General features: G+C 42.4%; 1 protein-coding gene across 2 annotated transcripts; it reads right to left on the minus strand.

Moving 5' to 3' along the window:
• Window positions 1–17,347: 17,347 nt before the first annotated feature.
• Window positions 17,348–60,587, minus strand: hyal6 (hyaluronoglucosaminidase 6). Of its 2 annotated transcripts, XM_048549053.1 has the most exons (5): window positions 60,529–60,577; window positions 60,060–60,135; window positions 28,117–29,093; window positions 20,896–20,985; window positions 17,348–18,942 (listed from the first exon to the last, which is right to left on the minus strand). In XM_048549053.1, exons 3-5 carry the CDS (start codon window positions 29,080–29,082, stop codon window positions 18,493–18,495), a joined length of 1,506 nt encoding a protein of 501 aa, XP_048405010.1. In that variant the 5' UTR covers window positions 29,083–29,093; window positions 60,060–60,135; window positions 60,529–60,577; the 3' UTR covers window positions 17,348–18,492. The 2 variants fall into 2 exon arrangements, with proteins under 2 accessions (XP_048405010.1, XP_048405011.1); XM_048549054.1 differs by lacking the exon at window positions 60,060–60,135 and having other exon boundaries at window positions 60,529–60,587.
• Between the last annotated feature and the right edge of the window lie 361 nt (window positions 60,588–60,948).

Raw genomic sequence — 60,948 nt, forward strand, 5'->3', positions numbered from 1 at the left:
TATCACATTCAATTTTGTTTTGAAGACCTCCCACCAGTTTTATTATTTTACTCATGAAAGATATATCTGATTTATTGTATATATATGATCTAACACTTAACTTGGTCTAAAACTAAAATCTAAGTGGTTGTTTCACATTTCTTCCTTTCAGATATTGAGTTTGATCACATTATTTGATGAAACGTGCATTCATTGTTGGGTTGTTGACTAAATCTGGCTTGTTAGTCATCATTAAATTGAATATGGGCAGCCCTCTTCATGTTGCTGGAATGTACTGCTTCAGTAAATTACCCAATATTGTAAATTCATTACCTTTCTGACATGCATGTTTATCAGAATCTGGCATTTAAACTCTAAATTAAAATCAGTTTGTGTGGTTCAGAATACTGGCAACACTGGTGCAATGAAGCTTAATTTCATGCCCATAAACTTCCTTTCAAGCATCTTTGATGTAAGGTTTATTTTCCTAATTAAAACCAGCATGAATATTTATGTTCAATAAAACATTTCTAATTAGATGATTCATAAACTATCAGTAAGGACTAAGGACAACATCTGCACAGGATAATATAGCAGAAGAAGACTAAATTGATTTTTAATGATATGCTTAACAATGAGCAGTTGAATTACACACATGCAGGGAATAATATAAATTAGGCATAATAAAATGCACACTATTGCTCGGGTGAATGCCTTGTTCGATGTTTGAGGCCGAATCTCAATTGAAAGCCACCACCTCCACTTTCTCAAGAACAATTAGGAATGAAAAACTATAGCTCGTAATACCCATGTATCATAGCAGAATATAGTAACACTTAAAAAACTTTCAGCTCTACGGCTGACACTGTATTACTATCAGCCAGCTTGCTGATTTCATGTTGTTACACAGTGAGTCTGTTCCTCTTCCTGTGACCAAAACAAAACTACTTTCAAATCAACGTGTTCAGAGGTGTTATTTCACACCTCTGGAACAGGGGGACTTGAACCCAAAGGCTCCTGGCTCAAATAAATACTTTTGTTGCAATTGTGTTGTATCTTGATAAGTTTTAAGGTTTCCTTTAATAGTATACAAAAGCCTCTCCCTCGAGGAGAAAAAACATTTCCTGCTCGGAAAAAGCTTATCCAACTGGTAATCTTGTTGAAATGCTATAAAACAGATAGAAACTAGGATCAGGAGTAGGCCATTCAGCCCTTCGAGACTACTCTGTAATTCAATATGATTATGGCTGATCCTCTTTCACAGTAACATATTCCCACAGTCTCTCCATTCCTCTTAATGCTTTTAATATCTAAAATATTAAATCTCATTGCCAATCATTTATTTTGAACTTCCTTCATTGAAAAGAATATTGTTTTGGCCCAAAAAATGTGTTAAAGTATACAATTTAACTCTCTGTAATTACTCTGTTTCTGCATTACATATAGAAAAAAAGCACCTTGTAATTCACTGAATACAGATTTCAACCACGTCACGCTTGACATTTCTAATTTTACAAGATAAATTGGTTTGTGAGAATTTCTGGGGCCTGCAGTTTTCTGGACAGCAGCACAATTTCCTTGGGGAGCTGGAGAGAACTTTCCCAGAATTTCCTCTGAATAGCCTAGAGGGTTTTTCATCTCACTGTTCCCATTGGCATCTCTGGTTAAGGAGAGGAATGGATTGTGCCTTAACCAGATGGTGTGGACTTGAACAACCTTCTTATCCTTTCCCTGCCTTTTAATTGTTTATGGTGAAAAGAAGACAAATAAAATGGGTGCAAAAATTGGCAACTATGTGACAAATATGCAATGTAGAGTGTCAATTTCTCATTGGTTCTTAAGTGTTTTATGAAAAACATATAGCAATAATTAAAAACAAAAATGCAAAATGGCAAAAAGACATGATTTCATTCAAACAACTCCTTGTTGCATCTGAGAAAAATGGAAGCATTATTATGTAAGCAAACATAACAAATAATTTAGGTTTGTGATCACTTGCTGTGTGTAGAGAAATCAATAACCAGTAAAAGTTATTCTGATTATGGTGGATTGACGAAAAGATAATGTTTTACATTACAAAATTGACCAAATTCACGTGCACTTGACCAGCCGTAAAATTCTTTGGGCATTCCTGTAGTAATGTAAGACCCTGCTTACTTTTTTGCATTAATTCATGGGATGTGGGCATCAATGGTTAAGCCAGCAATTACTCCCATCCCTCATTACCCAGAGGAAGTTGGTAGTGTTGGCAGAAGGTCCCTTCTTAAATTGCCTCAGCCTGTGGTGTAAATTCCCCACATTGTCTTTAGCGAGGGAATTCCAGCATTTTGACTCAACTACAGTAAAGGAATGGTGATATCATTCCAAACCAGGATGTGGGCAGCTTAAAGGGGCGCTCCCATGTTTCTGCAGAACTTGTCTTTCTAGTGGGGGTAGAGATCGCATGGTTGGAAATTACTGTCTCAGGAAGCTCAGTGAGTTACTGCACTGCATTTTGGAATGCTATGTATCGTTGCCATTGTGCATTCGTGGGGGAGAAACCGAATGTGTGATGTATTAGATGTATATTAGAAAAGTGAAGAGGGATTATAAATGAAGACTGGGGCCCAAAGTAAAAGACAATTGCAAAGTCTTCTATAAGCATATAAATAGGAAAACGGTACAGTAAAAGGACGAGTAGGAACCAAAAAGTGAATACAAAAGACACGGAGGATGCCAAAATATAAAATGAATACTTTCTGTTGATTTTTAGCAAGATGTTAGATGTTACCCAAGAAAAATTTGATGAACATGCCTCATGGATGGTCACTTTTGAGTTGCTGCATATGTTCAAATGTTGCCCTATTTGAAATGATGTTAGTGCCACTTAATACAATAAATGGTATGCCTAATGTGAAGATAGGGCTTTGCCTCCACAGCACCAGTGGTCACTTCTACCAATAATGGCATGGACAGAAGCATCTGCAACAGACAGACTGATGAGGAGATGGTCAAGTATATTTTTTCTGTCTTGTTGTTTCCCTCACCACCCATTGCAGACCTGGTCAATGCCCTCTGGGCAGCCAGCTAAATCAAAGATGGTTGTCACCAAGTGATTTTTAATGACTGACAATGAAGCCCCACATACTATATGCCCATACCACCCTTCATAATTTGTCTGAGCGGTATTCAACACAGAGAAGCACTTATTCATCATCTCTCATAGGCTGTCATATCCTCCGCTCTAGCATTATCATTGAGTTAGGAAAGCAATCCTGTTTTAATGGGTACAGGAGGGAATCTGCCTAGTTGTCAGAGTCATAACTAGCACAAAGGAAGATGTTTGCCATTGTTGGTGGTCTATTTGAATCTAAGATGTAGAAACAGCCATGAGTCATTCAGCACATCAGATACATTAGGGACATTTAAGCCACTCTTGGCTAGGCACATGGATGATAGTAAAATGAAGAATATGCAGATTGGTTGGCTCTTAGAGTAGGATAATAGATCGGCACAATATTGCGGGCCAAAGGGCCTGTACTGTGCTGTACTGTTCTATGTTTTATATAACACCTGTCACCGAAAGGGTTTCAAAATCTGTAAGGAGGAAGAGTTGGACAGACTGTTGCTACTTAAATTTGACATGCACCAGGACTGGAAGAATTGCATCCAAAGAAATATTGAAAGAAGTGAGAGTGGAAATTGGAGGGTTCAATGCATAATCTTTCAGTCTTTCCAAGAATCAGGGGAAGTGCCAGAGGACTCAAGAAATGCAAACATTATATCCTTGTCCAAATATGTTGACAGGATAAGCTCAGCAATTACAGACGAGTCAGTTTAACTTCAGTGGTGAGAAAGTTTTGAAAAACTATTCAGAATATCAAAGCAACTACATAGGGAAAAGAAAGGTTGATTTGGAAGAGTCAGTATAGATTTCTAACAGGAAAATTTTGTTCAACTAACTTGCTAGAGTTATTAACTTACTGGAGTAACAGAGTTAACAAGGACAATGCTATTGATGTGGTGTACATAGACTTTCCAAAGGCATTCAAAATGATTCCATCCAAAGCACAAATGAGGAAAGCCATAGCAAATGGAATAAAAGGAATAGTAGCAATGCAGATGCAAAATTGACAATATGATAGGACACACATTGATGGTGAATGGATTTTTTTCAGGCTGGAGAAAGGTTTGTAGTGGAGTTCTGAGCCATTGCATTTCAATGAATCTGTGAACCATTTATATTTGTGCTTTGTATAACTTCAAGAAGTTATTTCTCCTGATTCCAATGATTTCAGGGGCCCTCAAAGTCATACTTAGCTAAATTCCTATACAATGTGATGCTTCTTTCTAATTGTCTCCCTCACTGAATGTGTTGCATTCACGAGGTAATCTTGTCTGTCTTACAAGACTGACATTTTTTTACATTTCCCAGAGAAGAAAGCTCAAAATGTCAAGAACAACAGATCCAGAGGTAGCTGTCACAAATAGGCAACTCACAGACACAATCAAAGATGTTGTGAAAATAAGTGGCACATTTGTGTCACTGAATTGATTGGAAACATTAGGAATTTGCCAATAGCTTGTAACATCACTAGAATAACCTCTGACACACACGTGCTGACTTTATTTCACCAGTGATCAGACTATACGAAGACCAGGTATATAATTTTGCCACAATTAATTCATATTGTTCTTCTCATCTCCAACAGCCTTTACACACAGAGGCAAATTTGTTGGCGATTCATGAGGAAGATTTCTCAGTGTTGTTATGTTGCAGATAATCCCTGAACTCATTCAATAGTAGTGCAATGTAGAGAGGTTAAATGGGTATTCCCATGTTCCTGGAACCTCATTCATTTAACAGCCATGCTCTAGCACAAATATTCACACTTGACTGGATCCATTCAGGTAGTTGGGTTTTTCAACTCGGAAACAGGCAGAAACCGATAGCAGCGACAGCTGTGGGAGAGGCCGCACCAGGAGTGACAGTGCTATACAAGCTGGGATGATTGCAGAGGCACTCTGGCAACTTTGAGACGTATTAGAAGGGCAGCCACATCCAATATGAAGAGAATGGAAGATCCCGGTCCAAATATTTTGAGTTGATGTCTCAAATAATTTATCCAAAGTCTGCCACGGAACTTCAAAACTGGCTCTTAAGGGAATCAATACAGATTATGGCCATGCATAGATTGAATGCCAGTTTAAGTAAGAATAGCAGTGGGAGTGGTGCAAACCTGGGGTGTGAATAGGAGCAGTAGAGATTCTCAGTAAAAGACAGAGTGAGCAAAGGTTGAGCTCAGATAGAGCAGAAATTTAACCCCAGTAGGAATTCTGCCAGGATTTGAAAAGTCTGATGAAGTGATGCCAGCTCAAAGCAACTAGCTGTTTGGTAGGCAAAGGGTAGATTATTTCTTTTTCTCTTTAAAGGTGCATTAAAGAAAGGTAACAGTTCTAGCTTCTGCATTTTTTTTTGAAAAAGCAACTTAAATAATTTTCTACTCGACTTAAATTTAGTTCAGTGCATTGTGTGTTAAGCTGTGGCAGGGCAACTCAGGCTCATGTGTTGCATGGCCTGCAGTATGTAAGAAGTCTTTGACACACCTGGCATCCTGGAGAACTACATCTGCAGGAAGTGCTATTGGTTCTGCCAGCTTGAGCACCAGGTTTTGGAGTTTGAGCATAGGCTGGAGGCAGAGCAATGTGGTCACCCTGCAACTTAAGGAGATATTGCCGGGGATGGAATAGCTTTATCTATTTAACTATTTCAGAAATTAGTGAGGGACGGTTCCTCAGGGGATTGCAGCCAGAGCCCTGCGACATATGACAGGGGGAGAAAGAAACAAAGGTAGCTCTGTTAATAGTGAGGGCAGCTCAATATTTCAGGGTAAAGAAACTTCAGGTGAGATTGGAATAGAGGCGTGTGAAAGAGAAGGTGGTGTTGCAATATTGATTAAGGAGGCAATTAAAGCAACAGGAGGGATGATATCTTAGAATATTTCTCAAATGAATCCACATCGAGAGAATTCAAAACCAAAAATGGAGTAACCTTATCGTTGGGAGTGAAATACAGATGTTCAAACATTCAGAGAAGGTTGGAAGGACAGACATGTAGGCAATTCTCAGAAATGGATGATAATAATAGTAGAAGATTTCAGCTGGCATAGACAAATTGTGAAAAGCTCAGAGGCCATGGAATTCTTAAAATAATCCAGAAAAGCATTTGAAGTTGGCATGTAGAAGGTCCCATGGGAGAGGGAGGGGCTGGTGCCAGACCTAACTTTAGGAGATGAAGCTAAGCAAGTGGTGAAAGTCAATGGGGGAACATTTCAGTGACAGTGACCATAACTTACTAAAATTTAGGTGGTCCTGGAAAAAGGACCAAAATGGATCATCAGTAAAGGTTCTGAACTGGAGGAAGGCCAAATTATTTTGATAAGATAAGAGCTAAACAAGGTGGTCTGAGAGTAGCTGCTCGTAGGAATACCTACATCAGAGCGGTGCAAACTATTCAACATAATTTATTGCACAACCCTAGATGCCCTTGAGGAAGTGATCATGAGCTGACTTTATGAACACTGCAACTCGTTTGCTATCGTGCTGCTGTAATCTTAGCAGATCATGGGGTTGCTCTGTCATTGGAGAGCAATGATTAATGATGATTTAACCTGAAGGCCTCCATGCCTCAGGCAAGGGGAGAGGATTAGAAGTAAAGCCCTCCATGGTAACCTTAGCCAGTGACAGGAATTGCACCAACACTGTTGGTATCCTACTGCTTTGCAAACCAACTGTCCAGCCAACTGAGCCAAACCAATCCCCACATTTGGTACAGGTACACTGACAATGCCTTAACAGAGGGATTTCCAGGATTTTGATCCGGTGACGCTGAAGGAATAGCAATATATTTCCAAGTTAGGATGGTGAGTGGCTCGGAGGGGAACTTGCAGTTGGTGCTGCTCTCGTGTATCTGCTGCCCTTGTCCTTTTAGATAGTAGTGCTTGTGAGTTTGCCATGTGCTGTCTAAGGAATTTTGGTGAATTTCTGCAGTGTATCTTTTAGATGGTACACACTACTACCGAGTGTCACTGGGAGAGTGAGTGAATGTTTATGGATAAGATGCCGATCAGGTGGGCTGCAATGTTCTGGATAGTGCAAAGCTTCCTCTGTGTTGTTGGAGCTGTAGTCATCCAGGCAAGTGGGGACTTGCGTAACTTGTGCCTTGTAGATAGTGGACAGGCTTTGGGGAGTCAGAATGTGACTTCTCACTATTGTATTCCTAGCCTCTGACCTATTCTTGTAGCTTCTGTGTTTATTTTACACGTCTCATTCAATTTCTGGTCACTGGTAACCCCAGGATATTGATGGTGGGGGGATGGTGAGATTTTCTGTTGTTGGGGATAGGAACTGACTAGCATTTGTCTCGCTTTTATGTTATTTGCCACTTGCTGCATTTGGATGCGTACTGCTTTGGTATCCGAGGAATTGTGGATGGTGTTGAACATTGTGCTATCATTGGCGAATATCCTCAACTTCTGACCTGTAGATGAAGGCAAGATCATTGAGGAAGCAGCTGAAGACGATTGGGCCTAGGACACTACCCTGAGGAACTCCTGCAGAGATGGCCTGGAGCTGAAATGACTGACTTCCTTGAAGATGGCCTCAATAAGCAGCCATCTTTCTACGTGCCAAGTATGTCTCCCACGAGCAGAGTTTTCCAAGCTGATAGCAGAGAAGGGCTCCTGAGCTGGAGCTCGTCCATTCCAATACCACTTTTCTTTTCTTTCTACTTTTCTCGCTTTTTTCGTTGTGTTTATTTCTAGGATATTTCGCTTTTCTTCCCTCTGCTTACTTTCTGCACAGAGCTCGGTCGTGGAAGCAGCAGTGGCCAGGGACAGTCAGCCACCTGGTGGCTGGTGTGCCCAGCCAGAACTCTGGCAGCCGGTACCGTTGAGGCTTCTTTGACCTTCAGAATGTGGAAGCAGCTGGGGACAGAATGGTACCAAAGCAGGAGTGCAGGACTAGGCAGGGGTGGTGGCAGGAATAGGCTGCAAGGCAGAGAGAGCAGGCAGTCCCAGGGCAGTGGCAGGGGTGATGTTGAGTCCTAGTAAGGACTGTGAGTCCAGTATGGCCAGGCACTTATAGGCAGTGGTATTAAACATTTAACTGTGTTTCTTTGTTTTTCCACTTTTTAATAAGAAGGACTGTAATGTTAACATATTAACCTTGTTTTCCATATTTTCCTGCTTTGTACCTAAAATTCCGTACCTTTGAACCTTTTAGTCTCAGGTGGCGCTGTAAGTGACAGCTTGTAAACTTTTCACAGTACTCATGTGAGTACACGTCACTATAAAACCAATTCAAGTTTTCCCCCAATTCCCAATGACTCCAGTTTTACTGGAGTTCCTTAATGCCACACCTGGGCAAATCTAGTTGTTAATCTCTTACCTCACCTCTGATTTGAATCAAGACTGAAATGAGGTCAAGTGTTAAGTGCCTGTGTCAGAACCCAAACTGGGTGCCACTGCACAGGTTATTACTGAGCACGTGCTGCCTCGTCGCATTGTTGATGACACCTTCCATCATTTTACTGATAATCAAGAGTAGACTGATAAAGCAGAAATTGGTGCTTATCCTTGGCAAGATCTACTAGGGCAATTTTCCACCTTCTTGGGTAGATGCCATTGTTGCATCTATCTGGAAACAGTTGGGTTGCAGCGAAATAAGTTCTGAACGCAATTTGTGAATTGATGACCTAATGTTATCAGGTCTCCAGTGCCTTCAGTTTCTTGATATCACATGCATCAACTAGGCTGAAGACTGGTATCTGTGATGGTGGGGACCTCAGGAAGTGGCCAAAATGGATCATCCACTTGGCACATGGGATGAAGATTGTTATGATTCCTCTTGTACTGATGTGCGGAGGCCCCCCATTGTTGAGGATTGGGATGCTTGTACAGCCTCCACCTCCAGTGAATGATTTAGTTGTCCACCACCATTCAGTTATAGCAGGACTTGGATCTGGTCGATTGTTTGTAGAATTGCTCAGCTCTGTCTGTCATTTGCTGCTTCTCCAGTTTAGCATGCAAATAACTCTTTATCGTAGCTCTACCAGCTTGACTCGTTATTTAAAGTATACCTGGTACGGCACTTGGCATGCCCTTTTACACTCCTCTTGATCTCCTAGCTTTATGGTAATGGTAGAGTAGGGCATGTGCCAGCCCATGAGGTTACAGATTGTGTTGGTATACTATTCTGCTGCTACTATTCTGATGAACCTCACGTATGTCCAGTCTTAAGTTGCTAGACCTGTTTGAAATCTATCCCATTTAGCATGATGATGGTGCCATACAACACAATGGAGGAAAATAACAAAGTGAAGATGGGACTTTGCCTCCAAAAAGATTGTATGGTGGCCACGCTTACAGACTGGTAAGAATGAGGTCAAGTGTGTTTTTCCCCCTTGTTAGTTCCCTGACCATCTGCTGAAGTCCCAGTCTAGCAGCTATGTCCTTCAGACTCGATAGTTTGGTTAGTAATGATGCTGCCAAGCCACTCATAGTGATGGATATTAAAGTCCCCAGAGTACATTCGGCACCCTTGCATCCTTAGTTCTTTCTCCACATTGTGTTCAATATGCAGGAGTACAGTTTCATCTAATGGGGTAGCTGTGTAAGGTAGTCAGTAGGAACTTCCCTTGTCCATCTATGATGTGATATCATGGCATTTCATGAGGGCAGGATCAGTGTTTCCTCTAATTTTATGGCTGGTTATGAGGGCATCCATGTGCAGCATTGACTTCCTCCTGACTACATACCACTATGTGCCTACCTCTGCTGTGTCTGCCCTGCCAATGGGAAATTTCATGCCCAAGATAGTATTGGTGTTGTTTGGAACATTGTGTGTGAGGTATGATTCCATGAGTATGACTATGTGAGGATGTAGCTTGACTCGTCTGTGAGACAGCGCTCCCAACTTTAACTCTCATCCCCAGATGTTAGTGAGGAGGACTTTGCATTCCAAAGAGGATGATGCAGGTGGATAAAATAGCATTTTGACAGATCCATGATTAGGCAGGGTACAAAAGGGCATGGCCTGTATGGAGGCAAAGGTTTTTAGTTTAGAGAGGCGTCATGAGTCAGCACAGGTTTGATGGGCCAAAGGGCCTGTTCCTGTGCTGTTCTTCTGTTTGTTCTTCCTTTTCCTTTTTAGAAGTCTGTGCCTAAAAAGAACTGAGTTGAATTCTTACAGACAGAAGAATAATATTCCAGGTTTTGGTGTCAAATTAACAGTGAGGCAAATAATACTCTTTACAATAATATTTAAATACATTTCCCTGTTGTTTATCACTTACACAAATGATTTGGGTGAGAACATGGAAAGCATTGTTAGTCAGTTTGTGAATGACACTGAAATTGTTGGTATAGTAGACAGTGAGGAAGGTTATCATAAAACTACAAAGAGATCTTGATTAATTGGGCCAATGGGCCGAGGAGTAGCAAATGTTGGTTGATTTGGATAAATATGTAGTATTTCACTTTGGTAAGATGAACAAAGGCAAGGCTTACACAGTTATTGGTAGGACCCTGGGGAGTGTTGAAGAACAGAGAGACCCAGGGGTTCAGGTACATGGTTCATTGAATGTTGTGTCACAGATAGACAGGGTAAATAAGACGTTTGCCACGCTTGCTTTCTTTGCTCAGACCATTGAGTATAGGCGATGTCATTTTACAATTATACATGATATAGATGAGAGAACTTTTGGACTACTGTGGTACCATTCTGGAAGCCTATTATTAAACTGGAGAGGGTGCAGAAAAGATGTACAAGAATGTAAGCAGGACTGAAGGGTTTGTGTTATAGGGAGAAGCTGAATAAGGTGGGATTTTCACTGCAGTGTAGGAGCTAGAGGTTTATAAAATCATGAGGGGCATAGATAAAGTGCAGAGCAAAGGTCTTTTCCCTAAGGTTGGGGATTTCAAAACTAGAGGACATAATTTTAAGGTGAGAGGAGAAACATTTTAAACGGTCCTGAGGGTCAACATTTTTACACAAAAGGTGGTTGGTGTATGAAATGAAATGCAAGAGAAAATGGTAGATGCACGTACAGTTACATCATTTAAAAGATGTTTGCTCAGGTACATCAATAGGAGGTGATGCATTTTGGAAGATCAAATTCAAGGGCGAATTATACATTAAATGGAAAAGTCCTAGGGAAAATTGATGAACAGAGAGATCTGGGTGTTCAGGTCCATTGTTCCCTGAAGGTGACAACGCAGGTCAACAGGGTGGTCAAGAAGGCATATGGCATGCTTTCCTTCATTGGGCGGGGTATTGAGTACAAGAGTTGGCAGGTCATGTTGCAGTTGTATAGGATTTTGGTTCGGCCACATTTGGAGTACTGTGTACAGTTCTGGTCGCCACATTACCAAAAGGAAGTGGATGCTTTGGAGAGGGTGCAGAGGAGGTTCAACAGGATGTTGCCTGGTATGGAGGGTGCTAGCTATGAAGAGAGGTTGAATAGATTAGGATTATTTTCATTAGAACATAGAACATAGAACAGTACAGCACAGAACAGGCCCTTCAGCCCACAATGTTGTGCCGACCATTGATCCTCATGTATGCACCCTCAAATTTCTGTGACCATATACATGTCCAGCAGTCTCTTAAATGACCCCAATGACCTTGCTTCCACAACTGCTGCTGGCAACGCATTCCATGCTCTCACAACTCTCTGCGTAAAGAACCTGCCTTTGACATCCCCTCTATACTTTCCACCAACCAGCTTAAAACTATGACCCCTCGTGCTAGCCATTTCTGCCCTGGGAAATAGTCTCTGGCTATCAACTCTATCTATGCCTCTCATTATCTTGTATACCTCAATTAGGTCCCCTCTCCTCCTCCATTTCTCCAATGAAAAGAGACCGAGCTCAGTCAACCTCTCTTCATAAGATAAGCCCTCCAGTCCAGGCAGCATCCTGGTAAACCTCCTCTGAACCCTCTCCAAAGCATCCACATCTTTCCTATAATAGGGCGCCCAGAACTGGACGCAGTATTCCAAGTGCGGTCTAACCAAAGTTTTATAGAGCTGCAACAAGATCTCACGACTCTTAAACTCAATCCCCCTGTTAATGAAAGCCAAAACACCATATGCTTTCTTAACAACCCTGTCCACTTGGGTGGCCATTTTAAGGGATCTATGTATCTGCACACCAAGATCCCTCTGTTCCTCCACACTGCCAAGAATCCTACCCTTAATCCTGTACTCAGCTTTCAAATTCGACCTTCCAAAATGCATCACCTCGCATTTATCCAGGTTGAACTCCATCTGCCACCTCTCAGCCCATCTCTGCATCCTGTCAATGTCCCGCTGCAGCCTACAACAGCCCTCTACACTGTCAACGACACCTCCGACCTTTGTGTCGTCTGCAAACTTGCTGACACATCCTCAATCCCCTCATCCAAGTCATTAATAAAAATTACAAACAGTAGAGGCCCAAGGACAGAGCCCTGTGGAACCCCACTCACCACTGACTTCCAGGCAGAATATTTTCCTTCTACTATCACTCGCTGTCTTCTGTTGGCCAGCCAATTCTGTATCCAAGCAGCTAAGTTCCCCTGAATCCCATTCCTCCTGACCTTCTGAATGAGCCTACCATGGGGAACCTTATCAAATGCCTTACTGAAGTCCATATACACCACATCCACAGCTCGACCCTCATCAACTTTTCTAGTCACATCCTCAAAAAACTCGATAAGGTTTGTAAGGCATGACCTACCCCTCACAAAGCCGTGTTGACTGTATTTGATCAAGCCATGCTCTTCCAGATGGTCATAAATCTTATCCCTCAGAATCCTTTCTAACACCTTGCAGACGACAGACGTGAGACTTACCGGTCTATAATTGCCGGGGATTTCCCTATTTCTTTTCTTGAAGAGAGGAATTACATTTGCCTCTCTCCAGTTCTCAGGTACGACTCCAGTGGAGAGCGAGGATGCAAAGATCTTCGCAAGTGGCGAAGCAATTGCATTTCTCGCTTCCCAAAGCAGCCGAGGACAAATCTGGTCCGGGCCTGGCGACTTGTCAATCTTAATGTTTGACAAAATTTTCAGCACATCAGCTTCCTCTATCTCTATCCATTCCAGCATGCACACCTGCTCTTCAAAGGTTTCATTCACTACAAAGTTCGTTTCTTTCGTAAAGACAGAAGCAAAAAACTCATTTAGGGCTTCCCCTACCTCCTCAGGCTCCACACACAAGTTCCCTATGCTATCCCTGATCGGCCCTACTCTTTCTTTGATCATTCTCTTATTCCTCACGTAAGTGTAAAATGCCTTTGTGTTTTCCCGGATTCCTTCTGCCAAGCCTTTCTCGTGCCCCCTCCTGGCTCTCCTCAGACCATTTTTGAGCTCCTTCCTTGCCTGCATGTAATCCTCTCTAGCTGAACTTGACCCTAGCTTCCTCCACCTTATGTAAGCTACTTTCTTCCTTTTCACAAGAAGCTCCACCGCTCTCGTCATCCAAGGTTCCTTTATCTTACCCCTTCTTGCCTGTCTCAGAGGGACATATTTACTCATCACTCCCAACAACTGTTCCTTAAACAGTCTCCACATGTCTATAGTTCCCTTACCATGGAACAACTGCTCCCAGTCCATGCTTCCTAACTCATGTCTAATCGCATCATAGTTTCCTCTTCCCCAATTAAATATCCTCCCATTTTGCCTAATCCTCTCCTTCTCCATAGCTATGTAGAATGTGAGGCAGTTATGGCCACCATCACCAAAATGCTCTCCCACCATAAGATCTGATACCTGCCCCGGCTCGTTTCCGAGCACCAAGTCTAGAATGGCCTCTCCCCTCGTCGGCCTGTCAACGTACTGCGTTAGGAAACCATCCTGAACACACCTTACAAAAACAGCTCCATTCAAATCTTCTGCTCAAAGGAGGTTCCAATCAATATTAGGAAAGTTAAAGTCACCCATTACAACAACCCTACTGCGTGCACACTTTTCCAAAATCTGTCGACCTATGCTTTCTTCAATCTCCCTGCTGCTATTGGGGGGCCTGTAGTAAACCCCTAACGAGGTGACTACTCCCTTGCTGTTCCTAATTTCCACCCATACTGACTCAGTAGGCAGATCTTCCTTGACAATGGAAGCTTCTGTAGCTGTGATACCCTCTCTGATTAGTAGTGCTACACCCCCTCCTCTTTTTTCCCCCTCCCTATTCTTTTTAAATGTTCTAAACCCTGGAAGATCCAGCAACCATTCCTGCCCATGAGAAACCCATGTCTCTGTTATGGCCACAACATCATAGCACCAGGTACTGATCCATGCTCTAAGTTCATCACTTTTATTCCTGATACTCCTTGCATTAAAGCAAACACACTTTAACCGATCCCTTGGTTCCTTCCCAGGAAAATCCTTCCCACTAGCTGGTCTACCTCTTGCTACTGCCTCACCTGCATCAACTCTCACCTCCAGTATACAGCTCAGGATCCCACCCCCCTGCCATACTAGTTTAAACCCTCTCGAACTACTCGAGCAAACCTTCCACCCAGGACATTGGCCCCCTTCCAGTTCAGATGCAACCCGTCCTTCTTGTACAGGTCCCACCTTCCCCAGAAGGCATCCCAATTACCTACATATCTGAAGCCCTCCCTCCTACACCAGCTGCGTAGCCACGTGTTCAGCTGCGCCCGCTCCCTGTTCCTCACCTCGCTATCTCGTGGCACCGGTAGTAAACCAGAGAACACTACTCTGTTCGTCCTGCTCTGCAGCTTCCATCCTAACTCCCTGAAATCACTTTTTATATCCTCAATCCTATTTCTGGCTATATCATTTGTGCCAATATGTAACACGATTTCTGGCTGTTCGCCCTCCCCTTTTAGAACCTTATACACCCGATCGGAGACGTCCCGGACCCTGGCACCAGGGAGGCAACATACCTTCCGGGAATCCCGATCTTGACCACAAAATCTCCTGTCGATTCCCCTAACTATCGAGTCCCCTACCACGAGTACTTTTCTATTCTGCCCCCTTCCCTTCTTTGCCACAGTGTCAGGCTCAGTGCCAGAGAACTGACTACTATGGCTTTCCTCTGGTAGGTCATCCCCCCCAGCAGTATCCAAAATGGTATACTTATTGCTGAGGGGAATGCCCACAGGGGATCTCTGCACTGTCTGTCTGTCCCCTTTCCTCCCCCTAACTGTAACCCATCTATCCTCGTCCTGAGCCTTAGGAGTGACCAACTCCCGATAACTCCTCTCAATTACCCCCTCTGCCTCCCGAATGATCCGTAGTTCATCCAGCTCCAGCTGGATGAAAGACAGAGATTGAGGGGGGACCTGATTGAGGTCTACAAAATCATGAGGGGTATAGACAGGGTGGATAGCAAAAAGCTTTTTCCCAGAGTGGGGGATTCAGTTACTAGGGGTCATGAGTTCAAAGTGAGAGGAGGAAAGTTTAAGGGAGATATGCATGGAAAGTTTGTTACACAGAGGGTGGTGGGTGCCTGGAAAGCATTGCCAGCGGAGGTGGTAGACGCAGACATGTTAGCGTCTTTTAAGATATATCTGGACAGGTACATGGATGAGCAGGGAGCAAATGGACACAGACCGTTAGAAAATATATGACAGGTTAGACAGAGGATCTTGATCGGCGCAGGCTTGGAGGGCCGAAGGGCCTGATCCTGTGCTGTAGGTTTCTTTGTTTCTTTGAAAGGTTTAGAAGGTTATGGGCCAAAAACAAACAAATGGGACCATTTTAGTTTGGGAAAACTGGTCAGCACAAAATAATTGGACTGTGCCATATGACTCAATGACTCTACTGTAGATGATGGAATTCTAAAATAAAAATAGAAAATAATCAGAATCTCAGCAGATGAGGCAGAATCTGTTGAGAGTGCTACTGAATTAATGTTTCAAGTATGGTATGACTTCTTCAGAAATGAATTTGACTTGATTCGAATGGGGCTAGAAAATTGCTGTTTTCTCTTGCTTTTGATACATTGGGTGGAGGAGGAGTGAGTGGAGCAGATTTTGAGGATACCCAGAGCAGAAGGCTAAGGCAGTACTAGCGGTGGTAAAGGAGTGATGGAGATATAAAATAGTTGTAAATGATAGATGTGAAAAGGAGAAAGTGGGTCTACTCTGCTGACAGCAAAGTCAACAAGAAACAAACAAGACACAGCCAGGGCTGGGACATAATCAAAATGGAGGACAGAGGTCATGCTCTGAGGTTGAACTCAATGTTGTGTCCTAGAGGCTGTAAAGTGCCTAAGAAATTAAGATGCAGCTCCTCCAACTTGCATTGCATTTTGTTAGAACACTGCAAAGAGCTCAGGATGGAATAAGAGATAATGGGAACTGCAGATGCTGGAGAATTCCAAGATAATAAAATGTGAGGCTGGATGAACACAGCAGGCCAAGCAGCATCTCAGGAGCACAAAAGCTGACGTTTCGGGCCTAGACCCTTCATCAGAGAGGGGGATGGGGAGAGGGAACTGGAATAAATAGGGAGAGAGCGGGAGGCATCCTTGTGTTTCAAATACTAATGATATTTTGTGCACTACTTTCCCCCTCTCTCCCTATTTATTCCAGTTCCCTCTCCCCATCCCCCTCTCTGATGAAGGGTCTAGGCCCGAAACGTCAGCTTTCAGGATGGAATAATACTCCTTATTGTTTATATGTCTGCGGTTCAGTGAGATAGGTCCAACTTAAACAATTGTTGCTAGTTTTCTGAAACTCCGCAATAGTTTTGCAGATTGCCACTGTCTGCCTCTCCATCTATCTGTTTTGAATGGTGTGAAGTTGCTGTATTTACATAATAGATACAAACTAAATTCACACATAATATTGGAGCTGGTCTGAAATAAGGGAAGAACCATTTTGTAACCATCCTAAAAATTAATCGCTACAGATGTGGAGAGTCATTCCTTATGTCTTCCCTGTCACTCTCTTAGTTAGTCCAATTCTTCAATTCCTCTTTTAATTACATGTTAAGTATCTGATTGGTATTGAATTTTTATCGTTTAATTTGCAGTTCCTTTTCTCTGTTCATTTCTCAAATCATCAATCTGATAAAGAAGATACACCTGCTTTTTCTGTTAACTCAGGTTCTAAAGCCCAACTTTCCTTTCTGCAATTTTACCAGCTTACACTTCCAACAACATCCCATGCAGAAAACTACAGAAACCTACCTGTGATGTTAGATGCCCTGACATAAAAACATTAACCCAAGCTTAAGCCATAGAATGTACTTACCTTTCAATCATTTAAAAATCAATCATTATTGAGTCTAAGAAGCACATTTAAGTCAAAAGTTTGAAAGAACAAATATGCAAAGTCATACAAAGCATGCCAAAATAATGACCAAAATGAAAGTAAAATTGCATGGATTGTATGGTTTTATTTTCAAGTTCTTGTTGTATATTAAACAATTGAAATTGAAATATTAGTGAATTCTGCCCCTACACTATTAAGGAATACCCGCACAAAGCCAGATTTGCGAAAAGCCTTCTGCCATAATCAGTCTTAAATAACATTATATTTCTTTAAAACTTTCTAAAGTTTATTACACCCATTTGCTACATAGGTAGGAAAAGAAATAGTCTATGTTAATAAAAATTCATCCCAAATGTTCTCCCAAATACATTCTGGTTAAGCATATTTGCAATCTCAAGAGTGCTTTAATTTACATCCTTGTGTTTCAAATACTAATGATATTTTGTGCACTACTTTCCACCTTATATTTTTGAAAACCTTTCGTTTCTTTCAGGATTCCTTCTCTCTCTTCCTAAGCATGTTAATTCCTTGTTGGATAGAAGTGATCAGCATGCAACTTTATGTCCAGACAGTAAATGTGGACAAGTTACTTTACCATTTCAAAAACCAGCTTCCAAGCATGCACATCTCCAGCACAACATACAGGATCCATTCAGTGCAGAAAGCCAGGTCAGTAATTCCCTCACCCTCCTGAATCAGGACACTAAGGCCACTTCCAAAATCCCAACCACTAACTTGGCTGAGGTCAGTTAACTCACCAGAGATTGGGAACTGAGCCTTAGATCTATTGTGACCCACTTGCTCACAGTTTAAACTCACTGAGCCACCACAATGCCTTGGTCACATTGCTGCCATCAAACTATCCAGAATTACACACTGGAGGGTAGCAGTGATCAAGGAACATGGTCCCTGTTCACTCATTCTATCAAAACATGGTGTGGAGATCTAATGAGGGAAGAAAACGTACATTACAGAAACAAATCTTAAAAACTGATTCTCCCAAATTTATTTCATTATTAGATAGGACTTTCAGGCAGATCCTGAATTATTCAGGAATCAACTGATTAATTGCTATATTGATTGCTGAAAAGAGTGTGCTGGACCAGATGTGATAGTTACAGTCATATCTTTGGGCATAAAAAGCTCTCCTACAACCAAGTGTCCCAGTTGGATCATAGTGCACATTCATTTGTATACATCTGATAAATCACATCTTTATCACATCATCCACTTGCCATGCAAGCTTTTTCTAATGTTGAAAATAAAGCATTTGAAAAACCAGCTGGAAGACAACAGGAGTGGCCAATGAAAATGGTAACCGTGGTGCTGTATTTGTTCTAATCGTCGTGTTCCGGAATTTTCTATCCACTGAAGGGATCTCAAGAACAGGTACCTCACAAGATATCCCAATCCAGCCTTCGTAACACTGACATGTGAACTTTTCTTTCATGACTTTGATGTCCCTTGTATTCATTCTTCCTTTCACAGAAAATCTGGGATGCACTCCTTCAAGATTGGCTTGGATTTTGAAATGGTTTGGATCCAGGTGGAGGTATGTTTTGGAGCTAATGTTCTGCCTCACACACCTGCCATGGTTCTTGCAAAGATGTTTGCTGCACAATTTTGCGGCAGATGTCACATTAACAATATAATGTCCTAGGGGTCCATCCACATATTGCTTCACTGATAAACAGTGGTTCTGTAAAGGAAGGTTAAAGGACATTTCAATCCCAAAAAATATACATGAATTTAAATTACTGCCATTCATCAAAACATCTTGTTTTCACAATTCCATGATTTTTTTCTTTATTCAATCACAGGGTGAGGGTGTCATTTATTGCTAATAAATGCTAGGCCAGCATTTATTGCCCATCCCTAATTACCCAGAGGGCAATTAAAAGTCAACCACATTGTGGGTCTGCAGTCACATGTAGGCCAGACCAGGTAAGGATGGCAGTTTCCTTCCCTAAAGGACATTAGTGAACCTGATGGGTTTTCCTGGCCATCAACAATGGATTCATGGTCATTAGAAGACTTCTAATTCCCAATTTTCACTGGATTCTCAATCCACCATCTGCCATGATGTGATTCAAACCCAGGTCACTAGAGCATCACCTGGGTCTTTAGATTAACCTTGCAGTGATAATACTACTAGTCCCTTGCACTCCATGATGAGTACATAATATTAAGTTAACCAATAACAGATCATCAAACTCAAATTTAGAAAGGCTATTTTAGTTGAGTGAAAAATATCATGTAAATTCTTTGTACAATTATGATGCTCATAGTCTGGACAAATCAATGCAGCTGTCTGATAATCCATCAAAATATTTTAGAATTCTCTGATATTAAGAAACTCAGCAGGCCTGGCAGCATCTGTGGAATGAAATTTGTTTTATTTTAGTTTTCTCTATTGGTTTCCATCGAGGATCTGAAGAATCCATGCACTTTTACAGAAAAATCTTTTAAGATGGTCTTAGGGAAAATGGGAACAATAAATTTCTACTTGTAATGAGGGAATAGTCATCATTGTAGTACAAATTTAAGTGGGAATGTGTGTTGTGAGGAAAATGTAAAGCAGATTCAGGAAAATTCAGACAGGTTCAGGGCAAGAACATGACATATGGAATATGATGTGAAAAAGATGTGAGGTTATTCACTTTGTTAGGAGAAACAGATGTACAAAGCATGTCTTCAATGATAATAAGTTGGAAAATGTAAATGTACAAGGGGACTAAGGTGTCCTTGTCAATAAGTCACTGATGGCTGCAAGGACATCAAGCTATCACAAATGCTAGTGGAATGTTAGCCTTTTATTGTAAGAGGATCTGAGTAGTGAAGTGTTGCTTCAGTGAAGTAGAAGTTGGTTAGACTGCATCTGGAGTACTGTGTGTAGTTTTCATCTCCTCACCTCAGGAAAATGATTATTATTGCGATAAGAACTTCACCACACTTGACCCTGTGATGACATGGCTTTCCTATAAAGAGAGATTGTGTACACTGGGCCCGTGGAGTTTTGAAGGATAAGAGGTGATCTCATTGAAACCCACAAAATACTTAAAGGGATAGAGCAGCTGCAGGTAAGATATTTCCCTTGCCTGCAGAGATGAGAACCAGGGGCCACTATTCAAAAATAAGGCTGTGCTACTTAGGTCTGGGTTTTTGTATTTAACTGGAATTCTCTAACATAGAGGGCTGTGGAGGCTCAGCCTTCAAAAATGTTAAAGGTAGAGACTGATAGATTTTTGGTTACCAGTGACATAAGTGATATATAAAGATGGGGCGAATAAAAATCTTTAGATCACTCTATCATCCATGATTGTACTGAATGGCAGGGCAGGCTCAAGAGATTGAGTGGCCCATTCCTACTCCTACGTTCCTTCCTATTACTGAAGGTGAACTTTTACACACTTATGAAAGTCTTGTATACTATGGGTCGAGTCCCATTTTAGGCGATCAATCAATAGATGACTTGAGCATAATAGAAACTGTTGAACTGAAATTTGAATGTAAATGATTTGGATTACAATGTGATAAGTATGTTGAACATGAAGTCCATAGTACCTCTCAAATCTCTCAGCTAAATAAAATAAATATGGAATTTGGCTGAGTAATTGGCGGATGGAGGACAATATAATTAAAATAGTTATACCTTTGATCTTGCATAATTGATGCTTCCCCAAAGAATGATCCCAGCAGTCCCCATGGCAGCACTCTCACCAATTGTATGAACCAAGTCAATCTGCAGGGTGAGAAATTATCACGTAACAGATATTCAGCAGTAAAGGAAAAATCATACTCTGTAGCGACTTTAGATTTTGTATTCAGCTGTGTTACTGTGTAAGGCAACCTGCAGGATAACCTCCATCTACCAGAAGGGGAAGTAAAACAGACTGAAGCTGGATTTGAGTTTGAAATGTAATAATGTGTATAAGGAAGAGAGACTGTGCCACACCAATATTCCGCATTAGTTATTAGCCAGTAGATATACAAGAATATTTGCATAACCATTTACAAGTAATTAAATATCAGTCTGATGGGTTCCACTTTGTTTGGTCAAGTGACCATTTCTCAAGGGTGAATTTAAGGTGGCCTAAGATGGTTACAATCTAGCTCAATCCAGTCCTCAGCTGTCATCTACTTTCCAGCTCAGCACATTGTGTGGAAAGAAAACTCCCAGCAATGGGAGACTTAGTTAATTTTCATTCCCCTTTGGCTCTGGGGCAACAGGATCAGTTGAGATACATCAAATTCTGCTCTGAGTTCGTTCAGTTGCCTTAGTGCAGAGCTGCAATTGGACTTTCTAGCTTATGGTAAAATGTTCCGGAGGAATTGGAGCACCATAGAATAGTCTCCAGTTTCACACTTTCAAAATTGAGTCTTGCCTAGCGAGTTTTGAGAAGATTTGAGTCTTGATATTATAATGCATGGCAACAAATTATATGTACACAGTTCATGATTTTCTTTCCTTAATAGCTGCAAAACTATGAACTGTGACCACTTCTTGCCAATCTGCACAAACAGCAGCCTTCGTGCTAGGAGCAAGACATTGGGAATTACACATTTTTGGCTTTGAGATATAAATTTGTTTTCATTTTATGTTGTGCTGTGAGTTATTTTTGATGTTAATGGCTGAGGTAGGATATGCAACAGTAGTCAAAATGCTAATGTTATCTAAGTCTCAAATCAACGTTAGCAAACCTAAAGTATTTTGATTGGAGTAACTGCATAGCTTAAGAATAAATGGTGAGCTTTAAGGTATGATTTGGAGCATAACATCACAATGGTCATGAGAAAGATACCAGATTGCAACAGAAACACTACAGTATGTATTTTCTGCAGTAAAGTAAGGATTATATATGAAATTTGTTGTAAACTTTACAGTAATAATCTATTGAGTATAACTTTAAATGGGGATGAAGGTGTCCAGTCATAGAGAAAAATTGGGTTTCTTCTAAGACATGTATGTTTATGGTAAAAACCTAATACAGGTGTTCAAATTTGATGAGGAATTTGATGAAGTAAAAAGTGGGAAACTTTCTCTGATAAATGGGTTAGGAACAAGAAGACATCGATTGAAAATGATCGGAAAAATAATTAAACGGAAATCAGGAAATTTTTCTTCGACAAGAGAGTTGCTCAGATCTGGAATGCACTGCCTGAAAATATAGTAGAATTAGATTTCATGGAAAGTTTTAGAAGGTATATATTTGATCTACGACTAAAAATTGAACAATCCTTTCAAAAAGTCAGCACAGGTGTGATAGACCAAAGAACTTCCACCCATTCTCTAAGATTCTATGAAAGTTTGATAATATTTAATTAAACATTAATCCAACATTTATACAAGACACTGGAATATGTCAAATCTTACTGTATACAAGAATTGTATACTCATGCTTCCAAGCGGATTCTCTATTTTTAAAAATAGCACTCCTCAAAATCCATTAACGATCTCTTACTAGCAATTCCTAAATATAATAGTAAATGCACTGAAAATGTCATACCTGGGCTTTTTTGTGCCCAAAAGAGTATCTTCTCTGGTGGGCATTACAGACACATGGCTGCAAAGAGATCAGGATTGGAAGCTGAATTTCCAAGGACACACATCTTATCGAAAAGATACGCAGGTGGGCAGAGGGTTGGCGTTGCCTTATTTTCAGTAAAATGAAATTAAATCAATAGTAGGAAACGAAGTAGGATCAGATGGTATAAAATCTGTATGGATAGAGTTGAGGAACCACAGAGGTAAAACAACCATAGTTGGAATTACGTACAGGTCTCCAAACAGAATTTAGGAGCTGGGGCACAAGATGGACCACGAGATCGAAAAGGTCTGTGAGAAGGGCAAAGTTACAGTGATCATGGGGGATTCCAATATGCAGGTGGACGAGGAAAATCAGGTTGGTAGTGGATTGCAAGAAAAAGAATTTGTGAAATGTCTACAAGATGGCTTTTGGAGCAGCTTGTGGTGGAGCCCACAAGGAAACAGGCAATACTGAATTTAGTGAGATAATAAGATGTAGAGCTGGATAACAAGGTGTGCTGTGTTCATCCAGCTCCACCCTTTGTTATCTCAGATTTTCCAGCATTGGCAGTTCCTACTATCTCTATCCTGGATTTAGTGTTGTGCAATGAGTCAGACTTGATAAGGGAACTCAAGGGGAAGGAATCCTTAGAGGCAGTGATCATAATATGATGAATTTACCTCACAATTTGAGAGGGAAAAGATAGAATCAGAGTTAACAGTATTATAGCTGAATAAATGCAACTACAGAGTCTCAAGGGAGGAGCTGGGCAGAATTGACTGGGAGAGGAGATAACAAGGTGTGGAGCTGGATGAACACAGCAGGCCAAGCAGCATCTTTGGAGCAGGAAAGCAGACATTTTGGGCCTAGACCCTTCATCAGAAAATCCTATTACCTCTGAGTGGGAGAGGAGCCTAGCAGGAAAGACAGTGGAACAGCAATGGCAGGAGTAATTCAGCAGGCACAGCAAAAATCCATCCCTAGGAAAAAGATGCATGGTACAGGGATGCTGAGGCAACCATGGCTGACTAGGGGAATCAGAGGTAGCAGAAAAGCAAACGAGAAAGCATATAATGTGGTGAAGGGCACTGGGAAGCCAGAGGAGTGGGAAGCTTACAAAGACAAACAGAGAGCAACAAAAAAAGAAATAAGGAGGAAAACTATTAAATATGAGGGTAAGCTAGCCAGCAATATAAATGTAAGCATTTAGATGTATAAAGAGAAGAGAGGCAAGAGTGGATATTGGGCCTCTGGAAAATTACACTGGAGAGATAGAACAAAGAAATGACTGAGGAACTGTATAATTACTTTGAGTCAGTCTTCACAGTAGAAGACACGAGTAATATCCAAAACTTCAAGAGAGTCAGGGGGCAGAACTGAGTATGATGGCCATCACCAAGGAGAAGGTGCTAGAAAAACTGAATGGCCAGAAGGTGGATAAACCACCACGGCCAGATGGACTACACCCCAGACCTCCAAAACAAGATTGCTGAAGAGATAGTGGAAGTGTTAGTGGTGATCATCCAGGAATTACTAGAGTCAGGAAGGGTCCCAGAGGACCAGAAAATCACTAACATGACACCCCTGTTTAAAAGGGAGTAAGGCAAAAGACTGAAACTTACAGCTGATTAGCCTAAACCCAGTCGTGGGTAAGATTTTGGAGTTCATTGTGAAGGATGAGATTTCTGAATACTTGGGACTGTATAGTAAAATAGGGCAAAGCCAGCATGGTTTCATCGCGGGGAGGTTATGCCTGACAAATCTGTCAGAATTCTTTGAGAAGGTAACAAACAGGTTAGACCAAGGAGAGCAATGGCTGTTATCTACCTGGACCTCCAGAAGGCCTTTTACAAGGTGTTGCACAGTAGGCTGCTGAGTAAGATAAGGGCCCATGGTGTTAGAGGCAAGGTGCCAGCATGGAAAGAAGATTGGCTGCTGGCAGAAGGCAGAAAATGGGGCTCCACAAAGGTCAGTGTTGGCCCTGAACTTTTCATTTTATATGTTAATGATCTAACTGAAGGATTTGAGGGCATTCTGGCTAAGTTTGCAGACAATACAAAGATAGGTAGAGGGACTGAAAGTATTGAGGATCCAGAGACATTGCAGAAGAATTTGGACAGGTTAGGAGAGTGGGCAAAGAAGTGGAAGATGGAGTACAATGTGGGAAAGTGTGAGGTCATGCATTTCAGTGAGAAGAATAAAAGCATGGACTATTTTCTAAATGGGGAGGAAGTTCAGAAGTCTGAAGTGCAAAGAAACTTGGAGCTCTAATCCAGGATTCTCTCAAGGTAAACTTGCAGGTTGAGTCAGTAGTTAGGAAGGCAAATGCAACTTTGGCATTTATTTTGTGAGGACTTGAACATAAAGGCAGGGATATAATTCTGAGGCTCTATAAGGCTCTGATTAGGCTACATTTGGAGTAGAGTATGCAATTGTGGGCTCCACATCTCAGGAAAGATGTACTGGCCCTGGAACTGGTTCAGATGAGGTTCACAAGAATGGTCCCAGGAATGAAAAGTGTAACATATGATGAATGTTTGAGGACTCTGGGTCTATATTCGTTGGAGTTTAGAAGGACAAGAGGGGCCTATTTGAAACTTACAGAATACTGAATGGCCTGGACAGAGTGGATGTTGGGAAGATGTTTCCATTGTTTGGAGAGACTAGGACCCGAGGCCACAGCCTTAGAGTAAAGGAATGACCTTTTAGAACAGAGATAAGGAGAAACTTCTTCAGCCAGAGAGCAGTGAGTCAATGGAATTCACTGCCACAGAAGGCTGTGGAGGCCAGGTCGTTGTGTACATTTAAGACTGAGATAGATAGCTCTTGATTGTCAAGAGGATCAAGGATTAAGGGGAGAAAGTGGGAGAATTGAGTTGAGAAACATATCAGCCATGATTAAATGGTGGAGCAGACTTGATGGGTTGAATGGCCTAATTTCTGTCCCTATGTCTTATGGTCTTTTGCTCAATTTAACTTAAGTATGAATGCCAAGGCTAACAGAGAAATAGTTGAAGTATTATTAGGTAGTAACACTAGGACTGAAGAAACCTTGAAACCAAATCAGCAGTAAAGGAAGAAACTCATTTACTATGAGGACGTTGTGATCAATTTGTAAATGTGACAGAATAAGTAAACTGAACTTTGTACAATTACAGCAGCAAAGCAGATTTCAATGTAGCTGCTGTCTGAATGGAAGATCACCAAGGAATAGAATCCTCTACAGGTCTATTCAAAATAGCACTGCGCACTTAATAGCTTCAAAATCCAGGCGGAAATCTTAAATCATTTACTCTCAAAGGGAAAGGAACATTCTGGGTTACTGCAGCAGATGAACAGAAGAGATCGTTTTTTACCTGCATCTCCAATCAAAAACACTTTAGACGGCTCTCTACGTCTGTTGGAATCATGGTCACAAATTTGAACTTGCATGCTCTGAAGGCAACATCAATCCATCTTTTGTAAGTAAACTTTAGGCACAGGAATGTCTTTTTAAAGTTTAACAAGTGACAGGAATCTAGCAAAGGGGTCAATAATACAACATTAGGATAGCTGAGTTCATGAAGTTGCTGCTCCTGGTCCACTCATACCAGGGGCCAGTTAAATTCTGACTTTGTTGCTTGCAGAATTGGTTAAACAATACAGAACCTGCCAATAAAAACAGACCTATCAGATCATTCTAAAATGATCTCGCAGCCAGTTTTGTTTTTAGAAACTGTAAACAACCTTTTTAGCCAAGAGCTGCTAAATGCTAACTCACAATCTGTATGCTACTCATTTAGAGTCATAGAAATCTACAACAGAGAAAGAAGCCCACCTAACAATCCTAATCCCATTTTCCAGTATTTGGCCGACAGCCTTTTATGTCTTGACATTGCAAATGCACATCTAAATATTTCATAGATATTATAACGGTTTCTGCCTCTACACCATCATGGGCAGTGAGTTCCAGATTCCCACCGATCTCTCAGTGAAAAGGATTTTTCTCACATCTCTAAAACCCCTGCCCCTTATTTTAAATCTATATTTCCAGTCATTGAACCCTCCATCAATTACCTCTCATAATTTTACACATATCAACTGTGTCCCCCCTCAACCTCCTCTGCTCTAAGGAAAGCAACTCCAGTGAGTCCAATCTCTCTTCATAACTGAAGTTGTAACCCAGTCGTTGGTGCAGGCTAGTTAACAGGTATTGATGCCTGTCACCAGCCTACATAAATAATGGGGATTAGTGGCAGGGAAGGGTTCTGGCTGTAAACCCATTTGCCAGTTTCAAATGCTGCTTCATATAAATGGAAATGACACCTATGTTCAGGCTTACCCTGCAAGAAATGCACAGATGCAATGATGAAAGACTAAAGCACAGCAGGAATTGAAGAGGATTGGGTGACTACTAAGAGGCGTTGGAGAAGGGTAACCAACCAGCATTATGGCAGAATCAAGTAAAATAGGAAGACAAAGCAGGAAATCTTAGATGTGATTTAATAATAGCTTCCCTGTGTTTTAAAACCACAAGATATGTGGAGCTGAAAAGAACAAAAGCATTTAAAATAGACAAAAAATCAGCCACTCAATAAATCGGTAAGGTTTGATTAAGGGATCTTCCTGAGAGTTTTTCAGCAGCGGCATTTCTCTAACTTATTACAACTGGTGATTTCAGGATTCCTCCCCTTTGCCAAAGTGAACAATAATAAATCTGTTTTGGACCTAAGAATGGTAAAGTAACATACAAATAATCTTACCAAATGTCAAGACAGGCTTAAGGAAATGAATGGCCTAATCCAGTTATTCATATGTTTGCATGTTCATAGATTGAAGACATAGATACATCATATGAGGAGAAAACTAAGTTGTTGCCTTGCTAATTCAAAACTGAGGTTTGAGACAATCCCTAGCCGAAGCTTTTCCTTTAACATGTCTGTGTACAATACGTAATGATGATTTTGTGATTAACGAAATAAATTCTGATTTTGTATTACTTTTGTTGTGTAAATATCTTTGAGTAATAGATTCGCAGGGGCATTTTCACTATTACCACGCCCATCAGCCACTTGATGTTTGTATAGGTAAACAATAATTGTGCTTGGGTTCAAGATTGTTTAGAAAATATGTAGGCAATGATTGTCAGCAGACTATATAACTTTGGGAATATCATCACTGAGCCAATCCCATCAGCAGTCCTGTATTCACTGGTAACGTTCCAGCATAGATGGCTGGCTTGCAATCAGGATTGTTAACCTGCTGGAGTGGTTCAATGAAGATCAGCAAACTCATCACAAAGCAGATATAAAAGCTGGGTTTCTCTTATCCATTTTCAAACACGACATGTTTCTTTTACTACTTACCTTAGTCAGAGGCTCAAACTCATATGCATAAAATGGACGTCCATATGCAAAGACTGGGAGAGTGTAATCCTTTACTGCTATGGAGGCTAACCTGATAGCTTCTTTCAGTCGGTAATGGACAAATTTCAGTGCATTTGGGCTTGACTTCAATTCAAGTGGCAGATAGATGGAAGGATAGAGAGCGCCACTTTCTTCCCATAACCAGAGTAACTTGTCATTACGCTTGTATTCAATTGCGGGGCACTTCCCAGTATATTTCTTTGGGTCTTTCTTATAGTTATGGTTGTAGCAATCTGGGAAGAGATAGAACCCCCAGAGGCCATGTGGTCTAATCTTCTCTGCTAACCCCAGTGTATTATTCATAAATTTCCACCCAGCATTTTCGTATTCTTTCCTGGCTTCTAAATTAATTTGTTTGTCTGGCCAGTCAGGATGGAGCTTTCTCACAATTTGTATGGATTTTTTCCGATAGATATTTTTATGACCCCAGTTTCGGACCCACAGAGGTCTCCAGTCTTCCCAGTCAATCACTCCAAGGCCACTGAAGTCATCAACTGGGATGACTTTCTTAATGTCAGCCTTGGCCTTCTTCAAATGTTCCTTAAGACTAACATTCTGGGGGATTCCTCCATTTACAGGAACTTTATTTTTGTTGAAATAAGGGTATTTGCCTAGATGATTGTGATAAAATATGGTGATGGCTGACCCACTGAGTGTCTCATTGGAGTTGGAAAATATATCAAAAACACTGAGGTCCAGATCCACCTTATACCTGAGCCTGCACTGTTCTGTTGGGGCATTCCACACAGCAATAAAAGGGTTGTGTGGAAGTATTGGAGATTTCGCTTGCTTAAAGTACTGGCAACTTGTCATCTGTAATACAAATATAAACACCAGTTGTCTTGCAACCAGCTTCTTGGGAGTCACTGCAACAAGCATAGCTCTCAGCTTCCATTCAGATGGCATTTGATCTCTCCCTGAAACAGAAAAGTGACATTGGCAATTTTTTTAGACTGCCAAACATTGACATATGCATTCATAAACATAGTCAGTAATATAATATCATTATCTCATCAATATAAATGTTTATGGTCAGTCCACACACACATATATAAAAATCAGAAAATCACCACCTTGCATTCAATATACAAGGTTCCTATTTCGTGCAAAATCCATCACAACTTTCACAGATCAGACAGCTAAAACAAAAATTGGCTAATCTTTTATAACTATCATTTTCAGCTAATGATGCTGACATTCTTTCCTGTTCTGGCCTACATGTGACTCCAGACCCACAGCAATGTGTTTGACTCTTAACTGCCCTTTGGGCAATTGGGATGGGCAATGCATGCTGCTAGGTCAGCAATGCCCTCATCCTGTGAATGAACTTAAAAAAATTAACTCCCTGCTTCAAATTTGAACATAGTATTCATTATAAATTTAAGCATGAGATTGTTTATGTTAAATAGTCAGCCATTTCAAGTATATTCAAACTTTAAAAACAATGTCTTTTTCTAGGTAATAACTGTTTTATTTATTTTATCATTAAAAGATTGTAGTCCCAAGGCTGAAAATGGAGATTAGGTTATATCAGGCATTATTCTATGTTTTCTGAATATACAATGATATATAAAGAATGGGCAGAAAAAGGCCAGCAGCTTCAGCAAACCTATAACCTACTCCTGATTGCTGGAGAATGATCACTAATGTCAAAATGTGCTACTTCATTCCACCTCACAGTCACCTTACCTCCACAGAAAGGCAACAAAGAGATGGAATAGATCCCCGGAAGGGAATAAAATTTCTGGGAAATTCCAGTGTAATCTTCTCAGGCAATATGAAAATAAATAGAGCAAGTGAGAAAAAGTCAGGAGAACTTTAAAAAGTAGAACATAGAACAGTAAAACACAGGAACAGGTCTTTCAATCCACCAAGTCTGCACCAATCATAATGCCATTCTAACCTAATCCCATTTGCCTCTGCATGGTCTGTATTCCTCTATACCCTGCCTATTCATGTGTCTGTTTAAATGCCTCTTAAATGTTGCACTTGTGTCTACTTCTACCACCTCTCCTTGAAGCACATTCCAGGCACTTGGCACTCCCTATGTAAAAAATGTGCCTTGTGTATCTCCTTTAAACTTATCGCCTCTCACCTTAAACCTATACCTCCAATATTCAACATTTCCATCCTGGGAAAAAGACCCCAACTATCCAGCCTATCCTTAATTCTCATTTTTTTAAAACTTCTGATAGATTGTCCCTCATCTTAGTGAAAAGAATCCAAGTTTGTCCAACCTCTCCTGATAGCTAATACACTCCAATCCAGGCAATATCCTGATAGAGATAATGGGAACTGCAGATGCTGGAGAATCCAAGATAATAAAGTGTGAAGCTGGATGAACACAGCAGGCCAAGCAGCATCTCAGGAGCACAAAAGCTGACGTTTCGGGCCTAGACCCTTTATCAGAGAGGGGGATGGGGTGAGGGCTCTGGAATAAATAGGGAGAGTGGGGGAGGCGGACCGAAGATGGAGAGAAAAGAAGATAGGTGTAGAGGACCGTATAGGTGGGGAGGTAAGGAGGGGATAGGTCAGTCCAGGGAAGACAGACAGGTCAAGGAGGTGGGATGAGGTAGGTAGGAAACGCCAAGCCGCACCTCCATCTCCTACCTAGTAACCTTATCCCACCTCCTTGATATGTCCGTCTTCCCTGGACTGACCTATCCCCTCCCTACCTCCCCACCTATACTCTCTCCACCTATCTTCTTTTCTCTCCATCTTCGGTCCACCTCCCCCTCTCTCTCTATTTATTCCAGAACCCTCACCTCATCCCCCTCTCTGATGAAGGGTCTAGGCCCGAAGCGTCAGCTTTTGTGCTCCTGAGATGCTGCTTGGCCTGCTGTGTTCATCCAGCTTCACACTTTAATATCCTGATAGACCATCTTTTGCAGCAAAACTATGAAATGCTGAATTAGAGACATTTTCTATAAGCAAATTAGTTGCAAGATTATAAATACAATTTGGAAGCTGATAGAACAGCGAGAGAATTGTAGAAATACTAGTAGCTCAGTGCTTTGGGGATGGCTGGCAGCTCAATCTCAATATCTGTTTTCTCTGAGTAATCAGCTGTAATGCTGTTATGAAGGAAATTCCATTGATAGAGCAGCAATAGTGATACATTTCCAAATTAGAATGCCATGGGATTTCAAATGTAAGTAGTGGTGTTCCCATACAGTTGCTGCCTTTGTTCACTTAGATGGTAAAAGGTTGCAGGTTTTGAACAGTCTGTTGAGGAAGCCTTGGCAATGTTGTATGGGCAGGCCAACTCACTATGCTGCATGCATTTCTGTCTATAGTGAAGCTGGTCGTAACCATCCTCACAAGGTTAGAGAGATTTATAACACAGGAGGCCATTCAGCTCTGATGTCCACACCAGTCAACAATTATCTGCCTACACTAATCCCACTTTCCAGACTTTAATCCATTACGTTGGAGGCCATAGTAAAGCAAATTAATATCTAAGTACTGTTTAAACGATGCACAAATTTATGATCCAACCAATATTCAGGCAATAAGTTCCCATCATTTCTGGCTGAAACATTTCTCCTCTTAACTTTCTACCTCATACCTTAAATATATGGTCCCTGTTGTTGGACCATATATTCTTGCTAATGGAACATCCACCCAAACTATGCCCTTCATAATCTTACACATCTCAGGACCTTTGCTTCTCCAAAGAAAACAACTTCAGTGTGTGCCCCAACTGCTCCCCACTGCCTGTCAGCCCAAGCGTGTTTGTTGACCCAGTCTTGTTACAAAGGGACACAAACTGCTTCACTCCAAAAATTATGCCCATCAACTATCTCTCATTTTGTTATGCTGGAGTAATAAAAACATAGCGACAGCCTCAAATTTTATACCTTTCATACCTGCCAATCTGCTTCTTGGACAGTAGGTAATGTTGTGAAATTCTGGCTAATTTCCCTGTCTTCCCAACAGTTAATTGGAGGAAATTCCTGCACAAACAGTCTGTTAATACAAACAGCAAAGGAGCTGTTTATCACACAACGCCCTTCGGAAGGGAATTCCAGGATTTTGACCCAGTGACAGTGAAGAAATGGGGATATATTTCCAAGTTAGGATGGTGACAATATTCTAGCAATTGTACCAAAGACCTGTCCTCCAGAACTTGTAGCTCCCCTAGCCAAGCTCTTCCAGTACAGTTACAAGACTGGCATCTATCCTACAAAGAAAACAAAACTTTTCACTGCACACAAGTACATGTGACAACAATAAGTCAAAGCAAGTCAAAGGTGGTGGGAAAGGTCATAGTGGATGCTGTCAGTGTACATGTGAACACCAACTCCATGCACGGGATAACATCGCCATGGATAAGCATGGAGTTGAGAAATAAGAAGGAACAAAGCATAGATCATTAGGAGACTTCAGCGGTAACATAGTGAGAGTAGGAATTAAGAGAAATCTTCACAAGTGATACTATAGGTGAGGTTAGATTGAAATCAGTTGAAAGCAGTCCCACAGAGTTGGATGACAGTGGAGAGATGTTGAGGGAACTTGGTATTATTAATTTTTTTGATTCACTTGTTGGACGTGGGCATCACTGGCTGCTTGTCCCAAGCCACTTTTGAGAAGGTGTTGGTGAGTTGCCTTCTTGAATCACTGGAGTCCATATGCTGTAGATTGATACACAATGCCCTTAGGGAGAGAATTCCTCGATTTTGACCCAGCAACCATGAACGAATGGTGATATATTTCTAAGTTAGGCTGGTGACAACATTCTAGCAATTGTACCAAAGACTTGTGCTCCAGAATTTGCCGTTCCCCTTGCCAGGCTCTTCCAGTACAGTTACAACACTGGCATCTTCACGACAATGTGTAAAATTGCGCAATTATGTCCTATACTTCTAAAGCAGGACAAATCCAACCAGACCAATTACCGTCTAATCAGTCTCCTCTCAATCAGCAGTGGGCAGCACGGTGGCTCAGTGGTTAGCACTGCAGCCTCACAGCGCCAGGGACCTGGGTTTGGTTCCAGCCTCAGGCAACGGTCTGTGTGGAGTTTGCACATTCTCCCTGTGTCTGCGTGGGTTTCCCCCAGGTGCTCCGGTTTCCTTCCACAGTCCAAAGATGTGCAGGCTAGGTGGATTGGCCATGCTAAATTGCTCGTAGTGTTCAGGGGTGTGTGGGTTATAGGGGGATGGGTCTGGGTGAGATGCTTCAAGGGGCGGCGTGGACTTTTTGGGCCAAAGGGCCCGTTTCCACACTGTAGGGAATCTAATCTAAAGTGATGGAAGGTGTCATCAATAGTGCTGTCAAGCAGTGCCTACTCAGCAATAACCTGGTGACATTTGTCCAATTTGGCTTCTGCCAGGGCCACTCAGCTCCTGTCCTCATTACAGCCTTGGTTCGAACATAGACAAAAGAGCTGAATTCTAGAGGTGAAGTAAGAGTGACAGTCCTTGACATGAGGCCACATTCTACTGAGTCTGGCATCAAGGTGGTTCGAACAGCCTCCAAGTTTTACTTCACACTCATATCAATCTATACATAACTAATTTATCTTCCAAAAGAAAACAAAGTGAATAATGGTTTTCAAAACAGTAGAACAAGAGAAATCATATACAAGTATCCATATGCCTTTTCTTGGTACAGAGTAGCAAGAACTCCAACAGCAGCCCAGAAAAGCTCTTTCGCTCGTTCTTATTGTTAAAATTAATATTTAATATTGAAGCTTATGTGCTAAAGTGAAAGAGACCTTGAGAATTAAATACTTGATCAGAGATAATGGGAACTGCAGATGCTGGAGAATATGAGATAACAAAGTGCGGGGCTGGATGAACACAGCAGGCCAAGCAGCATCTTAGGAGCACAAAAGCTGAAGTTTTGGGCCTAGACCCTTCATCAGAAAAGGTTTCCAGATTGTGTGCACCTTGATCCTGGCTCTGGGCAGACAGGCAGAAGCTAAAAAATATCAGACAAGAATGAAGAATTAAAGAGCTTAAAAAATGTACCTATAATTGAACTGTGGCAAAAGCACTGGAAATTACAAGAAGCATTCAATACACAAATCTGCCATTCCGTAAGTTAGAATTTCAACTCAAACTTACAATGATCAAACTAGAGTTCATAATTCTGCAGAAAATACAGATTTATATTTGTTTAGCCTGTTTCCCAGAAATATAATTCTCTCTTCTGGCACTGTGTAAGAATATGCATTCCTCTGCACCACTGAAAATCAACCATTCCCACAATAAATACTTGGATAAAGTACCTTTGGGAAATATGACTATGATTAAGTGATATACCAGGCAACCTGAACTCTTTTCCTGGGACCTTACATTTTGTGATAATCTCCAAAATGTCTTCAAGAAAGGTCTATCAATCAAAAAAAATCAATCAACAGCAATAAAAGAGTGCAACAGGCTTGAAACCACAGTCTGATACAGCCAACCACCTCTCCACATAGTTCTAGACTTGATCAGACCACTCCTTGTATAATGTTATTCAAGCATTCACAGTTTTGTCTAAGATACATCTGTTACATATCCTATGAACAAAACATTAAATGACTGAACCTGAAGTTAAACAAGCTTGTTTTTAAAAGATTAAAATAAATAAAATGTATTTCTAGCTTAACATCTGAATATGTAGCTGAATATTCCTTGTTGACCATTCAGATGTTTTAGTAATCTTTAGAAAGTCGAGTTGAATCGCTCAAATAAGTTAACTCCTCATTTTCATCTCAACCCCTGTTTTTGGCTTCTTTAAATTAGCCCTTTTTTATACCTCCGATCTTGATTAGTTCTACTTCTACATAGTCATATCACCTTATTATTTTATTCTAGCTCCCAGGATGGTCATAGACCTTAAACATTAAATCTGTTTCTCTCTCCACAAGAACTGTTAGATCTGCTAGTTGTTTACAGCAACATCTGAAATTGCTCATTTGGCTTATCTACCCATCAAGTGAGTATTCAATGACATAAATTCTGTTTTAAATACTTTAAGGAATTCAAAATTATAATTTAAGATGAAACTAAACAAAATACCTGCTGACACTAATCCAAAGGAATCCAAGGAAAAAAAATTTAAAAAGTAGAGTAACTGAATCAGTGAGAAAGAGTCAAAAGCATTTAAGTGGACTTTAACTTAATTAAACGAATTGATCCACAATGTTACCGAAGCATGTGTGGTGTGTTCAATCTGAAGACAGATCCTTGGTTCACTACTTGCTGATCCTACATCCCAAGCTGGGGCTTTTTTTGTCATTGTTGGTTTGCGACTGTCATTTGTTTCCAAGAATGATGAGGAAGCAGATCCGAAATCTATCTCAATTAAAATCGGAATCAAACCCATTGTTGTTGATGTTATAGAAACACAGAAACATAGAAGATAGGAGCAGGAGGAGGCCATTCGGTCCTTCAAGCCTGCTCTGCCATTCTTCACAATCATGGCTAATTGTCCAACTCAATGGCCTAATCCTGCTTCCTCACCATAACCTTTGACCCCATTCACCCCAGGTGCTGTATCTAGTCACTGTGTTGATTACATTTAAAGTTATGTTAAGCCAGGTGCTAAATATATAGCCAATTAAGTTAACTGGCCTCTAATCCTTTTAAATTAAAATGAGATACAATGAATAAACAACTTGAAATTAAGGAAAAGTAATTACTCCCCAATGTCTAAATGCTACAATTATAACATACCTTAGTCACCTACCAGATACTCACCAAATAACCAGCATCATCTCTAGTAAGAGAGGAAGAATCAATTGCTGAGGCTAAAAATGTCTAGCAGAAGCTAGAATAGCAGAACACTCTTTCTCCTTCCTCACCTTCATACTCTTAATCACTTAATATTGGTATTCTATAATAAGTTGTACTCAGATCCTATGTTGCACTAAGTTTGCTAGTTTTATATGCTCCTTAGACAAATGGGTTTATCTGTCTCACTTAATAATAATAAGAATCCATCTTCAGCAAGTCTTTAATTAAGTTGCTTTGTCACTGGAAGCATTGATAAAATCCTGCTTAAGCATGGAAACCATAAAACTTAAAGCATAGAATTTGATTTAAAAGCAATTACAAACTAAATTAGATCGGCACAAAACAAAAATATAGACTTTCTTAACCAACAATGCACTCAGTAGCGTTTAAAAAAAATTGCAGATGCTGGAAATCTGAAACAAAAATAGAAATTTCTGGAGAAACTCAGCAGGTCCGACAGCATCTGCAGAGAGAGAAAGCAGAGTTAATGTTTTGTGTCCAATGACTCTTCATCCTGCTATCATCAAGCCTATATAATCAAGCCTATTATACTTAACTCTGAAGTCCTTTCTGATATTTTATTTTTATCTTTACACTTATTATGTATCCTCATTACTCTTTCATTTATTTTGCTTCTTTACAAGTCAGCTTGATATTGTAGGATTATTGATGAGAAACTGGAAATGATAAGCAACTTCACACTTCGAGCAAATGTAGAAGCCTCCTCCTTTACAAATGCAGTGGGTCTGCATCTTCACTGCTAACAACAAATTCTTATTGACTCATTGGTGCATAATTTCAAAGGCCATTGCTCCCTAAAAAGGGTGTGTGTGAAAAATTTTAATTCCAGTACGTGTAAAAGTGTACTCCTTAATTTAAACCAGTTTTGAAGTATTAGTAAGCACTAATATTTAGCACATATGACAAAATGTTTCACCAAAGTTTAGACAAGTCACTGTGGAAGAAAACAAAAGTAGCCATGGGGAAATAACTTCACCAATTTCTAGTAGTGCAGGACTAATCAAGAGGAACAGCAACTAAACCAGACCACAATAAATAATATGCCAAAGCTGAATACGCCCGACGTGAATTGTTACATCAGGATCTGGCTCTGTGTAGTTGACATTTCATACTTTGGCCTCCTCCTAACATGTATGTACCTCTCCAAAATTTTTGAATCAGATTTTAACAAATTTTCAGCCGGTGTATCAGTGAAGCACAAATCTGAGGGAAATTATTGATTATTTTCTCCACAGAATTCAGATTTGTAAATATTCACATAATATGTTTGCTATTGCTGCTTTATTTGAAGGTGAATGTATTCTTCTTTGAGTATGACTGTAAGAATGGCATAAGTCACAGCTGGTGCTGTGACTTATGCCATTATTTTGTATTTGGGTAGGGAGCAAGGTTTATTTTGCACAAGACATGTACATAAAATCCTTGCTGACATTGAAGCAGTTATGAACTTTGCTTGTGGCTGCCAAACAGGAAGAATATATTGCTGTTTGGAGACTTTCCCTTAAAGCAAGAATTCACGGCACACTGCATAAAACGTATATGTATAAGTACAAGTTGTTGTTATGTTGGGGATAGCAAGAACTGCAGATGCTGGAGTGAGGGACAACACAGTATAGAGCTCGAGGAACACAGCAGGTCAAGCAACATCAGAGGAGCAAGAAAGTTGACTTTTTGGATCAGGAGCCTTCTTCAGAAAACTTTATGTTGCATCTTAGCAAATGATACATAGTATCCTTTTTGCTAATCAACTATGAAGGCCAGACTGAAATTGCATGATGTATGTTCCAAGTGTCGAAAAGAGAACAAATTAGATTGATCAAGTATAGGTTGTAACTTTGTAATCTAGTAACCTCAGGAGCAGGCCTTTGCCAGACCAGAAAAATTGCCAGACCACAGGAGGTCATGTGTCACAGTCAACATGGGAGAATTTAAATACAACCAGAGCAATTTGTTTCTCTCTGTGCTTGAAACATTTAATTTTTTATGCTTCGCACGTCCACTAGTCATCAACAAGATTTACCAAAGTGGTCAACAGTTATGTTCTAAGTTTTACCAAACAGGAAAAGAAAATGCACTTTGCTAAAACAAATGTGAGTGCAGGCTGGACAAGTTTACCCCATAACCAAGTGACCTGAGCAGAAACTCTATACAGGCCAAAACTGGAAGTAGAACAGTACTGTAGGTGCAGGATCAGAGAGGTTGCTGAAAACGAGTGCTGGATTCAGGTGATTGTAATGATGAGCTGACTTCTGACCTGAGTTTTAGATTAGATTAGATTCCCTCCAGTGTGGAAACAGGCCCTTCAGCCCAACAAGTCCACACTGCCCCTTGGAGCATCCCACCCAGACCCATTCCCCCTGTAGCCCACACATCCCTGAACACTACAGGCAATTTAGCATGGCCGATCCACCTAGCCTGCACATCTTTGGACTGTGGGAGGAAACTGGAGCACCCGGAGGAAACCCACACAGATACAGGGAGAATGTGCAAACTCCACACAGACAGTTTCCCGAGGCTGGAATCGAACCTGGGTCCCCGGTGCTGTGAGGCTGCAGTGCTAACCACTGAGCCACCATGCTGCCCCAATTCTAACAGCATTTCAGATTCACCCTAAAACCAAGAAAGTCTGTCAATGCTGTTCCTTATCTCTGCAAAGGAAGAAAGACAAACATATCCAGAAGTAAAGAAGAAATGTGAGAAGATATTATAACAGGACAAGAAAACTAGAAAAAAAGGATGATAAATGCCAAATCAAAATGGCAAAAGATAAATTGAAATGACCCAAATGTTAAAAGTAATTATTTGCTAACAACTAATTGTTTCTCAATGGCATAAATTATTTCCTACCTTTATTTAATAAATATAGGTTAAAAAGGTAAGATTGAAAATCAAGAGCTGATTCAATGTTTTTTGGCTCCGTGAAGTTGCATCGAATGTTTAGGAAGGCCTGTTTGCCTCATGTTCTGGTAGGTTTTCTCAGCATATAGAGTAATACAGCATGGAAACAGGCCCTTTGGCCCCAAACAAGTTCATAGTGCCCAATCAGCTAGTTTCAACTATCTTACCAAAGTTGCCTCATTAGCTATCTACACCACGGTGATGTCATCTGTTTGGTCCGATTCCAACCCGATTTTACCAGACACCTTTCCCTGAAGAATTCACTAGTCACTGGGCATGCCAGAATTGATTGGAATCCCTGGCCTTGATGCCATCTTTTAAAGCTTGTGTACCCATCTGGGGATACCCTGCATCATGCTTGACATTTGCTCCAAACATGGCAAACAAGGCGGGGTGGGGGTTGGGGGGGTGTGTGTGGGTGGGGTGGGGAGGAGTTGGCACTAGGTGCTGACTCTGAATTCTCTGTTAAGAATTCTCAATGGCCTGCTTAGTTGGCAGATTCCATTACATAGGAAGGTGAATATTAATGAAACAAGTACGCCATTAGTAAGTTCTATGAGCAGCCCCAATTTAGATACTTTCAACTGCCTAGCAAGAAACTTGCCTCACCACTCTTCTAATGCACAGAAGATGCAGCAATTTGCTGCCAGTGTTGAGATGGACCTTGCTACATTTCTCAAGTGATTCTGCCACAAATCTCATTGTAGCCCAAGCTGATCAGACTCCTGCAAGATTCCACCCAAACTTTAAATTATAACTATGACGAACTGATGGTTGCCTTTGTATTTGTGATTTATTGGTCACATTTTGAAGAAGTAATGAAGAAGATTGATGAAGGCAGAGTGATGGACATGATCTGTATGAGCTTCGGTAAGGCGTTCGACAAGGTTCCTAGACTGATTAGCAAGGTTAGATCACAAGGAATGAGGGATAATTAGCTACTGGGATACAGAACTTGCTCAAAGGTAAAAGATAGAGGGAAATAGTGGAGGACTGCTTTTCAGCCTGGAGGCCTGAGATCAGTGGTGTGCCACAAGGATCGGTGTTGGGTCGACTACTTTACATCACTGATAGAAATGATTTGGATGTGAACATAGGATGTATGGTTAATAACTTTGCAGATGGCACCAAAATTGAAGGTGTAGTGGGCAGTGAAGAAAGCTCCTTCAGGGTACAATGAGATCTTGATAAGTTTCTGGAGCAGCATGGATCTTGCCAGGCTGTTGCCAGAGTTGGAGGGTTTGAGGTATTGGGACAGGCATGATAAACTGGCGCTATTTTCCCTGGAGCATCGGAGGCTGAGGGGTGACTTTGTAGAGGTATATAAAATCATGATGGGCATAGATAGGGTAGATAGACAACACTTTTTCCCCAGGGTGGGGAAGTCCAAAATGAGAGGGCATTGATTTAAGGTGAGAGGGGAAAGATTTTAAAGGGATCTAAGAGACAGCTTTTTTACACAAAGGGTGGTGTATGTATGGAATGAGCTGCCAGAGGAAATGGTGGAGGTTGGTACAATTATAACGTTTAAAAGGGATATGGAGAGGTATATGATTAGTGAGGATTTTCAGGGCTATCTGGTCGGCATGGATGAGAGGGACCGAAGGGTTTGTTTCTGTGCTGTACATCTCTATGACTGTATTTGTTTCTCAAAGTGAGAAGATTATGGGATCAAAGAGATAATAGGAACAGCAGATGCTGGAGAATCCAATATCACAAGGTGTAGAGCTGGACGAACACAGCAGGCCAAACAGCATCTTAGGAACAGAAAAGCTGACATTTCGGGCCTAGGCTGTTCCTGAGAAAAGGGGGAGGGGAAGATGGTTCTGAAATAAATAGGGAGAGAGGGGGAGGCGGACCGAAGGTGCATAGAGGAGAAGATAGGTGGAGAGGAGACAGACAAGTTAAAAAGGCGGGGATGGAGCCAGTAAAAGTGAGCGTATGTAGGGAGGTAGGGAGGGGATAGATAAGTCCGGGGAGGGCGGGCAGGTCAAGGGAGCGGGATGAGGCTAGTAGGTAGGAAATGGGAGTGCGGCTTGAGGTGGGAGGAGGGGATAGTTGAGAGGAAGAACAGGTTAGGGAGGCGGGGACGAGCTGGGCTGGTTTTGGGATGCGGTAAGGGGAGGGGAGATTTTGAATCTTGTGAAATCCACATTGATTCCATTGGGCAGCAGGGTTCCCAAGCGGAATATGAATTGCTGTTCCTGCAATCTTCGGGTGGCATTGTTGTGGCACATCAGGAGGCCCAAGATAGGCGTGTCATCTAAGGAATGGGAGGGGGAGTTGAAATGGTTTGTGACTGGGAGGTGCAGTTGTTTATTGCAAACCGAGTGTAGGTGTTCTGCAAAGCAGCCCCCAAGCCTCTGTTTGGTTTCCCCGATGTAGAGGAGGCCACAACAGGTACAGCGGATGCAGTATACCACATTGGCAGATGTGCAGGTGAACATCAGCTTGATGTGGAAAGTCTTCCTGGGGCCTGCCTCTTTGTAGGTTACATGGGGCAATACCTATTCCACACCTACACTGGCCCTAAACCCCACTTCTTCCTCTGTTACATTGATGACTGTATCAGCGCCGCCTCATGGTCCCACAAGGAACTCAAACAGTTCATCCACTTCACCAACACCTTCCATCTCAACCTTAAGTTCACCTGGACTATCTCTAACACCTTCGTGGACCCCTCTATCTCCATCTCAGGCAACCACCTAGAAACCAATATCCATTTCAAGCCCACCGACTCCCACAGCTACGTAGAATACACCTCCTCCCATCCACCTTCCTGCAAAAATGCCATCCCCTATTCCTAATTCCTTCACCTCCGCCGCATCTGCTCTCAGGATGAGGCATTCCATTCCCATACATCTCAAATTTCCTCGTTTTTCAAGGACCACAACATCCCCCCTGCAGTGGTTGAGAACGCCCTCGAACGTGTCTCCCACATTTCTCGCAACTCATCCCTCACACCCTTTCCCCGCAATAACAGCCAAAACAGAATCCCCCTCGCCCTCACATATCACCCCACCAACCTCCGGGTCCAACGCATCATCCGCTGACGCTTCCGCCATCTGCAATCCAACCCCACCACCAAAGACATTTTTCCCTCCCCCCCTTACCCGCTTTCTGGAGGGACCACTCTCTCTGTGACTGCCTTGTCTGCTCCACACTCTCCTCCAGACCCACCATACCCGGCACTTTTCCCTACAACCACAGGAAGTGCTACACTTGCCCTCACACCTCTTTTCTCACCCCCATCCCAGGCCCCAAGAACACTTTCCACATCAAGCAGATGTTCACCTGCACATCTGCTAATGTGGTATACTGCGTCCGCTGTACCCGTTGTGGCCTCCTCTACATCAGGGAAACCAAGCGGAGGCCTGGGGACAGCTTTGCAGAACACAGTTCGCAATAAACAACTGCACCTCCCAGTTGCGAACCATTTCAACTCCCCCTCCATTCCTTAAACGACATGTCCATCCTGGTCTCCTGCAGTGCCACAACGATGCCACCCGAACTTGCAGAAACAGCACCTCATATTCCGCTTGGGAACCCTGTAGCCCAATGGTATCAATGTGGATTTCACAAACTTCAAAATCTCCCGTCCCCTTACCACATCCCAAAACCAGCCCAGCTCGTCCCCGCCTCCCTAACCTGTTCTTCCTCTCAGCTATCCCCTCCTCCCACCTCAAGCCGCACTCCCATTTCCTACCTACTAACCTCATCCCGCTCCCTTGACCTGTCTGTCCTCCCCGGACTGACCTATCTCCTCCCTACCTCCCCACCTACACTCATCTCTACTGGCTCCATCCCCACCTCTTTAACTTGTCTGTCTCCTCTCCACCTATCTTTTCCTCTATCCACCTTCGATCCCCCCCCCCTTCTCCCTATTTATTTCAGAACCCTCTTCCCCACCCCCATTTCTGATCAAGGGTCTAGCCCGAAACATCAGCTTTTCTGCTCCTAAGATGCTGCTTGGCCTGCTGTGTTCATCCAGATCAACACCTTGTTATCTCAGATTAAGGGATCAATCCCAGCTCAGGTTATAATGTAAACTTGGAGAGTGGAGAAGCTGTTTCTCAGATGAGATATTAAGCTAATATCCTGTTTTCCTTCTCAGATGTAAAAGATCATATGGTATTATTTTGTTGAAGAACATGGACATTCTCCCACCTTTACTTATACCACAACAAATGCACAACAGATGCACTGCAGAAATTCGCCAAAGATCCTCAGACAGCACCTTCCATAACCACAAATGTTCCATCCAGAAGAACAAGGACAGCAAATACGTGGGAACACCATCAGCTGCAAGTCCCCTTCCAAGCCACTTATCATCCTGACTTGGAAATCTATTACCATTCCTTCACAGTCTCTGGGCCAAGCCTGGAATTCCCTCCCTCAGGGCATAGGGACACACAATAAATGCTGGCTAGCCAGCGTTGGCCATGTCCCACGAATAAATGTTTAAAATTACTAAAAGTATATCTGCTGATCAGAACTTAGTCTTTTTATAAGCATGTGCTTTCTCACATTTCCTACAATGCAGCATGGACTGCATTTCAAAATTAAATTAATTGACAGTGAAGTACTTGAGGTTCTTTTTCTTAAGCATAAGCGTCTATGCATAGCATTCAAAGAATGGTCACACTGGAGTTTCAAGGGGTAGGGTAAAAGGGAACAGCCATGGTCCCTGGAGCAATTCCTTTCATGGATATTAATATACCTATGTGTCTTGTTTATTGCTGACTTTCTTATGCAGTTCAATTTACTGAAAACGCTCATTAGCGACATTTTCTTTTTTGTCTGGGGGAAATTTTCCAAAACGAGACTCAAACCCCAAATTCCTGCCAATTTAAAGGCAGGAAATAACTTGACTTGTGATTAATTATGTATTGTTGGCTCAGGCCCTAACACTTACCAGAATTTAGATGAAACACTGCTTGTAATTTTACATGCTCTGGAAGCAATGGCCTGAAAAATGTTCGAATTTTATGATTCATATGTTCTTGGAATATAGCTTTCAGAATTGGAAATTTTAAATGGAGGATAAATGAGAAAAAACCTGATATGAGAAGGTGGCATATTTATTTATGAGGGCCCTAGTGCAAGGTATTGGAAATCAAACTAACTAGCCCTCTGAGCATCTGCATGGAGACAGGATGTCTATAGTCTATCCTTAAAGATAGTAAATAGTTCACATTGTTTCTTTGAAGAAAGGGAGGTTTTGGGAGTTAAAGATAATAAAAGATAATTTGTATCTTGATCAGAGATAATGGGAACTGCAGATGCTGGAGAATCCAAGATAACAAAGTGTGTAGCTGGATGAAGACAGCAGGCCAAGCAGCATCTCAGGAGCACAAAAGCTGACGTTTCGGGCCTAGACCCTCTAGGCCCGAAACGTCAGTTTTTGTGCTCCTGAGATGCTGCTTGGCCTGATGTCTTCATCCAGCTACACACTTTGTTAAATTGTTTCTTGAGTCTGCCATATTGTTATGTAAATAGGGTATGTAGGACAGCCAGCATTATCTCTGATTTTCTGTTCGATTGATGATAGGAAGCTGCTGGTATCAGAAGGTGAAAGGTTACAAGCACTTTATGCTTTATACCAGCTTGAATGTGTAACAAAGGAGTAATAGAAACCAAAGGAGTTCCTGATTTGGGGTGACTAACCAAGAATGCAGTGAGGTGCATGCTTGAGTTCCATAATTAATAGTTCTTTGAAGGGCAGTTAGACGGTTCATCCAAGTCATTGCACATAATCATCATGTTACTAGCCGGATCTTAGTAGAATGACCCCAAGATATCTCATATCTTGGAGAATAGCTGGAATACTCAAAATAATCAAAGGACACAATCTCCCCAGTCCCTGAATGATGTGAACATGGCAAGAAATTTGGGGAAAATCTGGTGAGATGTTGGGCGAGGCCCTTATCGATGCCAAGACCAAAAATCAAAATTTTCCACAAAGTCATGGACATCAAGAGGAGATTCTCGCTAGTGAGCAGCATAAGGCCTACAATAGATTATTGCTCATTATACCATCATTATTACTTTTTCTCACCTCACCAATGAGCATGTTCCTACACTCCCAGTGGTGCTATATAAAAACTGGATGCTGAGAATTTTCAACATGGAGGTCTGGGGGGGTCGCTGACAACTGGGTTTCCATCTTGACCAGTCATCATCAACATCTCAGGGCACACTCCATGGCCATTGGCTACCTACATTCTACATCCCCAGACTCAGACATAACAATCTCACTGTATCATCACAGCACAAATACAATCCATTTCTATTTCTACTGTACTTTAATGCTGCACTTTGGAGTGCACCTCTGCCTTTCATTGCAATGTTGCGGCAAAGATACTACGTGTGCAGGGACAGGCACTACATATACATCATCCAAATAGCCACGTACCAAAATTGACCGAGTAGTTACCGGTCAACTCAAGGGGCTGCTACCAACACAACATGCAAGGGCAGCATGTTCACATAGTTCAGGGGCTTGGACACAGTTAGTTATCTATTTGGGGTGATCTTGGTTAGGGGCTCTGTCTCACGACATTCCAGAAAGTGGGCTATGATCAGTCCAACAGGCCCAGTGCAGGCAATCGGACATCTGAACAGAGAGCAGTCAGGGTTCTGTTTAGTCAGCAGTTGGAGCTGTCAATCCAAGTCAGTCAAGAAGATTGATTATGATGGAAGTGCAGTCAGAGATGGTGCAAGAGATATTATGAGAGGTCTCCAGTGAGTGACTGAGGGCAGGAAGTTTTTTTATTCTTTCACAGGACAAGGGCGTCACTGACTGAGCAGCATTTATTGCCCATCCCTAATTGCCCAGAAGGCAGTTCAGAGTCAACCACATTGCTGTGGGTCTAGAGTCACACGTAGGCCAGACTAAGTAAGGATGGCAGTTTCCTTCCCTAAACAACATTAGTGAACCAGATGGGTTTTCTTAACAATCAATAATGGGTACATGGTCATCATTAGATTCCTAATTCCATTTTATTGAATTTAAATTCTACCATTTTCTATGGCGGAATTTGAACTCAGGTCCCCAGAATGTTGCCTGGTTTCTGAATTAACATTGCCTCCCCTGTTATAGGGGATTGAAGTGGCTGAGAGTCACTGAGTGGTCACATTGTGTGCACCAGTGAGAGTTGTAGTCCATGAGCCTTGGGAAAATGTATATGTGCTGGCAGACTTGGAGTCATGACTCTGTAAGTACGAGCTCGCATAGAGAGGATGGTGGCATTTGACTTATGGAACTCAGAGATCATTAACCTTCTTTCTGCATTGCAGGGCATTCCTCTCAACTCAGCATATCACACTGACTCAGGCTTCAAATTGGGTCCAGACTGGCTGTGTCCTAATTGGCACTGGTCTAATCTCCATCACCTCATCCACCTGCATCTCCAGGCCCCTGTCCATGAAGTGGGGAGCAAGCTTTGCTTTCTGGTCTGTGTCTTCAGTAATAATGATTAGGCCTCTTTTTGAATACTGTATGCAATTCTGGTCTCCCTGCTGCAGGAAGGATGTTATGAAACTTGAATGGGCTCAGAAAAGATTTACAAGGATTTTGCCAGGATTGTAAGGGCTCAAGCTGCAGGGAGAGGCTGAATAGGCTAGGGCTATTTTCTCTGGAGCTTCAGAGGCTGAGGGGTGACCTTTATAGAGGCTTATAAAATCATGAGGAGTGTGGATGGGATGAATAAACAAGGCTTTCCCCATGGTGGGGTGTCCAAAACTACAGGGCATAGGTTTAAAGTGAGAGGAGAAAGATTTAAAAGGGGCCTGAGGGGCAACTTTTTCACACAGAGGGTGGTGTGTGTGTGTGTAATGAGCTGCCAGAGGAAGTTGTAGACTCTGGTATAATTACAATACTTAAAAGGCATCTGGATCGGTAGGAGGGGTTTAGAGGGATATGGGCCAAATGCTGGCAAATGGGGCTAGATTAATTTAGGATATCTGTTCGGCATGGACGAGTTGGACTGATGGATCCTGTTCCATGCTGTACAGCTCTGAGACTCTATAACACTGTGACATGTAGATCTTGTTTGGCAGTGGCATCAAAATGTGTGTTAAATACAGTATCAGTGGCTTGGATGTCACAAAGTCCCAGCAGTAGGGAACACAAATTGCAATTTTTTGAAAAGCAGCAAAGAACCCGTTTGGATAATTAATGAGGTGAAGAGAGAAGATGGCACGCAAAAAATTTCTGCGAGCCATGGCAAACTGGGAGCTATGAATCTCTCTTGATGAAACACTAACTGACAATTGGAAAATTTAACCCTTTTATTTCTTAGAATACCAAAGGATGCTGCAAATGGACACAATTAGATGGGGGAGGGGTGAGGCAGTGGTGGGATAAAACGTGGGAGTGTAATGGCAGTGTAATGTGATAGAATAAAATTACTTTTTTTTACAAACTCTGTAAAAATAAACTTGGTGTAATGAAAAAACAGTACAGAGAGTATAGTAAGATTAATAATGGGGCCAGGTTTCATTAGCATGCTACTTGCTTTAAAGCTATAGAAATGAGAGGGAAGTCTTGTGACGGTTTCCTTACTGGGGCAGGGTGCATGGTACAAGATTGGTTTCGGTAGTTGAAGCGCCATAGGAAGAAGAATGAAAATAAGAGATATATAATAGAGATGAGAGAATTTCTTGACACAGAAAGTTGAGAGGCTACAGAATTCAATTCCAATACGTGTGTAAAGCAAAAACAAATCCAATGATCGGGATAACGAAATGTGAGGCTGGATGAACACAGCAGGCCCAGCAGCATCTCAGGAGCACAAAAGCTGACGTTTCGGGCCTAGACCCTTCATCAGAGAGGGGGATGGGGTGAGGGTTCTGGAATAAATAGGGAGAGAGGGGGAGGCGGACTGAAGATGGAGAGAAAAGAAGATAGGTGGAGAGGAGAGCATAGGTGGGGAGGTAGGGAGGGGATAGGTCAGTCCAGAGAAGACGGACACGTCAAGGAGGTGGGATGAGGTTAGTAGGTAGGAGATGGAGGTGCGGCTTGGGGTGGGAGGAAGGGATGAGTGAGAGGAAGAACAGGTTAGGGAGGCAGAGACAGGTTGGACTGGTTTTGGGATGCAGTGGGTGGGGGGGAAGAGCTGGGCTGGTTGTGTGGTGCAGTGGGGGGAGGGGACGAACTGGGCTGGTTTTGGGATGCAGTGGGGGAAGGGGAGATTTTGAAGCTGGTGAAGTCCACATTGATACCATTGGGCTGCAGGGTTCCCAAGCGGAATATTAGTTGCTGGTCCTGCAACCTTCGGGTGGCATCATTGTGGCACTGCAGTAGGCCCATGATGGACATGTCATCTAAAGAATGGGAGGGGGAGTGGAAATGGTTTGCGACTGGGAGGTGCAGTTGTTTATTGCGAACTGAGCGGAGGTGCTCTGCAAAGCGGTCCCCAAGCCTCCGCTTGGTTTCCCCAATGTAGAGGAAGCCACACCGGGTACAGTGGATGCAGTATACCACATTGGCAGATGTGCAGGTGAACCTCTGCTTAATGTGGAATGTCATCTTGGGCCTGGGATAGGGGTGAGGGAGGAGGTGTGGGGGCAAGTGTAGCATTTCCTGCGGTTGCAGGGGAAGGTGCCGGGTGTGGTGGGGTTGGAGGGCAGTGTGGAGCGAACAAGGGAGTCACGGACAGAGTGGTCTCTCCGGAAAGCAGACAGGGGTGGGGATGGAAAAATGTCTTGGGTGGTGGCGTCGGATTGTAGATGGCGGAAGTGACTACCTCCAATGATCGGGACTTTTTATTCAAGGGACGTAAGCATCTCTGGTCAGGTTAGCATTTATTGTTCATTTCTAATTGTCCTTGAAAAGGTGCTGGTGAGTGTGGAAGAATAATTAAAGCATAAACAGAGATTAGATGTAGAATGTAGCTAAAGCTTAGAATTACAGTTTGGAATGATGGGAATACTGATCGAGTAAGATATACGCGATAACAAAGTGTGGAGCTGGATGAACACAGCAGGTCATTCCACACTTCGTGATCTCGGATTCTCCAGCATCTGCAGTTCCCATGATCTCTGATACCAGTAGGACATACGTGGCAAGTTGTTGTAAGTCTGCAGAAATCTGATCAAGTTGTGTAATGTTGGTCAGACGTTTGAGACACATTCTGCTTAAAAATAAATAATTAGCAACCACGTTGTGAAATCGTGAAATATGGCCTGGTTTAAGGGGATATGTTAAACTCTGTACGTGCTTGTTTGCATGCAATACCTGTGTCGCAATCTATAGTGGTGTGCATAAGTATTGCAAGATAATAAAATGTGAGGCTGGATGAACACAGCAGGCCAAGCAGCATCTCAGGAGCACAAAAGCTGACGTTTCGGGCCTAGACCCTTCATCAGAGAGGGGGATGGGGGGAGGGAACTGGAATAAATAGGGAGAGAGGGGGAGGCGGACCGAAGATGGAGAGTAAAGAAGATAGGTGGAGAAGGTGTGGGTGGGGAGGTAGGGAGGGGATAGGTCAGTCCAGGGAAGACGGACAGGTCAAGGAGGTGGGATGAGGTTAGTAGGTAGCTGGGGGTGCGGCTTGGGGTGGGAGGAAGGGATGGGTGAGAGGAAGAACCGGTTAGGGAGGCAGAGACAGGTTGGACTGGTTTTGGGATGCAACCAGCCCAGCTCTTCCCCCCCACCCACTGCATCCCAAAACCAGTCCAACCTGTCTCTGCCTTCCTAACCGGTTCTTCCTCTCACCCATCCCTTCCTCCCACCCCAAGCCGCACCCCCAGCTACCTACTAACCTCATCCCACCTCCTTGACCTGTCCGTCTTCCCTGGACTGACCTATCCCCTCCCTACCTCCCCACCCACACCTTCTCCACCTATCTTCTTTACTCTCCATCTTCGGTCCGCCTCCCCCTCTCTCCCTATTTATTCCAGTTCCCTCCCCCCATCCCCCTCTCTGATGAAGGGTCTAGGCCCGAAACGTCAGCTTTTGTGCTCCTGAGATGCTGCTTGGCCTGCTGTGTTCATCCAGCCTCACATTTTATTATCTTGGAATCTCCAGCATCTGCAGTTCCCATTATCTCTGCATAAGTATTGCCTTGTTTTTGAACACATCGGAGACTCCGGATCTGACCTTTTGTCAGCATTGGCTCCCTGTGATATCACAAATAAAGCCTTTTTGCCTCGAAGTTTGAACTTGTAATGTGTGATTAAGTTAGTTTCCTCAACAATCTGGCCTAGTCGGCAGGATCCCTATCTTTATGGGACCCGAACAAATTAATAAGAGAAAGGAGTTTGCAAGGAATTCGAGTTTCCCCGGCCGGCGACCCACGTTGAGCCACCCTGATCTGATCTCGGGGAGATTGGAAAGACGGGATGGGCAAGACCATGTGTGGGAGGCAGAAATTCGTTGAGAAATCTTCAAGTTTACGGTAAATGAACAGTTAGGAAAAAAAACAAAAATTGTCAGAGAAACTTCGAGGACTGAGGTATAATGAGATCTCATGGCCGGAAAGGGTGAATTAGTGTAAAAGAAAATATAGCGGTAAGATACGTAATTATAAATTGTTAACACGATCCCTTGATAAGTGTGACTTGTTAAATAATGGGTAGCAAAACAAGCAAGGAAGCCAAGAGACCCGAAGGGTGCTTGTGAAACTGAAAAAGGCAACTGCAAGGAAGATTCAGGAAATCCAGAAAAAGCTGGTTCCTCCCAGATCACCTGCCGATAAGGTTTGGCTGGAGACAGGAGACAGCAGGTACTCTGTTACGTTCTCCAGTGATTTGTACAGTTTTGGAAAAGTGAGACAGAGGCTGGGGGCGGAGACCCAAACTGGGATTATAACTATACAATTACTTGTTTTGACAAATGGTTGGAAGCGGCTAGGCACTGTCAACTGCTGAAATCTAAACAAAATAAGGCCATTGGTGATAGCGTAGTGCTCCTGCCGCGAGAATGTATCCAAAGTTACATCACTCTGAAGAAAGCAAGGATCAGAGTATGGATGATATTCTCTTGGCAGCTGCCTCTAGGCACCATCCTGCCCCCTACATTGACGCATTATCTAATGGCCCGCCGTCTCTCCCACCTCAGGTCACCTCTTTGGGCACAGTCGGGGTCCAGACCAGAAGGCATCGGGCGGCTGAAGGGAGGGTATCCCCGACAGCGTTCCCAAGGAGCCCGTTAGTAGTACGGTTGAACAATTGCCCCGCATAATGGGAGGGGAAGTTGCTGTATTACGCCCCTAGACCCCCTCAGAGGTCCGAGGTATGATTAATGAAGTCCCGAACCTCCTAAAATAAAGCCACCCCATTTCATTATTGGTTAGTACAGACGTGTCAAATTTATAACCCCTCGCCCGGAGATGTGCTGGTATTATTGAAGATTGCATACGACACTTCCTGGCCAGCTGTTAAACGTTCATTTGCTGCCCCACAGGGCCTCCAGGGTGACTGGGCCCCGATGATGACCTTCAGAATCAGGGAAACGAGAGTAGAGACACTTGGCTCCAGACACATGCGAAAGATGCAATCACTAATGGAGCTAGGCAATATTAGTGATTTTGGGGAATGACCCGGTGCACTCAGGGAAAGGGGGAACAGCTTACAGACTTCATTGCTAGGTTTAAGGATACTTGGGAATTCTCAGCAGGGGTGGCTGGAGCAACATGGATCCCTTTCAATCCAAACCCTCTTGAATTGCTTTGAACCTAACACGGCCCATGCTTTCAAATTGGTTATTCTGACATGGCAGCAGCAAGGATGGAATGAAATCCTCAGGTCCCTGATTATTATGGACAAGGAGGGTTTGTTCACCAAGCAATTTGGTGAGCCTAAATGCCAATTCGCCCAGCAGTTCCACCCCAGGTGTCACACAGCAAGACACCGTAAACACCAATAGTGGTTGGCAGTGGGAGGGTAGGGATAAAGGACAGGATGTCTGCTGGCGATGGGGCCAGAATGACCACTGGGCTCGGGAGTGTCATGATGGGAGAGATGGGACAAGTACTGTCAATCAGATACCCAGTACCCATTTTGCTTTTAATGGTGAAGCGCTTGTGAGAGGAATGTCTGCTGCATTCCATCACAGTTCCCTTCCACCTTTTGGAACTGTTTTGGTTCATTTACTTTCAGCGCACTCAGGTTGCATCACACTGACTTCTGTGTCCTGGCCTGTTAACTTTTGCCAATTTCAGATGCCTCCCTTGGTGGATTTCTTCCCTCTCCTTCTGTAGTCTGTCCCTTTCTCTTTAAGGGCCCTGCACAAGAAACATGTTGGGCTCCTTTCTTCATCTTCACCCCATTGGGTTACTGTTTGATCTGGTGCATTTCTGTCTTCTATTCGACAGTATAGGTTATCTGCAGAAGTAGAGGAGGCTATAACGCCAGTCACTGATGCACTTTTGGCCTGAGGTGTTTTGTGACTGGCTCAAAGTCCCTGTAACGTGAGCAAATGCGAGGTCTTGCACTATGGAAAAAAAATACAGACATGGACTATTTTCTAAACGGTGAGAAAATTCGTAAAGCAGAAGTACAAAGGGATCTGGGAGTGTTGGTCCAGGATTCTCTAAAGGTTAACTTGCCGTTAGAGTCTGTGATTAAGAAGGCGAATGTAATGTTGTCATTTGTCTCAAGAGGGTTGGAATATAAAAGCAGTGATGTGCTTCTGAGACTTTATAAAGCTCTAGTTAGGCCCCATTTAGAATACTAAGTTCAATTTTGGGCCCCACACCTCAGGAAGGACATACTGGCGCTGGAGCTTGTCCAGCAGAGATTCACACGGATGATTCCTGGAATGGTAGGTTTAACGTATGATGAACGGCTGAAGATCCTGGGATTGTATTCATTAGAGTTTAGAAGGTTGAGGGGAGATCTAATAGAAACTTACTAGATAATGTATGGCTTAGAACGGGCGGACGCTGGGAAGTTGTTTCCATTAGGGGGGGAAACTAGGACCTGTGGGGACAGCCTTAAAATTAGAGGGGGTAAATTTAAAATAGAAATGAGATGACATTTCTTCAGCCAGAGAGTGGTGGGCTTGTGGAATTCATTGCCACGGAGTGTGGTGGAGGCCGGGACGTTAAATGTCTTCAGGGTGGAGATTGATAAATTCTTGATCTCACAAGTAATTAAGGGCTACGGGGAGAGTGCAGGGAAGTGGAGTTGAAATGCCCATCAGCCATGATTAAATAGCAGATTGGGCTCGATGGGCCAAATGGCCTTACTTGCACTCCTATGCCTAACGGTCTTATGGTCTTAACACCCCATTTTGCCTATTCCTAGAGCTGGTAGGAAGAGCCAGAGGCGTTTTGTCCAAGACCTATGCACCATCAATCAGATTGTGGTGCCTGTCACCCCGATGGTCCCTGACACCAATGTCATTTTGTCTTCCTTACCCCCCATTCGAATTGCTACACAGTGATTGGCCTCTGCTGTTTTCTATTCCACTGCATGAGGATAGCGAAGACCTTTTTGCATTTACTTACAGTGGCAGACAGTAGGCATGGACTCGTCTTCCCCAAGGCTAGACCAAGAGCCCGGCTGTCTACGCCGCTGCTGTCCTTGCGGCCCTTCTCGAACTCTCTCTGCCCTGTAACAGTACGATCTTACAATAAGCCGGCAACTTATTCGCCTCTATTGGCTACGTCAGCTGTGAAAAAGACACAGTTGCTTTACTGTCTCAGCTGGCAATTAAAGGGCACCATTTCTCCACCCTGAAACTGCAGCTCTGTCAGCCTTCTGTACGGTACTTAGGCTTTATTCTAGAGAATGGCAAACGTCAGTTGGGTCCCGAACAGGTCACAATGGTGCTGAAAGCCCCTTTGCCCAGTACGCAGAAAGAGATGTTATCCTTTCTTGGTACAGTTAACTATTGCAGACAATGGATGCCTGAGTACCGACACACGGGCGCTGTCCCGCGGCAGACTACCTTACAGGGACATCCCACTGAATTTGAATAGACTGAAGAACAACGCAAAGTTTTGGCCAAGCTCAACACTGCTCTGACTCAAGCCCCTGCCCTGGGCATTCCAGATTGCAACAAGCCTTTTGCACTCTACGTTAGTGAAAAGGAGGGGTTTGCAAGCGGGATACTGACTCAAAACATCGTGGATTCAAGTGGCCGGTAGCATATTATTCAGTTCGGCTGCCTCCCATTGGTAGAGGAATGTCCACTTGTCTGTGTGCTGTTACCACCACTACTGTCATCTTAGAAAAATCCAATTCATTGTTTTACACCACAAATGTGTCATTTTGGCTCCCCATTCAATTTCACCACCACCAAATTTGGTGGCAACTCAGCATTTCACTGCCGCTCACCGCCCCAGGTACGAGGACATGTTACTTTCTCAGCCAAATATCTCCTTCTGCCGAGTTCCCTCACTAAACCCCGTCACCCTTCTCCCTGATAGCACTACTGTAGACAACAGCAAACACGACCACCTGCAGCTTGTCGATTCTGTTACATCTTCCCGCCCTGACTTACCATCAACACCCCTTGATAATCCCAATTTGGTGTTCTTCACTGGTGTCTCCTCTTACTGGCCCTACAACACTGCCACTCTGGCAGGTAATGCTACTGTCACTCCCTTTACAATTCTGGAGGCGTTTGCTCTACCTCCTGGCACATCTGCCCAGACCGCCGAACTGTAAACCCTCACCAGCGCTTATATTCTCGCTGAGGATCACGCTGCTAACATTTATATGGACTCGTGGTATGTTTTAGGGGTTGTTCAGGATTTTGGCACCCAATGGCAGCATCAAGAGTTCATCACCTCTTCTGGGAAGCCCTGTCAACATGCCACCATGATTGGTAATTTGCTTCGTGCCATCCTTCTCCCCCATGGATTGGCCGTAATTAAGCGTGATGCACATACCCAGTCTCAAGACAATATTTCGCCCGGGAATGCTGCCACTGATGAAGCAGCCAAAGACGCCGTCTATTCCCGGGCGATGGTGTTGTTCGCTTTTGTCCGCCAATCGTTGCCAAGGTCCATTGACCTCACTCTCGCAGTACAAGTTCAACAGGGCGCCCCTATCCCGCAAAAAGGAAAAAGATACCTTGGTTATGGAGGGCTGTGACTAGGATACCGACCATTTGTGGTGCCACCCTGATGGAAGGGATATTTACCCAAAAGGTCTCCTTCATGCACTTGCCCACTTGGCGCATGGGCAAGCGCATGTAGAAAAAGGTGGGAGGTTGCATCAGGTCACACAACAATGGTTTGCACCCGTTATAACAACCGCTCTTCAACAAGTGATTGACACTTGCACCATTTGCCAACAGTACAATAGGGGAAAAACACCAGCCAAGATTGATCACTTGCCAGTACCAGCTGGACCCTTTGGAAATTTACAAATAGACTTTGTGCATATGCCATTGTCTGGAGGTTTCAAATATATACAAGTGATAGTGGATATGTTCACCAAGTGGGTGGGAGCTTTTGCAACCAGACAAGATGATGCTAGAACAGTGGTAAAGTGCGTAAAGTGCCTAATGGAGGATATTGTCCCAAGATTTGGAACACCTGTTAAGTTGAACAGCGATGGAGTGACACATTTTACAGCCCTGGCTCAGGCCATGGGATTTGAATGGAAGGTGCACATACCTTACCAACCCCAATCCTTCAGGATAGTAGAACGATTCAATGGCACCCTAAAAAATACCCAGTGTAAAGGTCTGTCAGGAAACTGGTTTAGAATGGCCCAAAGCTCTTCCCACTACCTTTTACACCCTAAGGAATCAGGTAAATAGAACAACTGGCCTAACCCCGTTTGAGGTCTTAGTGGGCAGACCCATGACCACAGGCACTGAGCCCCCAATGTAAGGGGCTGATATAGCATTAATTTGGGTCAGTGAGAAAACCTTACAGTATGCACAGGCCCTCAGTGAGGCAGCCCGATCAAATCATGATTAAGTCTTTGCAGCCCTGCCGATGCCCAAGGAGGGGAGTGCTCGTCCATTTAAACCTGGTGATTTTGTACATATCAAAGCATTCAAAAATAATTCTTTTGTCATCTGGGTGGAAAGGACCCTATCAAGTACTACTGGTCACCCGCACTGCTGTCAAGGTAGAACAACATCAGGACGAGATTCACACTCCTCAGTCCAAGCTGCTAAAGATAAGGTCGCTCTGGAAGACTAAAGACCTAAGAAGATGCAGTGGCTTCTACTGACTCTTGTCTGTCTCCTGGGCAGTCTAGTTGGATCTGATGCAAGGGCATCAGTTAAAAAGCTCTCTCACCCTCCAGCCCATAACTCCTTTCTATCCCTCAGTTACGAATATGCAATACGGCTGAAAGTCTCCTCATGCTGGGTGTGCACTTACATCCCGATTCGCTCAAAAGGGGGAATTGCCTTACAACTGATCCCCTTTAATGTCTCCAAAGTGGCAGAATGGGTCATTCGACAGAATGAATCCCTAAGGGCTGGTGTCCTCGTGGCTGCTACATCTTCCGCAGAGAGGGGAATACATTGAGTGGACATTGCAGGTACCCAAGATAAGTGGGAATCGGCAGGGCACAACTTTTTAACATTTAAAGGTTGGTATCAACCTCGATTTAATACTGTCCATATCCCGTCATATGTTGCCATCACTAATACATCAAGGGTGGAAAAACAGGTAAATTCCATTTGCCTCACTAGATCTAAGCTTAAGGGTTGGTTTGTGTGTCAGAGTAATTGAATCCAATGTTTTAATGTTACGCCTGAGTTGGCCTCCATCCAAGCCTAATTTTATTAACCTCACATCAGCAGGAACCTTTCACCATGTTTGGTTTCCTGATTATCTAACTCAGTTTATCCCTTATAACAGTACTTATTTTGTTTGTGGCCATAGGGCCTACACTTGGCTGCCTCCCTCATGGACCTAATCTTGCTATTTAGCCTATATCATTCCTCATATGCATCATCTCCCCACTCTAGACAAGCACCCCTCGTGGACCAGATGTAACATGTGTGTTATCACTGAAACCATGAGGTTCTTTATGATTGCCTTCATTATTTATGAGTCCGGGAAAGCAACATGTGAATTAATTAAAATCACATCTGCTTTAGAGAAACTGGCCAAAGTGACTGCCTATGCTTTTGAGGAAACTAACCAAGCCATTTCCCGCTTATCTGCCAAACATGGGGCAATCCACAGTGTGGTCTTACAGAATCGCCTGCCCCTTGAATTTATTCTGGCTGAAAAAGGTGGCACATGCGCCATCATTGGCCAAGAGTGCTGCAGCTATGTCCCGGATGAATCTGAAAACATCGCTCGTTTGGCTGATCACATTCAACGAGCCGCCAACCAGGTCAAAGCTGTTGGTGAACAACTTCACAACTGTAACCCTCCTAGCTCTGATCAGTGGCCATCTGGGAACTGGGCGGAGTACTGTAACTCATTATGGTATCATCCTGGTTATTATTATTGTCTGTGTTATCGCTACACGGCTGATTTGTTCCATCCTCCCTCGTGGACCTCAAAACCCTGTCCCTTTATTCCCCCTGATTCTGACAAACCAGAATGCCTCAATATAAGACCCCTTCCCTTAGGTTATGACACCCTATTTGATAACAGTGACTATTGATGTTGATCCAAGGATCAAAAAGGAGGGAATTGTGGAAGAATAATTAAATCGTATAAAGAGATTAGATGCAGAATGTAGCGAAAGCTTAGAATTAGAGGTTGGAATGATCGGAAAATAGATCAAATAAGATATATGTAAAAAATTGTTGGAAGACTGCAGAAAGCTTATCATGTTGTACATTGTTGACCAGAAGCTTAAGACACATTTCGCTTAAAGATAATGAATTAACAACCACGTTATGAAATTGTGACATTTAATCTGCCTTAAAGGGATATACATAGTACATTGAACAGTACAGCACAGTACTGGCCCTTTGGCCCACAATGTTGTGCAGGCCTATTATCCTATTAAGATCAATCTACCCTGCACACCCTACATTTTATTATCTCCACGTGCCTACCCAAGAGTTGCTTAGAAGTCTCTAAAGTATCTGATTCCAATACCACTGCCGGCAGCACATTCCACACGCCCACCACTCTCTGTGTGAAGAACCTCCCTCTGACATCTCCCCTATACCTTCCTCCAATCACCTTCAAATTATGCCCCCTTGTAATAGTCATTTCCGCCCTGGGAAAAAAATCTCTGGCTATCCACTCTATCTATGTCTCTCATCATCTTATAAACCTCTCTCAAATCACTCTCATCCTTCTTCGCTCCAATGAAAAAAGCCCTAGCTCCCTCAAACTTTCCTCATAAGACCTGCCCTTCAGTCCAGGCAGCATCCTGGTAAATCTCCTCTGCACCCCCTCTAAAGCTTCCACATCCTTCCTATGGGATATGGTAAACTGTGTTTGTCCTTGTTTGCATGCAAAATCTGTGTTACAATCTATAAAGGTGTGTATAAGTATTGCCTTGTTTTTGTACTCTTCAGAGACTACGGATCTGACCTTTTGTCAGCATTGGCTCCCCATGATATCACGAATAAAGCCTCTTTGCCTCGAAGTCTGAACTTGTAATGTGTGATTAAGTTAGTTTCCTTGACAATGAGCCACCACATTAAACACAACTGCATAGTTTCTTAGGAAATTTCAGAGAGCACATAACATTAAATCATGTTGCTGTGGATCATCAAGATATAGATAACAAAATGTTTAGCTGGATGAACACAGCAGACCAAGCAGCATCTCAGGAGCACAAAAGCTGATGTTTCCAGCATCTGCAGTTCCCATTATCTCTGATCATCAAGATATAGTTAGATTAAATAACTCAAAGGGTTAACAGGGCAGGTAAATGTTATTAGGAGTATTTGCTTGCACGAAGACCATGTACCAATATGGATTGATTGGGCTGAATGGCATGTTTCTATGCTAAACTGTGGAAAATACACATACTTAAATGTGTGACAACTGGATTCTGTTTGACAATGACTTGCATCTTGGCTAATTATTTGTTATCGTCCGCTGTGAAAGTAAGGATAAATTCCACTTGATAAAAGAATGATCAGCACCACTTGAAACTAATCTCAAAGAAACAATTAAAACCTTCAGGAAGAGGAGGGATAATAACTGACAGAAAATATTGGTAAGTAAGGAGAAGACACTGAAAAGTCAAGGCTCCTGTTACAAAAGAATTAGAAATGATCTGACTTGACTTTTTCTGAAACAAAACATTTTTTATTGACTTTATAAAACAGTAATTTCAACAATTGGAACAAGTGCACCAGTTATTTCTTATGTCCCCTTCCCCCCTCCTCCCAGAACTGTTATATTTACTTGCACCAGGGTCATATTACTTTAATTACTTGAAAGGCACCTGTGTCATGAGAGTTGTTTAAATTTCACCTTGATTTTTGATTCCTTCCATTCTTTTACAATTTATTTCCATGTAAGCAAATCTGTTTAATTAGTTTTCTGTTTTTGGTACACATCTAACTATGCTAAAGCATTGGGTTGTAGACAAAGAGGGGTACTCTTGCATATGTCTGCTGATACATTTAGGAAAACCTGGCTTAAACACGATTTAATAGTTTCTAAAAAATCTATATTTTGGCTACTTCTGAGAACTGGAATCCACAACCACCACGATTACCTTTGCCTCTACACACATATAGCATGAATGGGCATTGGGCATAAGATTACCTAGAGTTATAAGTTGGAGTTTTGAAGATAAAGCCTACAATATTGCTCATCTCAACTGCTTTGGAGGAAGCTGTTAGGCCACATTCTTGAGCTGTTGCAATGCATGAATCTATCTAAGGATTCAAACATACCTGAATGCCCAACTAAATAATGCGACCTTTTGAAACTGAACCTAAATCTTACAATTAGCAACATTTTAACAATTCAATAAACCTGAACAATTTTACTGGTCAAGATATGTGTGTCCAGTTTTAGTTCCTGAATACTACAGTTGCATTAAGAACTCAACCAATTATTAGTCAAATACTGATTTTTTAAAATTGTCAGTAATAGATAGCCACTAGGCTGTGTTTGTGGTATTACAATTATAAGGACTGGTTTTGTAATGTTTGAAATTACCTTGTAGTTAACACAAACTACTACTTGTTAGTCTCACCACCAAAGCCAAATTTCAATGTCAAGTCAAATACAGATACAATGCACACTTTACAGAAAATGAAAACAAAATCACTTGAAAATGCAAAATTTGCTTTTCTGTGTGATCTTTTGAGCAATTCAAGATCACAGATTAAGTTTAAACCTACATTAATACAATTCAAAAGTTTTAACACCTTACCTTTGTTTTCAAACAACTAGCATTGAGAGGTTCTTCTTTTAAAGGAGAGTTCCCGATGATCTACTCATAGACATTTCTGTTTTCCAGTTGACAAATTAATAAAAATTGCATTTAGATAAAATCCCAAGGACTGTAATTGAGCCAACCCAGTGAGTCATTTATTTACTTCACATAAAGCATTCCCGTAACAATAGTATAAAATGATAACCTCCTTAGGAAAGACAAAAAAGCCTATGAGTAGATAACTATTTAACAATGCATCCCATGACAATTTGAATAAGGCTACACTGAATGTTTTGCAGTAATGAAAGCAAAATAAATTCATAGAAATTCAAAAGGTGCCCTCTGTTCTACAAAGTCTTACATACTCTTCTGTTCAATCTGTTGAACAAAAGGATAGCAATCATAATCTAACACCATTGTCTAAAGTGAGTTTAATAGAAACGGTGCAAAGGTTTACAGATCTTACTTTTGCCTTCAGACAGTAGTCAGGGGCTCTTCTCTGGTAGAAATGTTCCTACAAGTCTGAGGCTGTTGCTTTAATATATTGTTACACTCCACCTTATTTATGGGAGTGTTTTACATGGAATAAGTGAATGGCACAAAGGTTTACATAATTACATTCCCCAAGGCTTTTAAAAGTAAATGAAACTGGTTTGTCAACTGGAAGACATTGCAGTTAAAAATACAGCCAGTAGATGGTCATTTGTTTCAAAACCCAGGGAGTTTGGATTTATAGTTGGTAGTCCTGTAGTGAGAATGATATTTTACTGGAGAAGCAGCAAAAAACATAACAAAATAAACTCTACAGGGAGGGAGGAAAAATATCGGGAACCATTCCAATGTAATTGACGATTATCATCTGGCTGAAAGATAGCATGCCTGAACT

The sequence above is a fragment of the Stegostoma tigrinum genome, chromosome 18 (assembly GCF_030684315.1).
Source record: "Stegostoma tigrinum isolate sSteTig4 chromosome 18, sSteTig4.hap1, whole genome shotgun sequence".
Taxonomy (NCBI): Eukaryota; Metazoa; Chordata; class Chondrichthyes; order Orectolobiformes; family Stegostomatidae; genus Stegostoma; species Stegostoma tigrinum.

Excerpts from the sequence above, each read along its gene's own strand:
- hyal6 (XM_048549054.1), bottom strand. The coding sequence starts at position 29,082 with ATGCCATCTGAATGGAAGCTGAGAGCTATGCTTGTTGCAGTGACTCCC. Across the intron at positions 20,986-28,116 it reads AGTTTGAGCCTCTGACTAAG|ATTGACTTGGTTCATACAAT; the intron begins GTAAGTAGTAAA and ends CTCACCCTGCAG. Across the intron at positions 18,943-20,895 it reads TCAATTATGCAAGATCAAAG|AACCACTGTTTATCAGTGAA; the intron begins GTATAACTATTT and ends CTTCCTTTACAG.